The 72,089-nt window shown below is 40.1% G+C and overlaps 2 protein-coding genes across 5 annotated transcripts; both read right to left on the bottom strand.

Annotated features, from left to right (window-relative positions):
• Positions 1–14,582: 14,582 nt before the first annotated feature.
• On the bottom strand, positions 14,583–43,719 carry LOC133804814 (uncharacterized). 4 transcript variants are annotated; one of them, XM_062242934.1, is made up of 11 exons: positions 43,539–43,717; positions 43,347–43,402; positions 36,337–36,456; positions 23,593–23,715; positions 22,452–22,526; positions 22,232–22,320; positions 22,054–22,162; positions 21,899–21,967; positions 21,548–21,649; positions 15,695–15,943; positions 14,583–15,618 (listed from the first exon to the last, which is right to left on the bottom strand). In XM_062242934.1, the coding sequence occupies exons 1-11, from the start codon at positions 43,543–43,545 to the stop codon at positions 14,917–14,919; spliced, it is 1,701 nt and encodes a 566-aa protein (XP_062098918.1). In that variant the 5' UTR covers positions 43,546–43,717; the 3' UTR covers positions 14,583–14,916. The 4 variants fall into 4 exon arrangements, with proteins under 4 accessions (XP_062098918.1, XP_062098919.1, XP_062098917.1 ...); XM_062242935.1 differs by having other exon boundaries at positions 15,806–15,943; positions 22,054–22,320; positions 43,539–43,719; XM_062242933.1 differs by having other exon boundaries at positions 22,054–22,320; positions 43,539–43,718.
• A 594-nt stretch (positions 43,720–44,313) lies between these two features.
• On the bottom strand, positions 44,314–51,758 carry LOC133804815 (uncharacterized). Its single transcript, XM_062242937.1, has 12 exons — positions 51,594–51,758; positions 51,195–51,262; positions 50,834–50,907; positions 50,483–50,602; positions 48,992–49,114; positions 48,079–48,159; positions 47,376–47,464; positions 47,195–47,303; positions 47,040–47,108; positions 46,712–46,813; positions 45,492–45,629; positions 44,314–45,358 (listed from the first exon to the last, which is right to left on the bottom strand). Exons 1-12 carry the CDS (start codon positions 51,692–51,694, stop codon positions 44,660–44,662), a joined length of 1,773 nt encoding a protein of 590 aa, XP_062098921.1. The 5' UTR covers positions 51,695–51,758; the 3' UTR covers positions 44,314–44,659.
• Positions 51,759–72,089: the final 20,331 nt, after the last annotated feature.

Raw genomic sequence — 72,089 nt, forward strand, 5'->3', positions numbered from 1 at the left:
AGTCGACCCCCGGGCTCTTTTACAATCGGCTGGCCAGGAAGGAGGAAAAAGCCCATACCAGCGTGGGTGAGTTTGGGGCCTGGAGCATGGGCCACATCAATGTGGGAGCCACTCTCCCGCTCCATGATTATTTCGCGCGATTCTTGATGTAATGCCCCAAAATCCCTATTGCGGTTTAATGGCTGGATTAGTAGGCCGGGAGGGCCATAACTGTTTAATTACACCATTAAATGATTATATGCATGTTTATGTGAATTATATTATAATATGATGTTAAATGCATGCATGTAGGTCTACATTTGATTATAGGGGTATTTTGGTAATTTGGCCCGTTGATGGCATATTTGTATATTTTGGTGCATGTGTGTGATTAATTGTTGAGGCTACATTATAATGTGGATTTGTTCGAGCTATTCAGCATGAGACGATCTCTGAATATAAACTATTGGTTTGGTCATAACAGGTTTAAGCTCGGGGCTCGGGGTGAGTCTCGGGGTATTTCGGTGATTAGAGCGTTACCGGGAATTAAAGGGTAACGAGATAAGAATGATTGGTATTTGAGAATATTGAGAATAGCGGGAATTGGAGAGCTTTAATTATGATTAACGAGATATGTTGAAAAGGGCGGTTTTACCCTTGGGAGTCTTTAGAAGCTTTTAAATGACCTAGGGGCAAAATAGTAATTTTACCCCTAGGATATATATGACCTTGGTAACCTGTAGAAAGAATAGATTAAATCAGAGCCAAAATTCCTCCCCCACGTTCATCGTCTCTCATCTATCTTCCTTGGAGCTCTTGATCCCAAGTTGAAGAATTAAGCTAGGAAATCAAAGCTTGGAGGTGATAGACTTAGCTCAACCATTGAAGATGACTTAGATTCAAGCTTAAGGTAAGGTTCTAGTCCTATTTTATAGTGTTTTGCCCTGTTTTTGAGCTGGTTTTGAAGTTTGGAGTTTTGATAATTGAATGGGGAATTTGAGGAAGTTTTGATTGGTGTAAAGCTTGGGTTTTGATGGTTATATGGTGGATAAGTTGTGGTAATAATTGGTGGCATTTCTTAGTGATATTGGAAGAGTTATTATAAGGTTTTGAAATATGTTTAAAGGAGAAAAACAAAGGTTTTTGGATGAATTTTGGGTGGGGTCGCGGCTCTGTTCTAGAGCGCCGCAGCCCAAGCTTGTTGAAGAAGAAGGTAGTGCTGAAGAGGCCTAAGGGCCACGGCGCTTGGGGAAGGGCCACGGCGCTTGGGGAAGGTGCTTAAGGCGAGTTGCCTCTGTTTTTTTGGGAAGGGCTGCGACTCTTGGGGAAGGGCTACGACGCTTGAGGGCCATCTTGGCCAAAAGTGTGTTTTTGACTTAGGGATTCAAACCTTAGGCCTCGGGATCGATCCTACTACCCGGTTTAGTGAGATTCGATGTCCCGGAGGCTAGGTCTTGGTCCAGGAATATTTTATTATTCATTTTATTGATGGAATCCCATAATTGGTTATGACCAGGTAACCGCTAAGGGACAAAAAGGTAGATCGTTCTTATATTAATTCTCACTCGAACCAGAGGTAAGAGAACTGCACCCCATATGTGACATGCATGGTTGTTCATGAGGCATGTTGATTGTGTAAATGTGGACATGGATTGATTATTGAATGCTTAGCAAGTCTTGCTCACTTGTGCATGGTACTAACTAATTAGTTAGAATTGGCAAAGGTGTCGGTATCAACTGTGAAGCTGTGACTGTTGGTTTTTATTGATCAAATCAGAGATTATACGCAGCGGAACAACAATCAAATTGTTAGATTAATCCCATAAGATTTCTAGATATACTTCTTCACATGCATATATATATTGAATCAAGGACATGAACAGAAAAATTACCTCAGGTCCTTCCTTGCTGCTATCTTTTCGTATGGCTAAATCCTCGAGATCTCATACCAAGATCTTCCAAAATGTTCTCAGGCACACAAAGAACGAGTGTGGGCTCGCTATACAAATTATAGGCAATAACTATTTATCAGATGTTCTCAACACATGAGATCTGATAAAGTTTGGACCTAGGTTTTTGTGAAGAACAATGACTTTATTTTTGTCACTGTTCTCTTTCTCTGAGAGAGATTCCTAGATATTTTTCTATTCCTGAAAAGTTACGTTCTGTGAAAAACTGATATCCAATATTTAATAATATCCAATATATTAAATTATTTGTTATTTTAAACAAATTCAAAATAACTGATCAGTTATCAGATTTTTGTTTAAATAATAATATTTTAATCATATTAAAATATCTCATTATTTATTTAATATTTAAATAACTAAAATTGTGGAATCAAGAGACTGAGTAAACTCTCTTATGCGTGTAGCACAGTGCCTGTGCACTGTGCCACATGTGTACCACATGCCTGTGATGGCATGTGATTTTTCCCAATTTTTATTATTATTTAAATACCAAAAATCCCAAAAATAAATTAATTCAAAATTAATTATATTTTTGTTAAATCAAATAATTAATTAATTACACATAATTAAACAAAAATTAAGTTTGATACATAGAAAAATATTTTTACTTATCACATAAGTCATTTTTGCCCATTTTTTGTATTTGCATTTGACAGTGATTGTTTGAGCCATTTCGGGGACCATGGACCTATAACATTAAGCTCCAATAAATTGAAACTAAATAATTAAACTCTTTAATTATAATAGTTAATTTATGGGATATTTGCGGCATAAGTACCCAATGTTTGGGTTTTGTACGCAGCATAGACCCAATGTTTATTTTTAGTGGCAAAAGTACCCAAAGTCAGTAAAACTGTAATTCCGTCAGCCTCCTCCGTTAGGTTCCGTTTTGTGATGACTGGACCAACACGTGTCACTTCGTGATTGGTCAAACTCAATAATATTTTAAAAATAATTATGATTTGGACCAATAAAAACGTGACACGTGTCTTCCTAACGGAGGAGACTGACAAAATTACAGTTTTATTGACTTTGGGTACTTTTGCCACTAAAAATAAACATTGGGTCTATGCTGCGTACAAAACCCAAACATTGGGTACTTATGCCGCAATTATCCCATAATTTATTAATTTTGATTTTACTCCACTATAAATTCAGAATTGTACTCTTTATGTTATAGATATACTTTTACAGAAATCTTTTTCTTAAGTCGTCCATTGATATAACCATCTTACAATAGTTCAACCCTCTAATTAATTAGTTCATAAATTAGAATGGAAGAATTACCATTTAACCTTTCTAATTAACTTCTTATTCCTTAAGTACCATTAATTCACTAGTGAATAATTAATCTATAATCTAATTATAGATTTGAGCTCAAAATCATTCAGTTCCAGAATTAACCCTTAAGGGAACTAATATACGATCTGTTAGGAAAGATTAGATTTTGTATTGTTGATACATGTTCCCAGCCATCCATGATATTAAATCTCCAAAACAAAAGTCATTAGCCTCATTCTTTGAAGAGACCTTAACGAATGAATCAAAAGATTTAATAAACATGAATAGGAGTTCATGAACACTCAGGATTTAGGTTGATCTATAAATGATCATCAGTTATGATATGAATTACAAGTCTTTTGTAACGCCCTGGATAGCCAAGACTGTTACACTGTGTACTTATAAAGGTGCAAGACTCGCTAATCAAGTCAACATTTTATAAACGTGTTACTAAACATGTAAGAGCTAGGGTTAAAAAGGTTTTGGTTTCAAAAGACTCATTTCGTAGATCTAAACTGTAGTAAACATGGGATCCCATAAGAAAACAAAGTTAAGTTAAGTTTACAGACTCCCAAAAGTACATGAGTATTCACTAGCCATGCTAAGGCAAAACAAGCAGACTTCAGGTTTCACGTCCTTGTCTAGACCTCAACCGTGGCGGCTGAGCACCTGGCTATGTACATTCCGCTCGCTGAGCTCTCCAGTCAAGGCTGGTCTAATTTGCCCTTGCCTTTACCTGCACCACGTAGCACCCGTGAGCCAAGGCCCAGCAAGAAAACATCATAAACAACTCAAACAACAATAATCAGTTCAATATGCATGTATTCCCATCAGATAATTCTCAACAGATACTCAGCATATAAAATCCAATTCAAGATACATTCTATCACATATAATATTCATGTCACATAATATTCAAGGCCGACGACTTAGGCCGCACCCTTTGTTTAACCCACTGACTCTGGCTCGCTTAAACCAAGCTCAGTGCATAATAAGTTGTCCTCGGCTACCAGTGGCCGAGTCGCGCTCTGTGCGCTAGTGAAACCCTTGGCACCCTTAGGTCGTTGGTTCACTAAATGGCTTGCATGGAATAATACCAACTTTTCAAGCATATATAGTAGGGAGCCCTTAGTCCTGTCACATATATTCAACCGGGTGCAGTTTTCTTACCTTTGGTCTGCGCGGTTATTGAATTACGAGCAACGCCTTTCAAGCACAATCCGTTCCCGAGCCTAAGCCTTTATCACCTAGTCACAACCAAAGTATAAGGTTCCATTAATACTCCAATATAGGTTTCCAGTTACAAAACTAACTCCCGGGAATCCGAATTCCACCAAGCACGGTGGTGAAACCAATCCCGAGCACACTAGACCATTCTCCCGTGCCTAAAACCCTCAAAAACTCATGTGTGCAACCAAGGGCTGTGGCCCCTGAAGCCTAGCCGCGGCCCTTCCCCAAAACAAAACCAACACCCACGCTGAACCACACACGCGCCGCGGCCTTGCCTTGGGCGCCGCGGCGCCCTCCCATGGCCGAGCCTTCTTGGCTCTTTTGCATCCTCGAGCCGCAACGCTCTAGAACAGAGCCGCGGCCCTCCCCTTCGTGCCCAGAAAACCCACCATTTCTAAGCCTAAAACCTCACCTTAAGTCATCCCAAAGCTCCCCAAATCCTAACCAATTAATCCCAACTCCTTTAGCATGATCTAAACAACATAATTCCACATAAAACACAGCCTAGCACACACTAATCTTCTCTTTTCAATTTCTAAAACCCAAGGGCTATAAACACCCAAACCAGGCATTCAAACCCAATTTAAAACCTCTAAACCTTGAATTGAAACTTACCTTTCCTGTTGAATCACTTCACCAAACCAAAGCCAAGCTAAATCACCAAGTTTCCTCTTTAATCCTGCTTAAAGACATCAAAATCTTGTTTGCTTCAACACTTAACCAAAACCCAGCTAGAACTCAGAATTCAACCACAGAAAAGAAGATTAGATGCTTACCTTAATCCCTGTTTTAGTTCTTGATTTACTCATGAGCTAAACCTCCAAATCCTCACCACAAATCTCAGAAATTCCAGCTTGTTCCCCTTAATTTTCTGTGTTTCCTTCCTTCCCTTTGTTTTCCTTGAGCGTGAGAGAGAGTTGAGGTAAAAGTGTTTAGTCGGTTTGTATTTTTTCCCTAAAGGCTTCCTTATGTCTATCTCACACATTAAGTTAATCCCGAGGCTCGGGGTGCCGGAACCGTCCCCGAGGCCAAAATGGTAAAATCCCCCAATATTCCTGCATAGACATCCTAACCTCAAATATATCTCCATATATTTATTTTCATGACCCGATATTCCAAACCACTACCCGCTATCTAAATATACCCCCGACTTATCCAAAGTCATATCTTATGTTGGGTTTTATGCCCTTACAAAACCATGTCGGACATGTAGCACAATTTCATATTATCAATAAAAGTGGTAGAAATTATTTAGTTTGACAACTGTGTTGCTGGCTTGTTTTATTACATGATTATTGAAATAATACAAACATTTATAAAATCCTGAACATATGGATAGTTACAATTATAGTGACTAGGTCACAGTGGATTATAGTTGTAATTATATGTTCAAAAGAACGAGTCCTAAGATTAGATCAGTGCATTGGATTTTCACTGATTAGGCAATCTACGATATGAACTACTTACACATTCAGGGTGTGATGTCTTGTCCAAGGCATCGACCAAGTAGATAAGATCGGATGTATTTAGTTACATCGGACTAGGACCGATATTGATTATTGATTGATAAATAAGTATCGTTGTTATCAAATCTAATCAATGTCACAACGTTGACCATATATTAAGTCGATCTTAATTCTGAGTGATAATATTCTACTAATTATATTATTTAAATCTTTTGACTTGTTCGTTACCAGCTTACCCTACGGTCTAGCCCATACTTACATCTTGGAGATTTATTAGTGTAATTGAGTGGGAGTATTATTCATAGATACGAAATCTATAACTTCTGTATGAGAAGTGAAAAGATGATTTCCTTAATTGCTTTGTTCAAAAGGTTAAATGATTGAGATCTCATTTCTGTGATTAAGTTCACGGAAATATCATTTATAAGGAACTTAGTGGGAGTTAAGGATAAAATACTGATGAGGGGTAAAACGGTAATTTGCACCCAACTCGTTAGTAAGTCATCGATAGAGGATTGACTGATTGTAATGGTTATAACAATGGATAACGTATTTATGGTTTTGAAAATACGTTCTATGAATTCAAGAGTTCAATTCCGAGTTTATAGTGGAGTCACAAGGAATTAATAAGGTAGTGAAATTATTCGTAAATAAATTCACGGTAACTTGTTGGAGCTTGATTTCATGGATCCATGGTCCCCGCATCACCTTTGAGTAAATCATCTAGAATGTCTCAATTAATTGATTTAATTATCAATTAGGATTTTTAAAGTTGACTAGGTCAATTTTGAAAAATTTACAGAGATATGAGATTTAGAGAATAAAAGAGAATCTTTGGGTAAATTTATTAATATTGATAAATTGGTATCAATATAAATAAATAATATTAAATCAAGTTTCAAATTATAATTAGTTAATTTGAATAAGGATTTAATTAATTAATTAAAAATAAATAAATAAAAGGTTTTGAATTTAGGCCCAGTTAGGATTTAAATTCAAAACAAAGAGATTGGGCCCAAGTCCATTTATGGCAGGCCAATGCTTTTATTTTTGTTTATTATTTTTAATTAATTTAAATTTAAATAAATCCCATTAAGTTGCCTATATAAGGAATATGATATCTAGGGTTTTCAGTAGCAAGTTAGTCTCAGTTGATTTGGGTAAGTGAAAACCTAGACACTCTAAACCTTTCTTGGCCGCTCTCTCTTCTTCTTCTCTTCAAGATCTCTATCTCATGTGTTGAGAACCAGCCCACGCTAGTTCTAGGTTGATCAAAGGCTTGGTGAGGAAGATTGTGTTGCTGATCTTGTTCAATCTCTTGATAATACTCTGCTACAGAAAGGAATCAAGGGTTAGAGAGATTGAAGGATGGAGTTGTTCCAGTTCCGCTGCGTAATGTAAGTTTTTACTTTACTCTGTATTTGTATCAATTTCATAGGAGCATGTTCTAGGAATTTGCATGTTTGTTTGATAATATGTAAATTGCATGAAAATAAATAAAGATCCTGCAATAAGTATTTCCTACATCTTAAGCCTCGTTGTGACTTTTCCCGCTATCGGACCCTAGAATCGTCTCGAGTCGTGCTCTGCGAACCTGTCCACATAATAATGTGGTTCTCACATATATCTCATATTTATTTCATATCACATTACCACATAATATCATCAATTATCATATAAACATTACTAAACATATAATTACTCATTTAAATCACAATTATTCCATTAATGCTCTCCTGGCACACTAACCAAGGCCCTTAGCGATTTTGGGTCGTTACATCTTTATTGTTAAATGGTTTTTGGATAAAGACTTTAATTCATATCGGTCCATGTCATATATAATCATATTATATAAAGCACATTTACCGAGATGTCTTTCCACATCAATAATCTGAATCTAGATTATTTGTATCATTATGATACTCAGTAAACCGTACTTACAACTCCAATTAAAGAATTCCATAACTTTAATTTGTTGTTGTTGACTATTTTTATTCATTCATGTGATCTTAATTCTCTCGTACTAATACAAGATCACATCCTCAATAATGAATATGGAATTTTTCTGATATTTTCAAAATTATTCAAACAATAATTTAACAATCTAAATATAACAATAATAATAAACTATTGTATTTATTTATTTACAGAAAAAACAAATGTCTTTACATGCTTTTAGGACACACTCCTAACAGTGACTTATTAGTCAAGTTCGGCAGTGGTACCGGGCAATGGCCACACAGTGTTGACTCATAAATCAGGACGGTCTTAGCGGGTTCAACGCAAGCCAATAAAGATTAGATCTAATCGACATCTGCATTAAATGACTCAGAAGAGCGTTAATGCCGGACTGACCTCAAGTTCGATGAAAACTAAAAAGCGCTTGTGTGACTTACCCATCAGTCACTCATATGTTAAGTTAGAGACTTACCCATCAGTCTCTCATTTGTTAAGCTGGTGACTTACTCATCAGTCACTCATCTGTTAAGTTAGAGACTTACCCATCAGTCTCTCATCTGTTTAAGCTAGTGACTTACCCAGCAGTCACTCATCTGTTAAGGCTAGTGACTTACTCAGCAGTCACTCATCTGCTTAAATTAGTGATTTGCTTGTCAGTCACTCAGTATGGTTTATCAGAACCTTAAGTGATACTCACTCATTTGTTCAGAGCTATAAGCTCTGTGTGATTATAATAATAATCAGTTGTTAATATCTATATGCATATCTGTGTTTTCTTGGTAGGCTTTGGCTCATGGGTGCTATGTGGTGCAGGTAAAGGGAAAGAAAAGCTCACCCAGCCTTGAGTGGAGAGCTTAGGTGGTGATGTGTACATATGCGGCCGCTTGACCACCACGGCCAAGGCGTTCTCAGCGGAATTAGGGGGTTTACCCTATTTTTGCCGCTTAGGTCGACGGGTTTGTAAATTTGAAACAGTAATGACCATTTTGAGTTGTAAATAACTTGTAAAAGATTTTATGGACCCATGAACAGTTTTATGTACTTAATAAAATATATCCTTTCCTTTTTATTGGTTTTCCACCTTAGCCTGATAATAACACTTAGAAGCACGTTTTTAACCAAAGGACTCGGGTAGCGAGTCAAATTTCCGGTTCACCGTAATTGTTCTGGGGTAACCAGGGCGTTACACCTGAAGTTTGTGGGGATCGCGCCTTTCCAGCTTCTGCCCCAAGCTTACAAACTTCTTGCGGGATGGTGCATTTTTTGCGCGAAGAAGGGCATCTCGGAGCCCACCCCAGCAGAGGTGCTGTAGTTCTACAATATGGAGTCGCAGCTCAACGCCAAGGATAAGATCCGAGATGGCTTCTACAAACTGAAACCTCGTGACAATTATCCTGCCATGACCAGCTCCTGGAAGCACCCCAAGATGTCAGACACTACTGGTTTATGACATCCGGGTTCCTTTTGGATTGGAACCCCACGCTGGTGCTGGACTTCCAATGCGTGGGTAAGTAGTCTTCCCTTTTAATCTTTTTCATTCTTTCCTTTTTTTTTTTCTTTTGACTTATGTTCCCGAATAACAAGACTGTATGCCCAAACTCCCCTATCCAAGTTGATCCTGAAGAAGAAGAAATACTACACCACATTGAGCGTAGAGGATCTGGACGTGGGGGACTACGTCAACACCGCGAACCTACGAGTGGCCGGGATGCTGGCGGCCAATCATAAGATTGTGGCCCATAGTGTAATGATCCAAATTTCCTAATAAGGCTTAGGACCTTGATTAGGAGGCCGGGAGGGCCATAATTGATTTATTATGCCATTAAATGATTATATGCATGATTATGTGAGTTATATTATTATATGATGATAAATGCATGCATATGGGTCCACTTTTCATTATAAGGGTATTTTGATAATTTGGCCCTTTGAGGGCATATTTGTATATTTTCATGCATGTTGGTGAATTATGAATTATGCCACATTATAATATGGATTTGTTCGAGCTATTCGGCATGAGACAATCTTTGAATGAAAGTTAACGGTTTGGTCATAACCGGGTTATTTACCGGGCTCGAGGTGAGTTTCGGGGTAATTTGATGATTAGTACATTACCGGGAATTATAGGGTAGTGGGATATGATTTATTAATATTGAGAATAACGGGAATTGGCGGACGTTAATTATAATTAGCGGGATAAGTGGGAAATGACTATCTTGCCCTTGGGTAATAGGCTGAAGCAAAAACAGAGTGGTCTTCTTCCTCTTCCCTGATCCTTTTGTTTCTCTCTTTTCCTTTGGATTTTGAAGCTTAGATTGAGGGTTCAAGCTTGGGAATTAAGGCTAGAGGTTCTAGGCTTTTGTTCAGCCATTGAAGGGGATGCAAACCTGGGTTTTTGGTAAGAATTCAGTCATTAATTTGCTGGTTTTTGCTCTGTTTTAAATTAGTTTTTCAGCTAGAAGTTTTGATTATAGAAGTGGTTGTTTGAGGTGATTTTAATTGGTTTAAAGCTTGGGTTTTGTGGTTAAACTAGTGGATATGATGTGTTGATGGTTAGTTTTTATTTTGGGTTGGTTTAATGGAGGTTTGATTGAGGTTCTTGGCTAGTTTTAATGGTTTGATTATGCCCCCACTGCATAATCACTCGCATCACACATAAGTTCAAAAGGGAGATCCCATTCCAGTGATACCACAATCAGTGCAGTGATCAATTCTCCTTCAAGGTGTTGAACTCTCTCAAGCATTCATCATCAAAATTGAAGGTCACCCCATTCATAAGTAATGTAGACAAAGGCTTCGAGATCTTAGAAAAGTCCTTGATAAATCTTCTATAAAACCCAGCATGACCCAAAAAACTTCGAACACCTTTTATAGAAACCGGTGGTGGTAGGTTCTCTATAGTGGAGATCTTTGCACGATCTACCTCAATGTCCTTGTTGGATATTTAATGGCCTAAAACAATTCCCTCTGTCACCATGAAGTAACATTTCTCCCAGTTCAAGACCAAATTCGACTCTTCACATCTCCTCAACACCATCTCCAAATTTTCTAGACAACCATCAAATGAAGAGCCAAAAACTGAAAAATCATCCATAAAGATCTTTATACATTTTTCGACCGTGTCAGAGAATATGGACATCATACAGCGTTGAAATGTGGCTGGAGTGTTACATAATCCAAACAGCATTCTCCAGAAGGCAAACATACCGTATAGACAAGTAAATATGGTTTTCTCTTGGTCTTTGGGAGCTATCGGAATTTGGTGATAACCAAAGTTCCCATCTAAAAAGCAATAGTAAAAGGATGGCCCGCTAATCTATCCAACATCTGGTCCACAAAAGGCAAAGGAAAATGATCTTTCCTTGTTGCCTTATTAAGAAAGTGATATATGGCAGTCCAAAATCTGCACATATATTCAATAAAAAAAATGACATTCAGTGGTATATCAATTCTAATATCAAAATGAAGAAACCGAAAAAGAAAAAAGAAATGAAATCCTGTGGCACTTTGCCTCCAATGGATTTTACTTTGTGTGGTCTAGTTATAAGGCTACGATGAGCTCCTTGAATAAACTGCAACAAATTAAGGAGAGAGCGTATAGACAAATTAAAGATTTAAAATATTTTTAATGTTTTTAATATAATTATTTTATTTTTTCTAATTTTTTTTAAGGTTTAACAAGTTGGATTTTAAAAAAAAAAATGATTTACACCGTGACCAATCTTTTGATGACATGTAACCTCTAAGGGCTGGCAATTCGTGTAAACGTGTTAGATTCGTGTCGACATGATTATGACATGACACGATTAAGGTAAACACGACACGATTATTAAATGTGTCGAAAATACGAGCACGATACGATTATTAAACGGGTCAACACGACACGACACGATAACACGATTATGACACGATTAATGTGTCATGACACAACATGAAATTGACACAATTAATCAAAACTGTATGAAAAAAATCATAAAACCTATGATAATTATTTGTGTTATCGTGTTGACACGATTATGATACGACACGATTATTAAATGAGTCAACACGAACACGACACGATTATTAACTCAAACACGAACACGATTATTAAACGTGTCACTCAAAGCCATTTATTTTCGTGTCGTGTTGTGTCATCATGTCATGACCCAAATTGCCACCCCTACCTCTAATCAATCAATAGTCAAATTTAACCGATGGTAGTAACAGAATGCAACTAAAACATGGTTTTCGGTACTTTCACTGCCAAAAATAAAGTTTTAGTATTTAAGTGTAAGAACAGTGAATGTTTTGGTACTTTAGCCGCAAATTTCCTTAATTTGTATGTGGCGTGTCTACTTTGCTATTCTCTACCAACGATGCATGCATTCGAGTTGAGAGGTATTCAAACGAATCCCAAATGTTTTAGGTACGACGTCGATACCGAAACTGTTTGTCATGCCTTGTTTGACTGCCCATTTGTGTTGGCTTGCCGGGGTTGTCTCCATGGAGTGATCAGATGCAGAGAGATGGGCGCAAAGGCCAAGGGAAGAAGTGGAGGTCTGCATGTATATGATGTGGCTACTCTGGTTTGAACATAATAAAGCTAAAAGATAAGGTAATTTGTGAGCCCAAAATGGTGTGTAAAGGTGCCGAGTTCATGATTTTTGAGTTTTGGAACATTGCTACGTGCATGGCAATAAATGACCATTTTCAAGTGGCTGGCTCAAAGCATAACATGGGGCTTATCCTTTCTCAACAAGCCAAATTTCCCAAGTTATATTATTTTAAATAATATAATGTTAGATTAAATAATGTGACAAAATGTGATTTGTCACACCATGCAACATATTATTGAGAGTTACAAAATTGGACATATGTGTTTGCCCAAATGTGACATATTTTGGAGTTGCAAAGTCAGTTACAAATTTATAACTTCCAAATATTACCCAATAATGTGTAGATTGTATGCTACACATTTGAGTTTGGATTTCACAATGCCATCATGTAATATGACTGTTGGAAACATGTTTTTAACTCCTATTAGGTGTATGAAGGTTACAAAATCATGTGGGAAGAGATTGTGACGTTTTTTGGAAAACTAAAAATTGGAGGCTGAAATTTGCACTGTGGCCGCAACCACTAATTATCCCTGGCCGCGGCCTGGGGGACAGAGGCCAGTGGCTGCGGCCACGGGTGCTGACAACGAATGTCTTTTTTCAGTTTTTTCCAATTTGAACGGCTCTAACATCCCAAATAACTCTCAAATCTCCATTTTAATTTCATAAACACTCAATTAAACATTGGTAACAGCCATGAGGTTGGTGGAATTTGAAATTCAAAGGTATCTCAAACTCTATAAATAGGAGTCTAATGCTCACTTGTAAGACAACATTATTTCTAGAAATACAACAAAATGCTTGATTATTCCAGAGAGTTATTTTCAATATTACGAGAATCCCTTAGTGCTTGAGATAAGAAGAAATAAGCTTTTAGACAAAGGTTGTAAACCTTGTTCAAGTTGGTGATCATCAATACTCTTCACTTTGGTTGTGTGAGTGATAGAGTGATTTCCTTTTCATTCTTTTTCTTACATTGTTTCTTCTACTTCTTTTGTTTCTTCTCTTTACATATTTGTTTGTATCTTTTGTTTTAGAGTTGTAATATCTTCTATATATTTTTTCTACTACTTCTAGTTTATTTGTATCTATTGTCTAAAATTGTATTTTCTATTATTATCTTCATCTACATATTTCTACCTTTACTTGTATTCTTTGTTATTGAATTGTAATTTTATTTAATCAATCACATTGTCATTTGTATTACTTTGGTTAGAGTTGTAAGACTCTTGCTATTTTTCATTGAGGTATATATATACATCTAACATCCAGGGCCGGCCCTGGGCATAGGCGGGCTAGGCCCATGCCTAGGGCCCACCCCTACTCAGGGCCCAAAAATATCATGTAAACTCTTATAAGTTTGGAATGTATTTATATTACTAAATATTAGTTTAATTTTATTTAAAATTACATATACAAAATGACCCATTTTTTTTAAAACCGTCTTAGGCCCACTTTTTTTCAGGGCCGGCGCCGCTAACATCCCAGTCGTACGTCAAATGTGAAGAGTCAAGTAGGTGGCGATACTTTGGAAGCTAACTCGGTTGAGATGGAGCTGGGTGATGGGAGTCATCGTATATGGCAACTGCCTGCTTTGAATCATCTTAAGATGAACATTGGCGCCGCTTTGTGCATTAATAGGGGGCTGTAATTCGAGATGACAAGGGTCATATGGTTCGTTTCTACACTATTAGCATTCAGGCCATTCGTTCCTCCTTTAAAGCAAAATTTCTGAAATGGTGCTTTCAGTGAGGGTATCCATTTTATGGAGAGTTGTATGAATGTGATTCGGGCCATACATAGCAAAAAGAGTATTTCTCTGGGAACAACTTTATTGTTGGTGATATCCAACATTTTTTTTTCTTTGTCAAGTTAGTTTTTGTGAATTTATCTCTCGCAAATAGAGTGAGTCATATTTTGGCAAAAATTAGTCTCTACAATGATGATGATTATGTGCATCTTGTTATGAGGATTACTAGTTATGTTAATGTGATTCCTTTTAAAAAAAAATGATTATTTGCTCTTAAGATAATCTATAATTAAATAACTAAAATTAGGATACACAAAAGAGAAAAAGCTATTTTGATCTATAAGAAAAATTATTGATATGATTGGAAAAATGATTTCTTTTATGTATATGTAATTATAGAGTAGGATAAATACATATAAATCATTCCCACATTTTAGGAATATTCAAGTGATGTTTATGCTAGATTGGATACAATCTCGAATGGTGGAAGACATTGATAGTGTTGATCCTTTCCTATTATGATCGTTGACCAAATTTCACTAGAAAAGTTCTGACAAAATACATTCGACCAGGAAGACAATCAAGCTATATAATGAAGATACACAACAATTTTCATTCTAGTTGTTTTTCATTATTTTTGTTCATGTATGGTTAGTGGTTCCCAAGACATGTCATGTGATAACTTACTGACGAAGAGGAAAGCAATGATCCTTCAATGACTCCCAGGACTTTTCAATGTCATCAACGGTCTTCTCCGCTTCCTCTTTTTTGAGCCATAACGGCATCATGTCCAGTTCAGCATTGATCAAAGCTTGTCTTGATGCGGTTGCTTTCCCAGCCAAATCTTCAAGATTGCTCTGAAGCTGTGCCTTCTCCGCCTTCCTTTCACCCAGCTGTCTCTCCATATCTGCTATTTCTCGATCGACTTCCTCAACTCGATTCCTGGTAGGTATGAACTTAGAAGACAACTGCTTCAGAGAGGTTTTCAACTCAATTATTGAGCTCACCTTCTGTTCAGCCTCTCTTATGTCCTGCTCTGCACCCTCGTATCGTTCACAAGTTTGGTTGAAGTCATCCACAAACTTTGTTATCTCATCTACTTTGCTGTCGGGAAATGAATTGACAGCAAGCATAATAGAAACTGAATTTTTAAATTCACGAGTTCTTCCTGACTGGATGAAGTTGCCAAGCGTCGTATCAAGGCATTGTTTAACGATTTTATGTGCATTTGTAATCTCGTCAATGCTAAGCATAGAACGCTGGAGGCGGCTCGAACTACCAGCCTCAACAGCCCTTACTTCCAAAAGGCTTTGAATGTCAGCAAACAAGGCATCAAATGAAGCAAGAGAAGAAGAACATGTTTCTGTTTCAACCACATTTGAATCCTGAAACAAAATTTGAAAAAGAAATGAGAGTTCTGCCAGCCAGAATAAAACTATCACCAAACTAAGTTAAGTCAACCTCCTGATGAGGATGGCCATGTGGATGAACTAGAAGAGGGGCAGATGGAATGGGTGTCATTTTAATTTCTACTGCATCGTGTTTAGTCAATAAAGTAACATGAGCAACTGCCTGAGTACAAATGTCCGAGTGAATTGCTACTTGAGTTGATTGCTCTTGAGTGATGTTCCTTTGTGATGGAGAGAGCTCAGTTACATGAGCATCTGTATTGATAGTTTGCGAACTAGGCTGAGCTTCAACAAAGTCTCCCTGCACAAATTAGGACATTATTTGATAAACTATACCAATGCAACATAAAAGTCTAGTTAAGAAAACAATTCAAATATGTTTCTTTAGAAGCATTCACAATAATCATATCTTGTTGAAAGTGTCTTTAGATTAATTTAAACCCTTGAATTCGATCAATTATCTCAAGAAAAAAATAGACTTCAATAGAATTTTTCTTCCCTTTGTCCTCACATAATCTTCAAAGCATAATGTTTGCAAGTAAATCTTGGCCTTGGTAGGCCATGTTATTATTTGAGGGTATTTTAGTCTTTTCTTAATTATTGTTATTTTATATCTTTTGCCTTATATAAAAGGCTTGGCTTATAAGTTTTGTAACCTAGAATACATTCTCTCTATTTTTGCAATACACTCTACCCTCCCTTTTCTCTCTTCATCTTTTTGCTATCTCTCATTTGAGTTTTATGGATTGTGTCTTTGCATAATTATTATGGTATCAGAGAAGGGTTTATGGAATTGAATTTCTTAAGCATAACCATAGCTTTTGCGGTAACTCAGTATGTGATTTTCGTGTTCATTCTGAAATTTTAGGGTTTCGTCATATTGCAGAATTTGGGAACTTTTGTCTGAGATAGCATTTGGAAATTTGTTTCTGAAATGGCAGGTAATAGAGATGATTCCCTTCAATCCATTAGTGTGAGGTTAGATGGAAAGAATTATTCTTATTGGAACTATGTGATGAAAAAAATTTTGAAAGGGAAAAAGATGTGGGGTTATGTTTCTGGAACTTTGGTTAAACCAACAAATGACAAAGCGGATTATGCAACTTTGCTAGAAAATTGGGAAGTGGATAATTCAAAAATTATTACTTGGATAAACAACTCTGTAGAACACTCCATAGGTACCCAACTAGCCAAGTATGAAACAACGAAGGAAGTTTGGGACCATCTTGCAAGGCTGTATACTCAGTCTAACTTTGCAAAGCAATATCAATTAGAATAAGATATTAGAGCTCTTGAATAGAAAGATATGAGTATTCAAGAGTTCTATTCAGTTATAACAGATCTATGGGATCAATTAGCCCTTACTGAATCTGCAGAATTACGAGCTTTTGCACCATATATTGCTCGTAGGGAGGAACAACGATTGGTTCAGTTTTTGATGGCACTTCGTGATGACTTTGAGGGACTCCGTGGCTCTATTTTGCATCGTTCTCCACTTCCTTCGGTTGATTCAGTAGTTAGTGAACTATTGGCAGATGAAATTCGTCTTAAGTCTCAAGCAGGAAAAGGCATCCTCCCAGCACCCAGTCCCTCTGTTTTGGTAGTTCCTCCTCGACACTTTACTCACCATGAGAATAAACCTCACACAAAGGTTGGAGTTGATGAATGCAGCTTTTGCAAACAAAAAAGTCACTGGAAGGCTCAATGTCCTAAATTAGTAAATCGTGCACCTCAGCAACAAAGACATCAACTCAGACCTCCTCAATTCGGTAATCAACCGCCTCATTATGGTAGCCAACCACAGTTTGGCAACCACTCACAACCTCGACCATACCGTCCTCCGCAATTTAATGCCGCTGCTACTGTACCTCCATCTGACTCGTATGATTTTGGGGCCTCATCTTCCAATCCTGCTCTTGCTGCCCTCTCAGAACAGTTTCAGAAGTATCTTACCATGCAGCCACATGCCATGTCCGCCTCTTCTTCGGTAGGTCAGCCCCCTACTAGCTCTTCAGGTATGACATCCTCTACATGGATTTTAGATTCTGGAGCCTCGCACCATATGTCTCCACATTCGAAATCTTTTGTTTCCTTGTGTCCTGCATCATCTGTGCCTGTCATGACTGCTGATGGTACTCCTATGCCATTAGCAGGTGTTGGTTCTGTTGTCAGTCATCATTTATCGCTTCCTAATGTTTTTACCATATTCCTAAGCTTTCACTAAACCTTGTATCTGTTGGTCAATTGTGTGATTCTGGTTACTCAGTGTCTTTTTCTTCTACTTCTTGTCATGTGCAGGATCCGCAGTCTCAGAAGCTGATTGGGACCGGCCGTAGGCGGGGGGGGGGGGGGTTTATATGTTTTGGATGAGCTGAAATTACCAGTATTTGCAGCTCCTAGTGTTGATCTGTCTTCCTTTCGATTGTCTCCATCATCGTCTAGTTTTTATTTATGGCACTCTCGCCTTGGTCATGTTTCAGCTTCCCGTTTAAGATTCTTAGCTTCTACAGGAACCTTAGGAGATTTGCAAGTTCATGATATTTCTGATTGTAGTGGTTGTAAACTTGCAAAATTTTCTGCTTTACCTTTCAGTAAAAGTACTTCATGTTCTGTTGCACCTTTTGACTTAGTTCATTCTGATGTGTGGAGACCCTCTCCTATTGCTACAAAAGGAGGGTCTAGATATTATGTCTCTTTTGTTGATGATCACACTCGATTTTGTTGGGTTTTTCTAATGAAATGTCGTTCTGATTTCTATGATATTTATGATCGTTTTCGAGCTTATGTAAAAACTCAACATGCTTCTGTTATTAAATGTTTTAGATGTGATCAAGGTGGTGAATATACTTCAAATAAATTCTGTAATTTGCTTGCTTTAGATGGAACTGTGTATCAAACTTCTTGTACAGATACCCCTGAACAAAATGGTGTTGCTGAAAGAAAGCATAGACACATTATTGAAACTGCTCGTTCTCTTTTGTTGTCCTCATCTGTGCCTAGTCAGTTTTGGGGAGAAGCAGTTCTCACTGCAGTCAATCTTATTAATAAGATTCCATCTTCAATCACTTCAGGTTTGTCCCCTTTTGAAAAACTATATGGACATATTCCTGATTATTCTTCTTTGAGAGTCTTTGGTTCTACTTGCTTTGTTCTTCGTCCTAGTGCAGAGCGTACAAAACTGTCATCATGCTCTGCACTTTGTGTGTTCCTTGGTTATGGTGATGGCCAAAAAGGATATCGTTGTTTTGATCCAACTTCTCAAAAATTATATGTATCTCGCCATGTTGTTTTTCTTGAGCATATACCCTTCTTTTCTATTCCTGGCACTACTCACAACTTGACCAAATCAGATCTTATTCATATTGATCCTTTTTGCGAGCATACAAGTACCTCTTCTCCTCAAGTTCCTCAAATTGTAGAGTCTGAATCTTCTCCTGCTCCTATAGTCCCTTTTCCACGTCATTACTCTCGCAGGTCTCGAGCTATTGATACTGGTATTTCGCAGGCTGACATTTCTGAAACACCTCCGCCTACAGCTGTTCTAGATCCTTCTGATACTGTAGATCCTCCTCGCTATCCTCAGCGCACTCGTAAGTCTACTAAACTACCACATTTTGTTTATTCGTCTTATTCTATCCCTTTCACTTCGTTTTTAGCGTCTATTCATTGTCTCTCTGAGCCTTTATCCTATAAAGAAGCAGTTACTGACCCTCTTTGGCAGCATGCTATGAATGAGGAACTATCAGCTTTGCACAAGACAGATACTTGGGATTTGGTATCTTTACCTCCTGGTAAACATACAATTGGTTCTCGTTGGGTTTATAAAATCAAGACCAAGTCTGATGGGTCTGTTGAACGCTACAAAGCTAGATTGGTAGCTAAGGGATTTTCTTAACAGTATGGTATGGATTTTGAGGAAACTTTTGCTCCTGTTGCAAAAATGACTACTGTCCGTGCTCTTGTAGCAGTTGCATCTGCTCGTCAGTGGAATATATCTCAGTTGGATGTTAAGAATGCTTTCTTGAATGGCGATTTACATGAAGAGGTCTACATGGTTCCTCCTCCTGGGGTCCCTCACAATCATGGAGAAGTTTGTAAGCTTAAGAAAGCTCTGTATGGTCTCAAACAGGCTCCTCGAGCATGGTTTGAGAAGTTCTCCAATGTTGTTACTTCTCTTGGGTTTCTCTCAAGTAATCATGACTCAGCACTATTTGTTAAGTGTACCAATGCAGGTCGTATTCTCCTTTCCTTATATGTTGATGATATGATCATTACTGGTGATGATTTAGATGGAATTGCAGTGTTAAAGTCTCAATTAGCTTCTCAGTTTGAGATGAAGGATTTGGGGCCTCTTCGGTATTTTCTGGGTATTGAAGTTGCCTTCTCCCCAAAAGGCTATCTTCTTTCTCAGTCAAAATACACTTCTGACATTATTGACCGTGCTCGTCTTACAGATACAAAAGTAGTTGCCACTCCTTTTGAGCTCAATGTTCAGTATTCTCCTTCTGATGGCACTCCCTTGCATGATCCTACTTTGTATCGCACTATTGTTGGCAGTTTGGTTTATCTCACTATCACTCGCCCCGACATTGCATATGCTGTTCACATTGTTAGTCAATTTGTTGCCTCTCCTACTACTGTTCACTGGGCAGCTGTTCTTCGCATTTTGAGGTATCTTCGGGGTACTATCTTTCAAAGCCTTTTGTTTCCCTCCACTTCTTCCTTGGAGCTACGTGCATACTCTGATGCTGATTATGGTCGTGATCCTACGGATCAGAAGTCTGTTACTGGTTTCTGTATCTTTTTGGGTGATTCTCTTATTTCTTGGAAAAGTAAGAAACAAACTGTTGTCTCCCAATCTTCCACTGAAGCAGAGTACCGCGCTATGTCATCTACTACCAAAGAAATTGTTTGGTTAAGATGGCTGCTTGTAGATATGGGTGTATGTCATTCTCAACCCACTCCTATGTATTGTGACAATCAGAGTGCCATCCAGATTGCTCACAACTCAGTTTTTCATGAACGCACCAAGCACATTGAGATTGATTGTCACTTCACTCGTCACCACCTGAAGCTTGGCACTATCACTTTGCCTTTTGTTCCTTCTTCTTTACAGATTGCTGACTTTTTTACTAAGTCTCATTCTATTTCTCGTTTTCAATTTCTAGTTGGCAAACTCTCGATGCTTATTGTTGCTGCATCGTGAGTTTGAGGGGGGTGTTAGAGTTATTATTTGAGGGTATTTTAGTCTTTTCTTAATTATTGTTATTTTATATCTTTTGCCTTATATAAAAGGCTTGGCTTATAAGTTTTGTAACCTAGAATACATTCTCTCTATTTTTGCAATACACTCTAGCCTCCCTTTTCTCTCTTCATCTTTTTGCTATCTCTCATTTGGGTTTTATGGATTGTATCTTTGCATAATTATCAGGCCAAATCATAATTTGGAAAACAAAGATGCAAGAAAAGTATCTCCAATGGAACACAGAATCTCGGGCCAATTACATCAAAACCTCTCATTCTCGTAGTAGATGAGAAAAAGATAGATGTCAAATTGCCAAACTGCTGCTACACAAAACCTGATTCTATCCCACAGCAAAGCGACTTGACTTCAAAAAATCCTATCATTTATGTCCAACCAAACTACCCACATTTACATGGCCAGCCAACACTCCACAATTCCTCAGTATCTAACATCCTCTAATAAACACTTGAAGAATATAATCATAGATTCATAACAACTTTTTGGAACAATCCACTCCAAACTAAATTCTGCTAAATTGGCCAAATCATAAAAAGGGACTCAGAGAGCTTACATGGAATTGACAAGCTGTTTTGACCGATCAATAACAGAACAAGGCAATTATCAATATTTTTTAGTGCAAAAGTATTTATGAGCAAATACCTTGTGTTTGAAGAGATACTCAAAGAATGATGGAACATCTGGACAGTGGCATTGCTCAATTCCTTGCGATTTCTGAAAGCAGATGATGTCCCCATCTTGAAGCTGTAGAACAGGTAAAAAAGTGCACAGGAGCAAGATCAAGAGAAGAAAAATTATATACTCTATAAATAGTTTGCAGTAGGAATTAACCTCTAATAATATATATATATATATATATATGTGTGTGTATACAATCTGTAAATGAAAAATGTTATATATGTAAACTTGAACCCCTCACCACACCACAAATGAAAAACTGTACTAGCAAAAAGTAGTTTACAGTAGGAAATTTGCCTCTAATAATATATATACCTCACTACAACGAAATGTGAGCTCACTGTCAATGGGTTCACACCAGATGTCAGGTTCAAACCTTATCTCCTGCACATTTAAAGAGGCTATACATAAGGTTGCCAGTGATAAAATTTAGAAAAAAAATCATTCAAAGTAGTCAAATCCCAAGTTACCTCGAAAAGTTTAATTTCCTCATTAGGATTGAAGCCAGCCATTTTGTTTAATTTTTTCAATATTCCATTAGGATTCCCATCTAGTTTTGCAAAAAGCCTTCCAACATAACTGACATAAAAGAAAACATAAGGGCAGCAGAGTGATCGAGTGAAAGAGAGTGAGAGAAAGAAAGAGTACCGCAGCTCTTTTTTCCAAGGGTCATAAAGTTTAAAGAATAAAAGTATATCCTCTTTAGTCTTTTGTGGAGGAGCAACAGGTTGCAAATCCTGAATGATTGTGAAATGAGAAACAAACAAATGACAGATTCATGAGTTCAGTATAAAGCAAAAACATATATGATTGATCTAACTCAAAAAAGTGGAGGTAAATTTTTATATAATGATTGAAAAAGCATTACCAAATCAAGTTCTACTTCCAGAAAAAGCTGTAGAACTTCTTGTCTCTCACTCTTCTTGTTAGAAGATTTTCCCAACTGTCCAACCTAGAATAGTCAGTCTTGTAACAAACAAAACAGTGCATACTTCACCAGTTTAGACAATTGTAAAGTAGCTCTTGCATTCGAATCACAGTTGTAAGAATGTATGATGAGTTCAAGTAATAAATTCTCTGTCAAAGTTAAAAATGCTCAAGGAAAAGCCTACTAGGTAAATTAAATTATCTTATTGGTTCAAGTTGTAAATTCTCTTGAGTTATTGATGCTTGAGAAAACATTTACTAGACAGATTAAATGAATTTAGTGCCAACCCCCAAAATTTAATGTCACTTGAAAAAGTAATTTCACAAAGAAGATTAGCAAGCATTAGAGATGGCATTTTAGGAATTGAATGTTTTTCTCTGCATGATAGGTGGCACAAACTCTACACCTTTCTACCTCTTTTATTATGCTTTTCTTTAAAAATACAAGTAGTGGTGCTTTGAATTTAAAAAGAAAAAAAAGAAAAGAAAAGGAAAATAAAAAAGAAAACAATCGGCCACAAATGCAAATTTGTTGGCTTCTACTCTGTCAATACACTTTCAAAGAACAATCTACATTTATGTCCATCCTTCCAAATGAAAGGAATCGTTGTAAAATGAACTTTCTATATGCATAATAAGATCTCCTGTAGTCTATAGACTAGAAACATTTCATCTTGTGGCTGCTGCAAACAAATAAAATACCATTTTCTATTTTATTACCATGCAAGCAGAGCAGTAAAGGATTTTTTTTTTCTTCTGGTAATGCTATAATCATGCTTGAAAACAATATTTACATATTTATTACCACCGGTGATTGTTGTTCACTTTCCTTTGTCATTAACTACTTCAACATATTTTTTTCACCCTCATTGCTAAGAAGAAGAGAGTTAAACCACATCCCATTAAGGCAGCTGGCTCTTGAAAGGGGAGTTTGGGTCCAAAATTTAAAATTTCTAGCAGCTTAAACATACATTTTCAAGGTGAGGTTAAGTAGAAAATCAGTTATTGCCACAAATGCCGCAATGAAACTTAATCTATAACAATTATCAACAATAAAATGCACAACATTTAAATGATCTTACAAGTAATTCTTCTTCCAACGATGTCAAAGGCCATACAGGTCTGTATGTATTATTTTTGCGCTTTCCCCACATCCAGTATCGTTGAAATTTCACTGGTACACCAAACTCTTTGGCTACCTTTTCCTGAGTAAAGGCTCAGTTATTATAATAATGATAGTAGCAGTAAAACCCTAAAGTTGTATCTAATCTAAAAGAAGAAAAAAATATTTAAAGTTTCATCAAAAGTATAAATTTGAGGTAAAATACGCTAGGAAAATCTACATCCATGTATGTAAAGCTCACATAAAACGTGTGGTTCGTTTTGGCATATAAATTTTTACATATATAAATGTGTAAGTATGTTATGTATGGTAGAAATCAGTACCCATACAATTGGATTATTAGATCAAATCAGAGCTTTTATCGGCAGATGTACTAGTCAACTGAAATAAACAAGTCTCAAAAAGATTCACATTACTCAAGTCTACTTCTCCAATAAGGTGGTGTTTCATCAAAGATTACTTTTGGTATGAAATTCTACCTGCTTTCTTTTAATCAGTGCTCACACATTACTGTTAACTCTAGTTTATGTATAAAAGAGCTTTTGCTTTTGTATCAACAGATGGGATCAAGTTTGGAATTAGAGAGAGAGAGAGAATTGTGTTCAAGCTGTTAGAGAGAGCAAGAGTGTTTTGTAACAAGGGTGTGAGTGAGTGAACAGGTTTTATGAAGCTAGAAATCTAAGAGGAAACTTTAGAAAAGAGTCACAAGATCTAGCTGAAAAACCATAGTTGTAAACTGAGGTGTTAATTGTATTTATAGAAAAAATATTACAACTTACAAAGAAGAGATTAGTTATAATAACTAACTCTGTAAACAACTAAAAACAAAATTAACAATGTAACAGAAATATGCTAAATACAGAAAACTAACAACTAACAACTAACAACCAATTACAGTTATGTGCTTTTATCCCCCCTCAAACTAAAAGGGGTATTCACTACATTGAGTTTGGACTTAAGGTAAGCAAATCGATCAATAGGCAGAGCTTTGGTGAGAATATTTGCCACTTGATCCGTAGAAGGCACATAACGAACTCAGAGATCCTTGGCAAGCAACTGGTCTTGAACAATATTAGATATATATGTATTTCAGTTGTATAGTTTCTGTCTTCTTTTATTTTTCGTTAGTTGCGTGAGTTTGTTGCAACTGTTTCAGTAACTGTTTCAGCTATATATACATAGCTCAGCCTCTGTAATCAGATTATTCGATCAATACAAAATCTCTTTTTCTTTTCCGCATTATGGTATCAGAGCCGGAAGGATAAGCCTTCCTTTCGATCCCTCTTCTTCTCCGACGATCCTTCTCCTTCTCCGCCGATCTTCTCTGCCGTTTTCTCTGTTGTTCGTACACTCTTCTCCGGCAACACGTCTTCGAATATGTCTAACACCGGTCAATCCACATCTCCACCAGATGACCGTGATACATCCGCCATTGATGACTCTCCGCTTCCTCCAATCTCCTCTAACACAAGAACCCACCTTGAAGATCCATCAGATCCGTACTACCTTCATCACTCCGACAACCCTGGAAACATCCTTGTTTCACAGGTTCTTACAGGTCAGGATAATTACTCTTCTTGGAGTAGGGCAATGAAATTATCCATTTCTGTCAAGAACAAAATAGGTTTTCTTGATGGTTCGATTTCAAAGCCTTCCCCAACCGAGACTTCTTTGTACAATTCTTGGTGTCGCAACAACAACATCGTAATCTCTTGGATCCTCAACTCAGTTTCAAAAGACATTTCAGCCAGTATTTTGTACGATGATTCTGCCGCAGAGATTTGGAAGGATCTCCAGGTTCGATTTCAGAGACGCAATGGACCGCACATCTTCAACCTTCGAAAAGAATTGATGAACCTTAAACAAGACACCCAATCCGTGAGCATCTACTATACGAAGCTTCGTGCGATTTGGGAAGAGCTCTCCAATTACAGACCCAATTGTACCTGCAACAACTGTACCTGTGGAGGAATTAAGAAGTTCCAGGAGCATCATCATATGGAATACATAATGTCCTTTTTAATGGGACTCAAAGATTCTTATTCCCAAGTCAGGGGGAACATCTTGCTCATGGATCCCTTACCTGATCTAAGCAGAGTTTTTCATTTGATTACTCAGGAGGAAAATCAAAGAAGTGATATCACTGCTGACCCAACTTCTTCAATGGCCTTTTCCCTTCAAAGCAATAGATCATTCACTCAAAGATCTGACTCAACAGCATCCAAACCATATCCTCCGAGAAGAAATAGGCCCTTTTGTACCCATTGTAATAATCTTGGTCACACCATTGACAAATGTTACAAGCTGCATGGATATCCTCCTGGTTATAAGCAGAAATCTTCCAAAGAATCATCGGCAAATCAATTCAATGACTCTAAGGATGACATCGATGCTACAAGACCCGAGCAAACACAGTCCAATTCCAAAGATGTAGCCGCAAATCAATTCAGCACTGCGACCCTCCTGCCTCAACTCACAGCCACCCAATATCAACAATTACTCAACCTTCTTGCTACTCAAGCTCCTGGTATGACTTCTACAGAACCAAAATATTCCTCAGGTAATCAAGAACTTGTGTTATCTACCAATTCTTTCAGACCTGTGCTTGATTCTTGGATTGTTGACACAGGGGCTACAAGACATATATGTTCTAATGTCCATAGTTTTCAATTTCTAAATCCTATAATTCCTACTAAACTCATACTGCCTAATAGTGATTCTTTATTTGTTCATCACAGTGGTTCAATTGCCATTAATCAAGATTTAGTTCTCACTGACGTGCTTTATGTTCCTTCTTTTAAATATAATATTATATCCGTTAGTTGCTTGACCAATCAAGGTTTTCTTTCCCTTAGCTTCAATTCTAATTGTTTCTATATACAGGAGATGCCAACCAGGAGGATGATTGGCACGGGTAAAGCCAGCAATGGACTATACATTCTGGACGAATATTTTTCTAAATCCAATTCATGTTCTCCTTGTCATGTTCTTTCCATTTCTGCAGAAACTTGGCATTCTAGGCTAGGCCATCTTTCTAATAAACGATTGCATTTACTTAGATCTGTTTTGCACTGTAATGTTTCTGACTTACATAAAAATGTTCCCTGTTATGTCTGTCCAAAGGCAAAACTTAAGAAATTGCCATTTTCTAATAATAATCATTTTTCTACTCATCCTTTTGATCTTGTGCACTGTGATATATGGGGACCTCACCACATACCCTCTCATTCTAGTTATAAATATTTCTTAACTCTTGTGGATGACTGCTCTAGATTTTCTTGGCTCTATTTTTTAAAACGTAAATCTGATGCTTTACAGATTGTACCACAATTTCTTTCATTCATTGAAACTCAATTTAAGTGTGTTCTTAAGAAATTTCGATCTGATAATGCACCTGAGCTAGCCTTCACAGATATTTTTGCTAAAAAGGGCATTTTGCATCAATTCACTTGTGTCGAAACACCTGAGCAAAATGCAGTAGCTGAACGTAAGCATCAACATTTATTGAATGTTGCTCGGTCACTCTATTTTCAAGCTAATGTTCCCATCAAATTTTGGTCTGAATGTGTTTCTACAGCAGCTTATATAATTAATCGCATTCCAACACCTAATCTTCAAAATAAAACCCCTTATGAGATCCTCTATAACACACCTCCTGATTATACTACTTTTAGATCTTTTGGTTGTTTGGCTTTTGCATCTACACTGACTGCTCATCGCACAAAATTCGATTCACGGGCTAGAACTTGTGTTTTTATGGGATACACCCATGGCATAAAAGGATATAGGCTTTATGATTTAAATACCAAAACTTTCTTTATTTCTAGAAATGTGATTTTTCATGAACATATTTTCCCATTTCACAAACTCAATACTTCACATTCCTTTACCGATCCTTTTTCTAACATAGTTTTGCCTTCTCTTGAAGTTACTAATACTCCTATTATTGATTCTTATCATGATAAAACTACTCCTATTACTACTGACATTTTTTCGCAGGATATGCCTTCACCACAGTCTTCCACAGCTACCACCTCTAACAATTTTACTCCTCCTGTAAATGATTCTGTTCTTGATGCTGCTACTGCCTCATCACCTTCATCTCAGCCTTTCCCTAGACGTTCCAGCAGGCCCTCTCGACCACCTGCCTACCTCCGTGACTTTGAGTGTCACTCCTCTATACATACTAAATCTTCTACTCTCTATCCCATCCATAATTATATGTCTTTTTCTAAGTTTTCTCCAACTCATAAATCTTTTATTTGTGCAGTTTCATCTCAAATTGAACCTCAGACATATAAACAGGCCATTCAACATGACTCTTGGATTCAGGCAATGAATGATGAATTGCAGGCTCTTCAACGCAATAACACATGGACCATTATGCCTCTTCCGCCCAATAAACAAGCAATTGGCTGTAGATGGGTGTACAAGCTTAAATTTCATAATAACGGCTCCATTGAACGTTATAAAGCTAGACTAGTCGCTCAAGGATACTCTCAACAAGAAGGCCTCGACTATTTTGACACTTTCTCGCCTGTTGCCAAGATGGTTACGCTAAAGTTGCTCCTTGCCATCTCTACGATTAAACAGTGGCATACTCTACAAATTGATATTAACAACGCCTTCCTTAACGGCGATTTAAATGAAGAGGTATATATGTCTCTTCCCAAAGGCCTTACTGTTTCTCTTTCTTCTTGTGCAGATCCTCCCCTAGTTTGCAAATTACACAAGTCAATCTATGGCCTCAAACAATCATCTCGGCAGTGGTACACGACACTCTCAGATGCTCTTCTCTCCGCTGGTTTTAAACAGTCACAGGCAGATTATACTCTCTTTACAAAGGGACAAGACGACCAGTTCATTGCTCTCCTTGTCTATGTTGACGACATCATCATCGCCGGCCCAAATCTCAAGCTGCTCCATCAACTTCAGCACTCACTTCATGCTCGTTTCAAACTAAAAGCTCTTGGTACACTCAAGTACTTCCTTGGTTTTGAAATTGCCCGCTCTGAACGTGGTCTCTTCATTTCCCAAAGACAGTACACAATCAATCTTCTTGAAGATACAGGATACCTGGGCAGCAAACCTGCCAAAACGCCTATGGATCCAAAGCTGAAACTTGACAACATCCAAGGTGAACCTTTGGCAGACCCCTCTCAATATAGACGCCTTATTGGACGTTTGCTTTATTTGACACTGTCAAGACCTGATATCACCTACTCGGTTCACACCTTAAGCCAGTTCATGTCTGCTCCCCGCACTACTCATCTACAAGCAGTCCACCACTTGTTACGGTTTCTGAAAGGCAGTCCTGGCCAAGGCTTACTCTATTCTTCTACTTCTTCTCTCCACCTCCGCGCTTTCTCCGACTCAGACTGGGCTGCTTGCCCTCTCACTAGGCGCTCTACTACAGGTTTTTGTGTGTTTATAGGCGATTGTTTGATATCTTGGCGAACTAAGAAGCAACCAACAATTTCCAAAAGTTCTGCTGAAGCAGAATATCGTGCCCTTGCCGCCACTGCCAGTGAACTCACCTGGCTGCAATACATCCTAGCTGACCTCCACATTCATTCCTCCACACCCGCTTTTATTTACTGTGATAACCTCTCTGCTGTCCACATCGCTAACAACCCCACATTCCATGAGCGAACCAAGCATATTGAGCTTGACTGCCACTTCATTCGAGACAAAATAAAGGCTGGTTCCATACGCCTCATTCCTGTTCGTAGTTCCCTCCAACTGGCAGATGCTTTTACTAAAGCTCTCTCTTCAACCTCTCTCAATTCTCATATCAGCAAGATGACCATTCATGATATCCACCGTCCATCTTGAAGGGGGGGTATTAGATATATATGTATTTCAGTTGTATAGTTTCTGTCTTCTTTTATTTTTCGTTAGTTGCGTGAGTTTGTTGCAACTGTTTCAGTAACTGTTTCAGCTATATATACATAGCTCAGCCTCTGTAATCAGATTATTCGATCAATACAAAATCTCTTTTTCTTTTCCGCATTAAACAAAATGAAGATCAATCTCGATGTGTTTACATCGAGCATGGAAAACAGGGTTAGCAACTAGAGCTGCAGCCCCTTGATTCTCAACCCAAAGTACTGGTGGTTCAGGTTAGGTGACATGAAGCTCAGTAAAGAGAGAAACGAGTCATTTCACTTCAGCAGCTGCATTAGCCAAGGCACGGAATTCACTTTCCGTACTTGAACGAGCAACAACTTGTTGCTTTTTAGCAGACCAATTACAGGTATGTGCTTTTAGTGTGGAAGGTCAATTTCTCAGGATTATCTTGTTGTTGGGGTTCTCAGGCTATATAGCTTGTAGGTAGGTTATGTTGATGAAACTCTTGACCAAGCTCAAAGCTCTGTAACTCAATCATTCTCATAGTACATAATCGAATTCCCAAGAGTTTGCGGTCTATCTTTGTGTTCTGTTTTTAATTGCTGTCTTTGTTCTTGGAATTGGTTTGAGGTTGAGTGCTAGTAATTTCTAAAATACAAATATATATATATATATAGTTAAAATTAAGTAATGTATTTTGTTTAGTTTCAAAGTTATAAACATGCTTATTCAAACATGTATTTATTTTTATTATTTTTAATTATTATATAAATTTTAAATAAATAAACAATATCATAAAATAATAAAATATGTTTTATATAATGTATGACATAAATGTATTAAAAAATTAGGGTAAAATATTGTCTATAATTTTAATAAAAACTCATTAATTTTTTTTTTCAATATATAATAGAATGAACTACAATTTTATAATATATATATAAATATTTATATCAATAATCTTTACATATATAATATCTAAACACAACATTGACATATATATATTTACATGATTAAATGACATTTATAAATTATAATAGTATTTAAAAAAAAATTAATAATAGAATAAAATAAGAATAGAAAAAATTATAGTCTAGAATAGTATACATGCATAAACTATTTTTAGTTTCTAATATATATTGCAATGTTCTTTAGTAAATTTGATAAAAAAAAGAGCTTCAATTGCTTGATAAAAAATAAATTATTACACAAATTTATAATATAAAAAAATTATATTTATGACTTTATTATTTTTAAATAAATATGATTTGATCAGTTAAATTATCATAAAATATTTTAAAATATCATATTTTAATTAATTAATTAATTTATTTATTTATTTATTAATTTTTGTTTAAGTTTATATTTGTTTTAGTTTTTGAATTTGGCCATAACAACAAGAGATTATATATTATATGTTTAATATAATATTAATATTATATATGGATTTTAAATTTAAGAAAAATATTCTATTTTAATTAATTAATTATTTTTAAGTGTATGTTTGTTCTAGTTTTTTAATTTGACTGTTACAACAAGAGATTATATATTATATGTTTAATATAGTATTAATATTATACATCAATTTTAAATTTAAGTTTATTGCTAGTTTTTTTTTAAAGTTTGTTACTAGTTGATAGTAGGTCATATCATGTTATATGTTTAATGTGTTTTTTTTTAAAATTTATTTCTAATTGATAATAGATTATATTATGTTATATGTTTAATATGATATTATTTTAATATGTGAAATTTAAGTTTAATTAAATTTTATTTAAGTTATATTCTATATGGTTTTATTATTTTTAAATAATTGTTACTGTAAAATATCTCAAAAATATCTTATTTTAATTTGTTTAATTATTTATTTATTTAATTTGATTTAAATTTAAATCATGTTTACAATCTACTGTTAAATATAAAAATATTCTGTTATATATAAGAATATTCCGTTAAAGTTAATGAAAAAAAATAAAAAAATCATTAAAACCAAGAATTTCTGTTATTTACACACTTATTATATAGAAGATATATATATATATATACATACTAGGTAGAAGTAACGTACAATATACGTTTGTTTAGTTTTAAAGTTGTAAACATTATCAATAATTTTAATAAAAATTGGTTCATTATATTTTTAAATATATATATCTAATAAAATAAATTATAGTTCTATAATATATATAAATATTTATATCAATAATCTACGTATATGACATTTAAACACAACGTTAATATATATATATATTTACATGGCTACATGAAATATATAAAATATAATAATATTTAAAAAGAAATTAATAATAAAAATAAAATAATAATAGAAAAAGTTATAGTGTAGACAATAGTATGTGTATAAACTATTTTTAGTTTTTAATATATCTCACAATGTCATTTGGTGAATTTGATGAACTCACTTGATAAAAAAAAAACTATCACACAAATTTATAAGATAAAAAAATGATATATACGCATTTATTATTTTTAAATAAATATGATTTAATTATTTAAATTATCATAAAATATCTTAAAAATATCCTATATATTTTAATTAATTATTAATGTATTTATTTTTGTTTAAGTTTATATTTGTTCTAATTTTTAGATTTGGTAGTAACAACAAAATATTATATATTATATGTTTGTTGACGCCGTTTTTCGTCAGCAGATAAAAGAAGAGAGCACGTAAACAATTTAAGACAATGGCCAAAAATAAACAAACAAATCAAACACGGTTTTTTACGTGGTTCAGCAGTTAAATCTGCCTAGTCCACGAGTCTCTGTTATTAATCTCAAGATTAATCTCTGAACAATTCTTTAGCAAGAATTTTCCAGAGTTCTCTCTCAAGGATCAGAATTTCGGTCCTTTACAATGGTGCATGCCTTCTCTATTTATAGAGAAGGGTGCAGAATACTATCCCACATATTTTGGGTAGTTACTCTTTTGTGAATACAAATATTGGCTTTAAATGCCAATAATCAGATATTAAAGGAAACGTCCCCCAAAGACCAGGGGGCGTATAACTGTATTAAATAATATCCCACAATTCTTGGGGATTTACATCAATTAATGAGGGCTACCTCTCATAGTTATTATACTTGTAGATGTTCAAGGTGGTTATAGCGTATCTTCAAGGCTCCAGCATTTCTGGTCTCATGTCATTGTGCGAGCCACTGACATCTCCCGAGCTAACGTTTCTTTCGAGATGGGATATCGAGCTCAAGAACCATGCTCCGAAGTTCCTGAAGATGAAGGTGTTCTCGGAGCTACCTTTCGAGATCGAAGTCATTTCGAGATCACCACACTCGAGATCATACATCATACTTTGCAGGCTCGACTTACAATCCTAGATCACTCTAATCTTCACGAGACCATTTGTTGCGAACTCAGCTTTCGAGGTCATATTTACTATGGCTCGAAATCTGGGTATAACAATGTTTAATATAATATTAATTTTAAGTTTAATTAAATTTTTATGGTTTTATTATTTTTAAATAATTATTATTGTAAAATATCTCAAAAATATCTTATTTTAATTATTTATTTAAGTTTAAATTATGTTTACAATCTATGTTAAATATAATAATATTTCATTAAAGTTAGCGAAAAAATAAAATAAAAAAACTTTAAAACTAAAAATTTCTATTATCTCCACACTTATTATATAGAATATATATATACACACATGTTTGTGCCATAATATAATAAATATTATGTACTTGAGGAAATATAGGTGTATATACTATATGCAATGACAATGAGAGTACACGGATGGTAATACCAAAGGTCAATTACATCTTATTTGTTTAGTTCGGTCTTTTATAACTCATGTATTCCTGCTACATCATCTACAATCAAAACACAAGCAATTGTCCCAAATAAGCACTCCATTATGTATCACTAAGTATCTATAGCGAATTGGGTAAGGCTTTTCTTTAATGGGTGTTATATGTACTAATATAATCACAAACATAATTATGTATTCACAACTATTAATTGAAGTGTCTATTAATTGTTAATACACATAATGGTATGTTTAACACTACTAATTGCATTTGAGACATATTGTAGCACCTTAATGACTATAGATTAGCTCATTAAACCTTAGTCCACCATCACTAATGACTGAGGTCCAATAAGCCCAATTCTACCCCTTAGTTGAACATGTAATAAATATTGAATATGGGCGAAAAAGGCATAGTGTGGTATCATTCTTGTAAGGGTTCCTCACCATTGTTTTTCTCTCTTGCATCTTTGCTCTCTTTGGGTGTTTTGTTGTATTTGACAGATTTAGGGTTGGCAATATGGGGCGACAGGGCAGGGCTCCGCGATGCCCCGCCCTTAATGGGGCAGGTCAGACCCGACCCACCCTGTGACCCGTCACGGATACTTTTATAATTTTTAAAAAAAATCAAAGATTATAATGGAAACAAGGCTTTAATACTTGAATGTTTAAAAAGTCTTGGTGATTAATTTTTTTTAGTGACTTAATTTGTTATTATTCATGCGCCAAACTAACTTTTTTTTGGACAATTAGATTATAAAAAGAAGTGAAGATTGATATTATATTTTTTTTTATTGGTTTTGTATTTTGTGATGGTTGACATCGGGTCGAAAACGCGGGCTGCTGGTGGGGTTGTGCCCATTCTCCCTTTTCTTCCGCTTTACAACCGGAATAAGGAACCTTAGAATTCACCCGACCTGTCGATCAAAAAATGAGATTTGAGAGGTGCTGATCAGAAATATTTTTATGGAATGTCCTACTCCTGCCCGAGCTTTCCGATCAACCAATCCCCTATTTCAGGGACATCTCTTTGTTAGGCAAGGTCAGGGATCACTAATTAGTCGAATGAGATGATATTTTTTTTTTGGTTTTGTATTTTGTTTTGAGATCAATTGTTTTAGAGAATAATGGTTGTCTAACAACTTAAGAAATTTTATTTTGCAGCATAAGTACCCAATGTTTGAAAAAAATACTCGGTATGGACCCAACCTTTTTTTTAGCAGGTAAAGTACCCAAACATCCTAAAATTGTAATTCCGTCCAATTCCGTCAATAGGGTCTCCGTTAGTGGGCCATAGTAAACACGTATAGGCTCCAGATTATACCTAGGTTTAATTTTAAAAAACTAAAAAAAAATAAAAATTATTTTTAAAATTAATTTATTAAATTATTATTATTTGATTTTTAAACATAAAAATACTAGATTAAAACAAATAAAAAAGAAAAACATAAATTAAAAACTAAAATCTAACTAATTCTAAACTGATCGTGCTCTATATCATCAACAAAAACTTCAAATCCCACAAAACTTCCATTCTAACAACAAATCATCAACAAAAATCTAAAACCCAACATATACAAATCTTTAAAATTTCAATATCCAATTCAACTCAAAATCAAACATTAACATTAAAATCACCCAAATTTGTACTCATTCAAAATCTAAGACATAAAAAAAAAACTCAGATTTCACCCAATTTACCCATTCAGTGTTCTCTCTAGCTCGTCGACGACCAAGCAGAAGCCTCAAGCCCTCATCTTCTTTCTTCCCAACTTCAATCTCAAACCCATAAAATATTCTATACAACAAACACCTCAAGAACTAGGTTATTTCAAACCATTCAAGCCTATATCATATCAAACCATTAGATTCAAACCATAAAACAAAAACAGAGATCCAAATACCCATTACCCAAATCATCATCCTTGGCTAGTTGATGTATTTGACAAGTAGCCTGCCCCATGTCCAGCCTCTCTGATAGTTCCCCCTAAACAGTCCTCCATGGTCGGCGATAAGGTGGAGAAATTACAGATTTTGGAACGTAATCTCATCTTCCCCAACTCGACGACACCAACCTAATTTACCCCAACTAGAACCATACCCGCGCCACTGCCTCGCATCTTCCCTAACCCAAAACCAGACCCACGTCGCTGCCATGCTTCGAGCCTGTCGATGTTGTCCTTGCCTTCCCATCGCCGCCGGCATCAACAACAACAAGAAAAAACGATGGAGGCATATCTAATTAGGTTTTGGGTTTTAGGTTTTGGTGGAGAGAATTAGAAGAGATATAAGAATTAAATATTCTTATATTATTATTTTCTGTACTTTTAAATCAGATTTCATTATTATTATTTTAAATTAATTTTTAATTGATTTTTCTAATTTAAAATCAATTAAATAAATTTATTTTTTAATTATGAGAAGGCCCAATCAGGTGGTAACAAGTGTCGTCCCAGTCATCACCTAACCGAGTGTAACAGACAGAGACTGACAGAATTACTATTTTACTGACTTTGGGTACTTTACCCGCTAAAAAAAAGATTGAGTCTATGCCAGATATTTTCTCCAAACTTTAAGTACTTTTGCCACAAATATCCCTAAATAAAATAATGATCTTAGTTGATATGAGCATTGATTATGCTGATTGAATAATTTGGTTCAAGGCCGACCCGTAAGCATTGAGGGTCTAAAAAATTTTTTGATATTTTTACAATATTTATATATAAATTTTTTTTTTTTGTAAAATTATGGGCCTTTTTGTATAGAAAAAATTGAGGCATTTTTATTTGGGGCCTAGGCAGAGGCCTGACCCGCCTATGCCTAAGGGCGGCCCTGATTTGGTTATTGCTGATTGTATTAAAACTAACAGGTCATTCATCCATATTTATAAGTTTTATCTCTTTGCACAAACTTCCTATGAAACTTTAATGTATAGATAATTTTCTTGAAAACATATATATTTACAATATTATCTTTCGTATTGCGTTTCTCATACTATCTCCATGTGGAACTCTAATATACAGAAAATAGTAATATACATAAAGAATGGGCACAAAGATCAATACCTTAAATTGGTAGAAGGGTATGTGGTTTGGAATACGAAAATTACGAACTTTGTCATGATTTACAAGATCAAAATATATACCCCTTCCTATCTGTGCAATCAAATCACCGTCTCGAGCAACCTAGAAACCCACAAGATACACATATAAGTTACACGACATTTGATAAGTCACATTTATATCTACATTCAAACAGATCGGTTTTTTTTTTAAAAAAAAATCATCATTTGAATTTATTGATTTTGAGAAAGAAAAACATTACTTTAGTAGGTTTATGATTCCTTAACTCATCACCCAATGACCTAAAACAAGTCATTTGCACATATCTTGGTCATGCTTGGGAATACTATCTTGAGAAATTTGGTAATATCAATTCACTAGCTCCTTTACGCAATTATGAAGCAACCAATATAGCAGAAGAATACACACTTTAAGAAAAGAGCAATGCTTCCCCCACACATTAAACATGTTTACGGTTCCCACACATTATATAGTTATATTGTATATATTTCTCCTCAATCTTTTCACGTGAGTTTTCTAAGTTTTTGTGCTCATATACTTTTATCTTTTTATTTTGTAGTATTGGCTAAGTTTATGTGCTCATATACTTTTATCTATTTATTTTGTAGTATTGGCCGGAAAACTATGGTTTGGAGGATGATGTTGTTTAATGCTGGTTTTGGAAGGAAAACTATGTACTAGAGGATGATGTTGTTTAATGCTAGAAGATGTTTGAGGTGAAGCTTTTTCAAACTATAGTTTGTCTTCCAATAGCTTATTTTAATCAAAAGATGTTGGCAGATTTTACATTTAGAGTAGATGAAACTTTTCGTTGTAATTCCTTTAGCTTCTCATATTTGGTGTCTTGGAGATACGAGACTATATTTTTCTTAGTATTCTCTTTTACTTGTTACCTGTCTTTCCTAATATTATTTTTTAGATTAGCAATTAAGCATGTACTTTCGACAGATGATGAATTCACTTGTTTAAAAGAAATTCTACCAATGAATTGAGACTAATGCAGCAAAACTTTTCTATATGAAATTGGACTTTCGTAAAAAAAACATGTTTACGATCCACAAGTTATATTTTGTATCCCTTTTTTTATCCTTTTTCCTCTTAGTATCGTGGTCTACAAGGCACCCTGAGTAAACACCACATTATAGAGATGTAACGTCTCAAATTCGCTAATAAGGCTTAGTGTCTCGATTAGTATGTCGGGAGGGCCTAATTAGATTTATATGTGAATTTAATAGAATATATGTGTGATTATGTGAAATATATAAGTTATATTATGATATGACTGCTTATGCATGTTTATGTGTGTTAAATATGCTTGTGGGCCTGTTTTCGTTTAAAATGACATTTTCGTAATTTTGACCCGTTGAGGGTATGATTGTAATTGTGTTATGTGATTGACACCGCATTATCATGTGGATATATTTGCGATATCTAGTTTAAGTCGATCCTTATGAGCAATTTGGCGGAAAAGTCACAACGAGGATTTACACTCGGCTCGGGCGAGCCAAGGGGTATTTCGCTAATTTTGCATAGGTTGGAAATTATTGGAGGAAATATTAATATTTGGAGGATTAGTAAATTAATTGAGAATTTAGGGTGCTAATTGATGTTTAGTGGGGTTTTGGGCAAATTGACCAAAACACCCTTGAGAGTGGTTTAAAGATTTGCCAAGGGGAGGGGTAAAATGGTCTTTTATCATGAAAATAGACAAAATTGAACTAACCTGAAACTCATCTCACCTTCACATTAGCTTTCTCCTCACACTCATTTGGTTTCCTTTCTTGAGGGGTCTTGAAGCTAGGGGGAATTACAAGCTAAGGTTGGAGAGTTTGGGAGAAGATTGAGCTCAAGAGGAGATTGCCAACTGTTAAGAGTGTGGTTTTGGCACAAAATTCGGATCACAACTTAGAGGTAAAGCCCTTTGACCTTCTCATTCTTTTGCTTGGGTGTTCCTCGTAGTTTTGATGATGTTCTTTAGAAATTAAGGTGGTTCTGATAGCTTAACATTTCTAGGGATGTTTGATATTGGTATTGTTGGTGGAAAACAGGATTGGTGGCTGATCTTCACTTGGATTTGGGCTGTGATTCTTGGATTAAGGCAAGGGTTGGCTCAAAACTCAAAAGATGCAAATCTTGGCTTTAATGTGTTTTTGTTCTAGTACCGAGTGTCTTGACGTTGGGGTTGAGTTTTGTTGTTGTTTTATGGTTGATTGGGGGTGTAAATTTGCTTGTAAGCTCTTTTGGGGTCTAGTTTTAGGCTTGGTTTTGTAAGTAAATTCGCAGGGAAAACAATTGGGGAAGAACACTTGAGTTTCTACGTAATTTTAGGTTTCTAGCAACCTAGCACGGTCGCGCTAGGGTCCTAGAACCTTAGGAATTGGGTTTTGATTTGGGGTTTCGTGATCTTTGGCGCGACTGCGCCAGTACCCCATAAACCCCAAAGTTTATATGGGCGCGACCCCGCACGGTGCCCCTAGTAAGAGTATGTTTATGTTGTGACTAGATTTCAGCAAGGCTCGAGATCATACTTGAAGTCGTATCGTCATTCGCACAGAACTCGAGGTAAGAAAATTGCACCCTTATTGAAAGTAGGGCTTAAACCCCTGTGATTGAACTGGCTATAACTCTATTTTGAAATGTTTGTTTGAGTGTGAATAATTGTGCTTTACATAGTTGAGTTATATATGTATTGTGTCTGTTTATATTTGGAAGTGCGATGCGCACTGGTACAGCCCTATGGCTGCTTGAAAAGAAACTAGAGCGTGAGTGTGTCCAACTCTATATCGATCTGAACGAGGCAAGTGCGGTGCACTTGGGTGGCCCTATGGCCACATAAACAGATTGAATAAATTGTTAGAGCGTTGTTTATAATTGTAATTTGTTGATTGTCTGTATACTTAATTGAGTTTTCTTGGTGGGCCTTGGCGCTACATGGTACAGGTAAGGGCAAGGGGAACCTGGACCAGCAATGAGTTGGAAAGCTTCGGAGGCGGTCCACGGTCGAGACTTCTTTTGGAGATTTAAGGTTTAGTGGTTTTGTCGCTTAGGATGACTGTCATGTACTTTGTTTATTTTCCATTGTATCAATTATAAACCTTTTTTTTTTATCTCGTGTATATACTAAATCTTTTAAGTAAAAGCAGCAATCATTTGACGAAAAACCTTATACCAAATTTTTAATTAACCTGTTACACCCAGATTTCGAGACCAGAGGTTATGATCTCGAAAACTGGACTCGTCAAGTGTGAGCTCGAAATATATGAAAGCATTGTATGGTCCAGCTGTAAGATCTCTGAAGTAAAATAATGACCTGAAGATGTGTAACCTCGGGATGCTTTCTGAGTTCGAAATGACATGACGTTGGGATACATCCGTTATCGATTGCCTTCGGATTAAATAGTCCGAGCTTGGGAAGTGCAGGCTCGAGTATGATGGCTTCGACAGTGTCAATCTACTCCGAGCATGTCCTGAGGTGGGATGGCAAGCTCGTAGCAATACCATAAGTCTCAACAGCCACAAGGTCGATCGCTGATCTCGAAAACCCGATGAGTAATCTGGGATAGTCCGTTACATATGAACATATTTATTGTTGATAATCCCAACATTTAGGGGATATTATTTAGTCTACTATCCATTTCGATTCTTATGGGACGTTTCCATATATGTAGGAGGTATTGTATTTAATGTCATGATTTAAATTGATATACAGAATATCTTCCTGAAATATGTGGGAATGAACTCTGTAATCTCCCCTATAAATAGAGGAGGAATGACCACTTGTAAATGATCGATTTCTTTTGGCTGGAGAATAATTTCTGGGTAATTCATCTCTAAAGAATTTCCAGAATTCTTTAAGCCTTAATAACATAGACTCGTGGATTAGACAAAGTTAACTGCTGAACCACGTAAAACCCTCTTGTCTTTCTTCATTATTCATTCGCTTCATAGTATACGTTGTTTAATTATTTTACGATTTAAGTTGACGAAAAAACGACGTCAACAGTTTGGTGCTTTCATTGAGAGCATTAAGCAGTACGTACGTGAGTCTATTCAGTCGAAGAAGCCTCCCTAAATCAACTATGGCCGCGAATGATCCTAATATTCCTGAGGAGGAAATCTTCGAAGAAGCTGACTACCCCCGGCGCCCTGGGAAGCAGCCTATGATGAATTCGGACCCTGATGAGAGGAGTAGTTCCTCTGACTCTCGAGGACCACCAGCACCACCGGCCCCCAGGGACGACAAGGACATGTACTACAACCCTGAACGATGTCCCTATTGTGGAGCTTGAAAACCGTCAGCTGCGAAAACAGTTGGCAGAGGCCAAGAAACGTAACGAGGAGCTAGCCAAACTTGCTGCCGGGGCGCAGGCGGCTCAGCCCCCACCTCTGCTTGAGGCCCAAGCTCCACCTCCACGAGATGTTCATGTTCCACCACGCAGGCCTCGTGGGCGGCCTCGCAAAAACGTCACACGAAGAACGGAACCTTCGCCACCTGCAGAACAGCCTGCTCCCTCAAGGCCCCAGAGAAGTACCTGGGCTGCAGCTCCTGCCAACTCAACTGCTGAGATACCGGCCGAGTTTGGGAATAACTGAGTCCCCACGGAGGCTCGGACCCAAAATCCTGGTTACACATAGAACGTTCCTGAACCAACACAGGCAAACTCGGGACCTTCTAGGCCCCGTAATGGATGGCAGCCACCATCACCTATAAGGCACCCACCATCGCCGATAAGGTATCCCTCACCAACTCGGAGAAACACGCAACCGACTCAGGGTGATAGGGAAAGGCGAGCGGGGCAAAAACATGGGAATGGGAAGACCACCAGGGGGCATGGAGGTACCCAACCCACGAGAAGCCAAATGTCTCGATCTCACACTATTGAGGCAAGACAACCAGAAAGGAACCCGTCTCGAAACAACCGCACGACGAGCCATATCAGTGAAGGCTCGGGAGATACTAGATCGGTCAGTATGTATGACTAGGGACGCAAAAATACTGGGAATCGAAGGAATCATCCAGATTTACGGGAACACCTAAACCAGAATTGGGGTAATGGTAACCCCTCGAACCCAAACTTGAGGGATCACCTCAACGGACACAAGAATCTTGTGCGGAGGCGCAAAGCTGGAATTGTGATCAACGATAACCAGTTTCAAGTCAGACCTCCCGTAGATCCAGTCTAGGAAATGATCGAACAACTGGAAAGAGCGTTCAGGCTCTTAGAAAATGAACCAGGTCGGGATCGGGACGAAGAGTTTGACGAGGAACTCGAACCCTTCGCCCCCCATATTTCCAGCACCCCGTTTCCTCAAGGATTCTGAATTCCTCATGTCCCACTGTTTGATGGGATCCATACAGTCACTTAAGTACGTTCAATACCATTATGAGAGCGAGCAATGTGGGCTACGAGCTCAGATGCATGCTGTTTCCAGCCTAGCTCACAGGACTAGCAAAAAGCTGGTTCGAAAAATATAAGAGGCATTCAATTGCTTCTTGGGATCAATTATCTAGAGATTTCAAGAAGCAATTCAGAGCCATGATTGGAATAAGGCCCGAGGCATCTGCCTTGACCGATGTCCGGCAACAGCCGAATGAAACGTTGAAAAGTTACCTTACAAGGTTCAATTTGGAAGTCGCCCGAGCTCGTGATGTAGACGACAACGGCCATTTAATGGCTGTCCGAGCTGGGGTAATGCCTGGAAGCCCTCTTTGGGAAGACATGCAGAAGAAACCCGTGAAGTCCTTAACTGAGTTCAATCAACGAGCTCAGAGGTTTGTTAATGTAGAAGAGGCGAGGTCAGCGTTGAATATGGCATCTCAGCCCGTAACTACAACAAACGTAAACTCTGCCTCGACCTCGGCAAACCCTATGACTTTGAAACCCCCTGTGGATAACCCTTCTAAACGAAAGAAGAATGAAGAGAATAATCCTGAGGCGGAAGGGGGAAAGAAGAAGGAAGGGGAAAGATATTTCTCCATGTACAAAGTGTATACCGAGCTCAATGAGTCTCGGGAGAATATCTACTTGGCTAATGAAAACCAGATCCCTTTCAGGCGTCCGGACCCCATGAGGAACCAGAAAGCAAAGAGAGATTCTAGTAAATACTGCAGATTCCATAGAGATATCGGACATACAACCGAAGAATGCAGGCAACTAAAAGACGAGATTGAAGGCCTGATCTCGAGAGGATATTTCAGGCAATATTCATTCTCTTCATAATACACGTTGTTTAATTGCTCTGCGATTTAAGTTGACGAAAAACAGCGTCAACATAACCCTAACTATACGTTTTAATCCAAATGACTCGCTTGATGAGTCCAGTATAATTTTAAACACACAGTGTAACTGTCCTGGTTTACTGGTTTAGTAGGGAGTTACATATGTCCATAGTGCTAACCCAATCACCATGACTACTGTGCATTTGTTAATACATGAATGATTACAAGTGTTCAAGTGCATATTTTTAGCATAAATGCCGCTAAGTTTTTAGCTTTTAGGTAATTCAATCCCTTTTTTTAAAAAAATGACAATCAAATTCTTGAGTTCTATAAACATAGGCAATTAAGTCATTATTTATTTTTTTCACAAAATTATTAGTTTTTGAATGAATTTTTTTATATATAATATAATTTGTAAAAATATTTGAAGGTATAATATATTTTAAAAAAATGTCAAAATTATCTATAAAAAGTTTAGAATTTTGTTAAAAATTACCTTAAAGAATTTAACTATTATTTTTTAAAAACATTTACCTGTCAAAAAAATATTTCTAATGACTAAATTGCCAAATAACGAAAAAACTTGGGGACATTTATACTGAAAAGTCTATTTTTAAAGGTATTTATAATAGCTTCAATGAACACTAGATCACAACTTTACTACCTTCTTCAAAAAAAGAATTAATAAATCTAGCCTTTCACCATGTATATAAATATGAAAAAAATAGTTTGTTGAAAATCGAAACTATCAAAAAGAGTAATAGTGTGTTACCTTGATGTCAGTATAAGGAACTGCTTTAGTTTCTTCCTCATGTATGTCTTGATGTCCTTCACAAGATTAGAATAAAATAAATTAATAAACTTTTCCTTTCATTTTGAAACATTTCTCAGCAACCAAACACAGCAAAAAGAATGTTTTTGTTTGAATATAGCAACATATCAATCAATTTCAGTTGTTAGTTACCTTCCATAGACTGAAGTTGAAGAGCAGTAATGGCAGCGTGGTATTGCCGCTTGTTTAAACTAAATCAGCGTCAACTGGAAAATGTGGAATGGAAGCCTTTGAATGACTCTTTCCTTCTTGAGAATAATATTTTATGGGAAAAGCTTCAAAGCTTGTAGGAGAAGGAAACTTGGTGCGAGTTGTCTTGTCACGAGAGGAATCAAAATGATAAAAGTGAAAAGACTAGTCACTGAATTATATATAATTTACAATGGTTCTTACCATTTGGTCCCTCAAGTTTATATATTAGCAATTAACACCTTAACTTTTTCTTTTTCACTATTAGTGATTAACTCCTCAAATTTTTAACTTCTTAAAAAAAATTGTAATTTAACTAATCAACTATTTACTAATCTCTACAATGATTACGCATATCTTGTTATGAGGATTACTGATTATGTTAATGAGATTATCATTTTTTCAAAAAAAAAAATTGATTATTTGCTCTCAAAACAATCTTTAATTAAATAACTAAAATTAGGATACATAAAAGAGAATAAGCAATTTTGATCTATAAGAAAAATGATTAATATGACTGGAAAGATGATTTCATTTTTGTATATATAATTATAAATTTTAGGATTTTATTGGATAAAGGGAAGTTTAGAATTTCAGGTTTTGTTTGAAATATTCAATGATTTGGTTTTTAATAATCAAGTGAATTTGTTATATAGAGTAGGATAAATACATATAAACCATTCCCACAACTTTACGAATATTCAAGAAAAGTAAGGTTCGATCACAACAAGAATGCTAGATTGGATACATCCTCGAATGGTGGAAAACATTGATAGTGTTGATCCTTTCCTATTATGATTGTTGACCAAATTTCACTAGAAAAGTTTTGACAAAGTACATCCGACGAGGAAGACAATCAAGCGATATAAGAGCCTTTACAATTTGTAAATGTATACGATGTCAATATTAATAGCCAAAATTACTCATCAGCACTAACACAGCAGTTAACAACCAAATAGGAGCAAAAATAATGAAAAGCAAGTAGAGTGAAGATACACAACAATTTTCATTCTACTTGCTCATGTATGGTTGTTAGGGGCTCCCATGACATGTCATGTGATGGCTTACTGAAGAAGAGGAAAGCAATGATCCTTCAATGACTCCCAAGACTTTTCAATGTCGTCAACGGTCTTCTCCGCTTCCTCTTTTTTGAGCCATAACGGCATCATGTCCAGTTCAGCATTTATCAAAGCTTGTCTTGATGCAGTTGCTTTGCTAGCCAAATCTTCAAGAATGCTCTGAAGCTGTGCCCTCTCCACCTTCCTTTCACCCAGCTGTCTCTCCATATCTGCTATGTCTCGATCAACTTCCTCAACTCGATTCCTGGTAGGTATGAACTTAGAAGACAACTGCTTCAGAGAGGTTTTCAACTCAATTATTGAGCTCACTTTCTGTTCAGCCTCTCTTATGTCCTGCTCTGCACCCACATATCGTTCAAAAGTTTGGTTGAAGTTATCCAGAAGCTTTGTGATCTCATCTACTTTGCTATCGGGAAATGAATTGACAGCAAGCATAATAGAAACTGAATTTTTAAATTCACGTGTTCTCCCTGACTGGATGAAGCTGCCAAGCTTCGTATCAAGGCATTGTTTAACGATTTTATGTGCATTTGTAATCTCATCAATGCTAAGCATTGAACGTTGGAGGCTGCTTGAACTACCAGCCTCAACAGCCTTTACTTCCAAAAGGCTTTGGATGTCAGCAAACAAGGCATCAAATGAAGCAAGAGAAGAACATCTTGCTGCTTCAACCACATTTGGCTCCTGAAACAAAAAATTTGAAAAAGAAATGAGAGCTCTGTCAATCAGAATGAAACTAGCATCAAAATAAGTTCTACTGCATTGTGTTCATTCTGTTGTGAAGATTTAATTAATAAAGTAACATGAGTTCTACTGCCTGAGTGCAAATGTCCCAGTGAACTGCTACTTGGGTTGATTGCTCTTGAGTGATGTTCCTTTGTGATGGAGGGAGCTCAGTTACACAATCATTTGTATTGATAGTTTGCAAACTAGGCTGAGCTTGAACAGAGTCTCCCTCCACAAATTAGGACATTAGTTGATTAATTACAGCAAGACTAACAAAAACGTTAAGAAAACAGTTAAAATATGTTTCTTGAGAAGTCTTTAGTTTAATTTAAACCCTTGAATTTGATCCATTCTCAAGGAAAAAATAGACTTTAGCAGGATTTTGCTTCCCTTTCTCCTCACATAGTAATCAAAGCATAATGTTTGCAAGTATATCTTATGCGCCCAATAAAGGATAAAATAAGAATAAATTAAGTAGTGGGCAGTGTGAAAGATTTTCAAGAAGGTGAGTTAAATTTTGTAATAAAAGAGTGTAGGTATAGAGGAAGTTTATTTACTATTCTACTCTGTGAGCTTGTGTACTGGTAGTACTCTCTAGGTTGTGTCTGAATTATTTGAGTCCTAGCAGTATATATTGACCTCAATCAAAGATGCAAGAAAATCCACGACAGAACAAGAAAAAAAAATCAGGTCAATTACATCACTTAAAATATAAGAAAAGAAGAAAAGACTAAACTCTTTCACATTTTTTTTGCCAAACTGCTGCTACACAACCTTACTCTATCCCACAGCAGTGCGACTTGACTCTCTCTATCTTGAAAAATCCTATCATTTATCACCGATCAAACCACCCACATCCACATGACAGTCAACACTCCACAATTCCAGTGTCTTACTCCTCCAATAAAGACTTGAACAATATAATCATATGATTCATAGCAACTTCTTGGAACAATCCACTCCAAACTAAATTCTGCTAGAAAGGACAAATCATATTGACCAGCTGTTTTGACTGATCTTTCTTTCTTTTTTTTTTTTGTTAACCATGGGTGTCTGGGCCCGCTTGTGCACACCTCAACTAATCCCATTGGGCCTCTGACGCATCGAGCAAGAGTCTGTCCCGGTGGCCTCAAATATTGAGGCTAGGGGAAATCGAACCGAACCTAGGACCGTGCGCCTAAACCACACATCCCAAGTAAGACCCTTTACCACTAAGCAAACCCCTTGAGTTTTTTTTTCTTTTGACCATGAACCAAACAAGGCAAACTTATCAACATTACTAGAGCAAAAGTATTAGCTACGAGCAAATATCTTGCGTGTCAGAAGATACTCAAAAAATGATGGAACATCTGGAAAGTGGCATTGCTCGATTCCTTGTGATTTCTGAAAGCAAATGATGTCTCCATCTTCAAGCTGCAGAAAAGGAAAAAAGTGAATATGACCAAAACCAAGAGAAAAAAAAAGAATATATAATCTATAAATAGTTTATAGTAGGAAATTAGCCTCTAATAATATGTAATCAATCTGTAAATAAAAAAGATGCATGTGAAATGTTGTACCCCTAATCACTCCCCAAATTGAAAAACCGTACTAGCAAAAAGTAGTTTACAGTACAAAATTAGTCTCTAATTATATATACCTGACTCATACGAAATGTGACCATGTTGTCAATGAGTTCACATAAGATGCAAGGTTCAAATCTTATCTCCTGCACATTTACAGAATCTTATTTTTAAGGTTGGCAGTGATAAAATTTTGGAAAAAATCATTGAAAGGAGTGAAATCCTAAGTTACCTCAAAAAGTATAATTTCTTCATTAATATTGAAACCAGCCATTTTGTTTAAAATTTTCACTATTCCATTAGGCTTCCCACCTGATTTTACAAAAAGCCTTCCTACATACCTGATGTCGAAGAAACATAAGACCAGCTGAGAGAAAGAGAACAAAAGACCAACAGAGAGTGAGAGTGAGTACCGCAGCTCTTCTTTCCAAGGGTCATATAGTTTAATGAATAAAAGGATATCCTCTTCAGTCTTTTGTGGAGGAGCAACAGGCCGCGAATTCTGAATGATTGTGAAATAAGCAGATAAATGACGGATTTATAATTTCAGTGGGGAAAAAATCATGCATGATCTAACTGAAAAACTAGCAGGTAAAGTGTGGAGATATGTGGTTCAGCCACTTGATATGAATGAGCTTATACACGTGGACAGAAGACACTAAGGGTACTGCTTTGACCGTTAAGTTAGTTAGCAACTAACACCTTACCATCCTTTCAGATTTGGCCAAGTATATAAGGAAGACTTCAGATCAGTTCAAGGCAATCCGTTTTGGAATTGAAAAATAAGAGAGAGTGTACTTTGTACTTAGTTCTCTCTGTTTTCTTTGAGTTGTAGGAGCAAGACTCCATTTTTGGTTTAAGTGTTTCCACCATTGTAAAGCTCTAAAATTCATCATCTAACAAAGATCAAAGCCAAGAGGCTGTTCTTACCGTGGATGTAGGCTCTCTCACAAAGGGCCGAACCATGTAATCTCAGGTTTTATTTTTCTGAGGTTTTAATTACTTTGCTATTTGTTTATTTGTTATTCTTGTTCAGTCATTGTTTAATTTGTCTGTTCTTGTTAGGTGTGTTCATTCACAACATAAAGTTTGATTAAATGGTTGAAAAATCATTACCCAGTCAAGTTCTACTTCCAGAAAAAGCCTTAGCACTTGTCTCTTTCTCTTCGTGTGTGAAATTTCTCTCACTTGTCCAACCTACAATAGTCAGTCTTGTAACAAACAAAAGAGTGCATACATCACCACTAGCTAAGACAATAGAAAAGTAGCTCATGAATTTGCATCTTAGTTATAAAATGTATGAAGAGTTCAGGTAGTAAAATCTCTTTAAAAGTTTAAAATGCTCAAGGAAAGAACAAGATAAATTAAATAAATTTAGTGCTTCAAGTGGTAAATTCCTTCTAAAAGTTAAAAATGCTTGAGAGAACATCTACTAGATAGATTAAATGAATCTATAGCCAGCCAAAATTTAAAGTCACTTGAAAAAGAAATTCCACAAAGAACATCATCAGCATTAGAGATGGCATTGCAGGAATTGAATGTTTGCTAGCATTTACTCTTTTATAACACTTTCAAAAAAAAAATTCTACATTCATATTTATGTCCATCCTTCCAAATGAACATTATATAGAAATAATAAGATCTCCTTTCCGAAAACCTATAGACTGATATTCATTTCATATTGTGGCTTGCAAGCAACTTAATTACCATCCTCAATTTTATTATCATGACAACAGAACAAAAAAGTTTTTTATGTTGTTTGTATCTGATGATGCCAAAAGCATGCTTGGAAATAACATTTATAAGCCCACCAGTGATAGTTATTCTCTTTTTTTTTTTACTTTGTCATTCATTACTTCTACATTCTTGAAAGGGTTGATCAGATCCAAATTTATGAATTTCTGGCATCTTTAACACATTTTTTTAGGTGAGGATAAGCAGAAAATCAATATGTACCCCAAAAACCACAATGAAACTTAACCTATATAAATTATAAACAATAAAATGTGCAATATTTAAATGATCTTACAGGGTTTCCTTCTTCCAACGATGTCATAGGCCTAAAAGGTCTGTATGTATGATTTTGGCGCTCTGCCCACATCCAGGGTCGTTGAAATTGCACCGGTACACCGAACTCTTTGGCTACCATTTCCTGAGTAAAGGCTACGTAATTGTAATGGTGATAGTAGTGGTCAAATTTTATATTGTATCCAGAAGAAGAAAAAATTACTTGAAGTTTCATGACAATTATAAATTTGAGCTAAAGTAAGTTAGGGTATGTTAGAATAGGTTTAGTTAAAATGTCAGTTACTGTTAGTTATCAGTTAAGTATAGTTTCTTTAACTACCAAAGTATTGTGCCAACGGTTTCTTTAACTAACTAACCGATTTGCTGCACCCAAGCCTATACTGATAATAAAGTTCTGCTCTAAGCATTCTAATGCTTGAGTTTTTCAATTCACTTTCTTACTTTCCTACACGGTACCCTACATCCAAGTACGTAAAGCTCATATAAATAGAGGCATGTATAAATACCTATATTAATACATGTCTATGTGTGTAATTTGTATGTATATCCGTTATGTACACAAGGAAATATAAGTGTATATACTATATGCCATTAGAGTGCATATATAGAAATACCAGAGGTACATCACATCTTATTTTGTTTTGTTTGGTCTTCTAGACTTCATGTATACCTACTACATCATCTACCATATATATCCATGAAGAAATGACACAAGCAGAAAAATCCTCAACTCGTAATTCTATCTTGTCCACCCCTGTCTACAATGACTGATTGACTGATCCACAGAACACTTGGACAGTAAATTGATTTTGTAACTTCTTCATGCTCACTTAACCCTTTGTTTGGAACTCAGATTTTAAGGAGGAAAAAAATGAATTCCAAAGGATTTCATTTTCTTTTGTTTGGATTCAAACAAAAAAATGAGAAAATATAGTTTTAGAGAAAAAAAAGTGTTAAATTTAATGAAACTCTATAAAATTTAGAACAATTGTAAAATATATTCAAGAAGAGAAAGGATTCACAAAAGTCTATTATAAAATTTTAGGAAATTATTTTCCCCGCATAGACTAAAGATTAGAAAACAGAAATTGCGATAAAACCAATGATAGCACCAGTTCTTGATTAAAGATACAACTGCTAAGGACATCCAAGTAGAATTAGTCACAGAGAGAATGTATCATATCATGTGACTATGTCTAACACTACAAGTCTACAAACCCCGCATGCAGCAGTATCTAATACACATCGAAGAAATATATGATGTATATACAGTTCAAATTAGACAAGGATATTCAGAATATATTTAGAACAAAAGCTTAACTTTATAAAGACAGTTTAAAATAATAAAATTACTTCGGAGAGAAAAAATTAAAAACTGTTTATAGTGCAATGGACAGCTTATGACATTATGAGTATTGTTCAACAATGTTAGTGAATAGTCCACTTCAAATTGAATGAGCATGAAAAAGAATGGCATTTCGTGGATCAGTACCTTAAAATGGTAGAAAGGCATTTCGTTTGGAATGCGAAAATCATGAACTTTGTCATGATTTACAAGATCAAAATATATATCCCTTCCTATCTGCTCAATCAGATCCTCATTGCGAGCAACCTAGAAACCCAAAAGATACATCTGAGTTAACTGACATTTGATATAAGTCACGTTTGTATCACACATTTATAAAAAAAAAAAAAAATTGCAGATAAATAAATCATTAATTGAAACGATTGATTTTAAGAAAGAAAAACACATTGCTCAAAGTTAAGGGATTATATAATATTAATGCACTAGCTCCTTTAGGAGCTTATGAAGGAACCAATGAAATGGACCAGAAGAATATACACTATAAAGGAAAAGGAAGACTCCACAGGCATTACACATCTTTCTTTCCTTTGTGTCGTGGTCAACAAGGCATGCTGAAAAACACCACGATAGAGAGATGTTCAGAGCGCTAATCCAATCACCAAGACTAATGTGCATTTGGCAATAATATGAATCAGCCCATGTGTTTAAGTGCATATTTCTAGAGGCATTTGCAATAGTTTCATTGAACACCACCATCAGTGAAACACTAGATTACACCCCTTGAGAACACCAAACCCATAAATTTCTCATCTTTACTACCTTCTTCAATTTATTTATTTTTACTGAATCTAACCCTTCACCGTATCAAAAGTATCAAAAAAGAGTAATAGTCTCTTACCTTGATATTTGTATAAGGAACTGCTCCAGTTCCTTCCTTTCTTTGTAGCTACAGTATGTCTTGATGTCCTTCAAGTTATAAAGTTCAGCGTTAACTATCAAAAAAATGCTCAACGTACCCAAATCCCCATAATGATTAATCATTACATATAATCAGTTACCAATTATAACTTTGATATTAACCAAAAGGGTATCCAAATTATGTGACTCCTTACAATATCACAACAACAATAAATAAACTTTTCATTTCGTTTAAAACTCATTTCTCAGCAACCAAACTGCAGAAAGAATGTTTTATGAATTAAAGGAGCAACGTGTCAATCATTTTCAGCTGTGATCAACAACAACTGGTGATTTGAAAAAGAAAAAAAAAAAGAAAGAAAGCAAAGTTGTTCGTTACCTTCCATAGACTGAAATTGATTGTAGCTTTGCTAAAACAAAATCAGCATCAAATGGGGAACCTTGTTTTAGGAAAGCGTCAAAATACTCATTTATTGACATTAATATTTTATATATAAGCTTGTAGGGGAAGGAAATGAATGTGAGTCGTGAAATAATGTGAAGTGAGTCAAAAGGGTAAAGTGAAAAGACTAGTTAGTGAATTATAATTTATAACCGCTGTTACCATTTTTTTTTTAAGGACCGTTGTTAACATTCGGTCTCTCAAATTTACATATTTGCAATAAACTCTTAACTTTTAATATTATAGCGGAATATTCTTTAGGGATATATTGTTAGGGTGTTGCTGTGGTGCAGCTGTGAAAAATAACCGCACCGGTGGGAAAGTTTTTTAAACCGTAGATAATATGATGGAAGGTTTAGATTTAAATATTGTATAATAGATGTGTGGTATAATAGATGTGTTGGTGTTACTGTGGTCATTGTTGTATGTTATAAATGTCTTCTTTGTTTTTTTGTTATATTTATTTAATTTTTTTTAGAAAGTCTTGGGTCGATTAAGGAGGGAGGGTTTTGTATGTTGTCAGAGACTCCATTGCATTTCCGACGAACGGTACAAAGTCGAATCAAACTCTCCAAAAGAAATCCATTAAGTCTGCAATTTAATGCATTGTACAAATTCATTTTATAATAACTACAAGCAAATCAATCCCAAAAGAAACACAGATACCATGCATGCAGACTCAAACAATTGGAATTTGGAATGCTATCACTTTCCAACTAAAAATTATGGAGTTTGAGATCCAAAGCTAACCCAAGTCCATCACCAATGTCTTGAATAATCTCAGCTTGGTTTGAGAGGAGCGGAAGTTTCTAAACTTGGTTTGAGCAGCCACCACTGAACCATCAACATTTATGGCCACAACCCCTGAACTTGACGCCTCATATTCAGATATTGATTTTTATCATGCTAGTAGGGCAACTCTAATGGTGGCTACCTCATTGTCCAAATCATCCAAAAATATAATTTTTTATTTTCTCTCTCATCCACATCACTTTTGGCAACTTTTTTCATAAAAATATTCCAATACTAAGCCACCCCAAACGTTGTCAACTATGGCCCCACACATTATTATTTAATATATTATTTTGTAATTATAAATATTGTCACACTAAATTTTTTAAATCCATATATTAATATAAATAAATATTATATGAAATTTAAATTAGACGAAATTTAAAAGAGCTTATAAAATGACATAATCATAATTAATCAATCTAACATAATTAAAAAAAATGATAATTAAAATGATTTCCAAATTTTGACCATATGTGCTCTACCAAGTCCGCCTGAAGATTGCGATGAATGTTTCTATCACGAATTTCAGCATTTCTTTAAAGCATTGTCGGGAAGTCAGAAATAGGTTCATGCAATACTTCAACCATTAGGGAGTCGGCGGGGCCGTCATCATAATTAAAATCAAACAAACTCTCATATGCATCTCTTTCATCCTCAACAATAATGTTGTGCAATATGATGCATGCATACATAATATCTTTGTGAACATCTCTTTGCCAAAAACGTGCTGGTCCTCGTATAATAGTAAAACGAGATTGAAGTACTCTGAATGCTCGCTCAACATCTTTGCATACTGCTTCTTGGCATCAGGCAAATAATTTTCTTTTCTCTCCTTGAGGCAATGGGATAGTTTTAACAAATGTACCCCACTCTGGATAGATACCATCTGCTAGATAGTACCCCTTGTTGTATTGTGTGCCATTTATCGTAAACTCAACTCTCGAAGCTTGCCCTTGTAAGATATCAATGAATATTGGGGATTGATTTAACACATTGAGATCATTATTGGATCCTAGAACACCAAAAAATGCATGCCATATCCAAAGATCTTGTGACGCAACTGCTTCGAGCATGATTGTTGGTCTGCCGTGATCACCTCGCGTGAATTGACCTTTCCATGCAACTGGGCAATTTTTCCTCTAGACTCATATAGTCGTATGGATTCGGAGAATTTGGCGAATCCATTGTCGAACTTAGAGTATATGATATTTGGGAATGAAAGATGAATGAGAGAGTAAAATGAATGATTGAATGGAGAGTTGAGTAAAAGGAATATTGAAATTTGGTATTTATAGACATGGTGACATATATATGTAGCCGTTAAAATGTAGCTGTTAAAATATAGCCGTTAAAATGTAGTCGTTAAAATAAATGATAATTTATTTAAATAAAATAAAATACATAATGTTATCCCCATTTCCTGCATGGGCCCGGGGCCTTCGTCTTGGCCCGCTGTCAGAGGGCCAGCTCAGCACGTGGACCCGGCCCAAGGTCTCTTGGTATGGAGAATGCCCAAGGGGACGGGTACGGACCGGGGACTCAAGACTGGGCCCATTGGAGGGGTCTGGGATGTCCCTCCGGGTCCGTCCTCAGCAAGGATAGTCTGGCCGATGTCCAGAGCGCTCAGACCATCGCATCCTACGCGTCTTGGTCCCAGACCCTGATACGGTCCGGGCCTGTGGTAAATGAAGCGGGATAACGGTAAACGGACTTGGATCACCTCACCCCCAATTGAAGGGGCCAAGCGTCCAGGACCCTGAAGCCGCCTCATTCCACGTGGGCGTTGTCCCCACTTTTCACCTGCAGAAAAGGTCACCTCGGGATTGCACGCCGATGTGTCAGGACTGCGCAGCCAAGTACTCTGATTGGTCTTGTCTCCTGAATCTGCCTCGTGACTCGAAGTGATCAGACCCAAAGCGCCGTTTTGTCAGGCGAGACGTAGTTCTAAGGTCAACCTATTGGGCCTTAGCTGGTTTGGATTTCATGTATTTTGTATCTTTTTGTATTGGGCCTCCACTAGAAAGGCCGCTTGTATCCGTTTCCCCGACGGGCCTGGGTCGGATCCGGCCCAGACCCGGTATTCCCATTAGCTTATAAATATAAGCTATAGAGCACTGTAAACAGGGTCTCATATTCACAAAAAAGACAGAAACTCTGTCAAGATATAGAGAGAAAACTCCATTGTAAAAGCTTCTTCAAGCTCTAATAATATAGACTCGTGGACTAAGGCTAGTTAACGCCTCAACCACGTAAAAACCCCGTGTCAATCTTCTATTTTTCATTATTATTATCAGTAAATATTACCCATTAATAGAGTTGCCGAAAATCTCAGTTAACAGTTTGGTGCTTTCATTGAGAGCTGAGGGAAGCTAGTGCCAACGTCAGGCCTTTACTACGATGGTGAACACATGACACACCACCTTCGACCCTACCAATCCAGAGCAAGGCAACGGAGACCTGCTGCCTTCTCAGCATGTTCCTCAGGACCTGCCCGAGGACGTGCCTCCTCAGACATCTCACCAAGATGAGTCGCAAGACTACGAGGGTGAGACAGAGTACGAGGTGGAAAACGAAGAAGAGTATTATGAGGAGGAAAATGAGGGGGAGTACCACGACAAAGCAGCGGATCCCAGGACACCCCGCGCCGATCAGCAGGATTTGGAGGTGACTAGACTAAGGCAGCAAGTCCTGGACCAGGAAACCAGGATCGCTGAGCAGGCGGAGGCGCATCGCCGGATGCAAGAGTCTCTCCAAGCCCTGCAGACGCTCATGGCAGCGCAGGGTCTGACAGCCAACCCCAAAGTTGGCCCACTTCCAGAAACGCAGTAGCCCGCTCCCCAAGAGCAAGCCGGGGTCCCCAGGGGTGCCAGCCCGGTCCGCCCCCGGAGCCTTTTGCCGAACCGGCTCCAGGAGTCCCGGACAAGGAGCAACGGAAGACCCGGGAGAAGACTACCCCCGTCGAGAAAGCCAGGGCACGTTCACGGCTGTTACCTAGGAAAGAGAAGGTGCGCCTCGTCCCAGGACGAGGCCACCCGATCGATCCTCAGGGGACGCGGCCACGGAATGGACAGCCCCGGCACGCCCCAGGGCCAAACGGGCGGGAAAGGTCTTTGCACCCAAGTGCCTCGGTCAACAAGAACCGTCGAGAATAACCTCGCCGCAAGGAACGTCACGCCCTCAGTTCCGGGGACGACACTTCCCGGATAGATTTACGCGATGGGCTGAACGCTCGGAAAGAGCGGGCCCGCAAGGAAAAAATACTCCCTCGAGAAGGTGACCTCAGGAACAACATCAACGACAGGAGGAACGAGAGAATCCCCCTAGAGGATAGCACGGCAAGGCTGCTCATGGAGCAGATGGCCACATTAAAAAAGGTCACTGATCGCCTGGTCCGCAAGCAGGAAGGCGCAGACACCGACTCCGACAAAGAGGATAAAGAGCCGTGCGCGAGGCACATCCTGGACGTCGTACTTCCCAAGGGGTTCAAGATGGCGAGCCTCACTGCCTATACTGGAAATACCGATCCCAGGGACCACCTGTCCCGATACAATCGGCTCATGACAGTGGCCCATGTCAGCGACGACGGAAAATGCCTATGCTTCTCGATCACTTTGGGCCGTCCCGCCGAAGAGTGGTGGAAGAGGCTTAAACCGGGGTCCATCCAATCCTGGTCCGGGCTGCAGTCGGCGTTTCGAAAGCAGTTCGTGGCCGCAATGAGGATGGATATGCAAATCAGTGCTCTCGCCAATATTAAGCAACTACCCGCGGAGACATTGAGAGCCTACATCCAGCGCTTTACTGAGGAAGCCTCCAAGACGAAAGTCGATGACGGACAGTGCCTGGTGGCACTGCAGTCCGGGATCCGGGCCGAGTCCCCCCTTTGGGATGACATGCAGCGCAGCAAGGCCGCCACCTTGGAAGAATTCATCAAGAGGGCCCAAGGATTCATCAACTGGGAGGAAGCTCAGATTCAGGTCTTCGGGTGGCCCCCAGCTCCTCACCCCATCTTTCAAACGATTCCGGGATGTGCGGGACAGTTCCCGGCGCAGTCCTACACCACGCCCCCCATTGCCCCGGGATCGGCCGTCACGCCCAGAATCAGTTACACCCCTACGGTATACGGCCCTGCCACCTCGGGGTACGCCCCGGCCCAGTCAACCCACTTCTCCGGTTATGGCGTCGCGCCGGCAGGACACAGCATGGCCCCTGTTGTGGCCCAGTAGTCACAAACGGGAGTGACTGAGGCAAGCGTGAATCCCTCCCGGGGGAAGTGATCAGGCAAAGGCCAGAACCAGCCCGAGCTGACCAAGAAGGGGAAAAGGGGCTACGAGCCCCAATATTCGGAATACACCAACTTGGTGGACACCCGGGAAAACATCTATCTGGCGACAGAAAGGGCGGTCCACTACTGGAAGCCTAGCCCCATGTTTAAGGGGGGAAGGAATCCGAGAGACACCAGCAAAAGGTGCGCCTATCACAAAGATGTGGGCCACACCACCGACGAGTGTCGGCAGCTCAAAGATGAGATTGAAAATCTCATCAAGCTGGGGCACCTCCACCAGTGGGTAAGAATGCCCGTGGGAGTCCCGGGCATGTCAGCAAGCCCCGGACAATCCACGGCCCCGGTAGCGACTTTGACATACCCCCCCCCCCCCCCGCCAGGGAGGGTATGCACAGGGACCTCCAGCGCAGGCCCCTCAGGGGGCCCTTGCCGCGCAAGTTCCCGGCCCCGGAATGCCCTATCCCTCCGGGGCAGAACCCCCTCGAGTGGACGGGCATGTGGCGACCATCTCGGGCGGACCTCACCTAGGAGGATCCTTGAGGAATGACCAAAAACGCTATCTGAGCGAGCTGGACCACGACCAAGAAGTTTGCGCCCTTGTCCAAGCTCCGGCTCAGCGCCCTAAACTGATGAACCTCCCCATCACCTTCACGGAGGACGACGCCCGCAACGTCCATTTCCCGCCCCATGACCCGCTGGTCATAGATGCGCAAATCGCCAACAAATTGGTGTCCCACGTGCTGGTGGATGATGGAAGCTCCGTCAACCTGTTGTTCAAATCTGCCTTCCCCGCCATTGGCTTGACGGAAGCAGATCTGGCGTCCTGCCCGACCCAAATCTACGGCTTCAACGGAGACGCGCTTCTCCCCATGGGAAAGATCCAGCTGCCGGTAACGCTAGGGGGGTGAATTGCAGCACTCGTTCAAGTTCTGCACCTTTGTTGTGGTGGATTGCCCCACCGCTTACAACGTCATCTTTGGTCGGCCCGCACTGGTCGAGTTCGGGGCCATCACCTCCATCCGCCATCTTTGCATGAAGTTCCCGTGCGACAACGGAGGGGTAGGGATCGTCCGGGGAGACCAAAAGAGTGCCCGAAAGTGTTACCATATCTCCGCCCGGCCCATATACATGGTTCGGGAGGAGCCTGTCGAACCAGCCCCCTCCTTCCTGCTGAACAAGCGGTACAGGAATAGGATGATCTAGACCCGCGGATAGGAGACGATCGTGTCCTGGAACCAATGGACGAAATAGAAGAGGTATGCATCAGCGAAACCGACCCGGCCAGGATCATCCAAGTAGGAAAGAGCCTGCCGGCAGACATTCGGGCCGCCATCATCGCCCAAGTCCAGGAAAACCAGGACCTTCTGGCCTGGTCCCACTCCGACATGACCGGGATCGATCGCAATATCATCTGCCACGCATTAAGTATCGACCCAAACGCGACCCCGGTCCGCCAGAAGCGCAAGCTTCTGGGGACAGAGAGGGCCGAGGCCCTCAAGCTGGAGGTGGAGAAGTTGTCTTCCATCAACTTCATACTCGAGGCTGTATATCCCGTGTGGTTGGCCAATCCCGTCTTGGTGCCAAAACCTAACGGGACCTGGAGGACATGCATTGACTTCATGGACCTCAACAAAGCGTGTCCGAAGGATTGTTTCCCGCTCCTCCCCCGAATCGACCAAATGGTAGATGCTACGTCTGGATACGAAATCCTGAGTTTCATGGATGCCTACTCCGGCTACAACCAGATCTCCATGCACGTGGCGGACCAGGAGCATACCAGTTTTCAAACCGACAAGGGCATCTATTGCTACATAGTCATGCCTTTCGGACTCAAGAATGCCGGAGCAACGTACCAAAGGCTCGTCAATCGAATGTTTCGGGCCCAGCTAGGGCGAAACATGGAGGTGTACATCGATGATATGCTGGTCAAGTCCAAGATGTCCCGGAACCATTCGAACGACTTGGCGGAGGCTTTCGCAGTTGTCCGGAAGTACGGGATGAAGCTGAACCCTAAGAAGTGCACTTTCGGCGTGGCTTCCGGGAAGTTCCTGGGCTTCATAGTGAGCTTCCGGGGAATAGAAGCCCACCCGGACAAAATCAAGGCACTCATCGACATGGCCTCTCCCCGGAAGCATAAGGACGTGCAAAGCCTGACGAGGCGAGTGGCCGCCCTGAGCCGTTTCGTTTCTAAAGCCACGGATAAGTGCGTCCATTTCTTCAACGTCCTTCGAGGAAACCAGCGTTTCGAGTGTTCGCCCGAGTGCGAGGAGGCCTTCCGGCAGCTGAAAGAGCACCTGGCCAAAGCCCCTATCCTGGCGAAACCAGTAGAAGGAGAGCCACTGTTTCTATACTTGGCCGTGACCGAGCATGCGATCAGCGCCGCGCTGGTGCGAGAAGAAGAAAGGACGCAACTCCCGGTATACTATGTGAGCAAGCGGCTACTAGACGCCGAGTCTCGATACCCATTGATCGAAAAGCTGACCTTCTGCCTGTTGATGGCGTCCCGGAAGCTTCGACCTTACTTCCAGGCTCATGCCATAAAGGTCTTAACCAACCATCCCCTGCGGCAGGTATTCCAGAAACCCGAGTCATCGGGAAAACTCCTGAAGTTGGCAATGGAGCTGAGCCAGTTCGATATATCTTATGTCCCCCGGGTGTCCATCAAGGGACAGGCCCTGGTCGATTTCATCGTCGAATGTTCCGGGATTTCTTCTGAAGACAGTATTCCCGCAGCCCCCACGGCACCCTTGTGGAAAATCTTCGTAGACGGAGCCTCGAACGAGAATGGTGCTGGGGCCGGGATCATCTTGGTATCACCACAGGGGCACCAGCTACAAAATGCCCCCCGTTTCCAGTTCAAAGCATCGAACAACAAGGCAGAGCATGAAGCTGTCCTAGCCGGTTTGTGCCTGGCCCGGGAGGTAGGGGCAGCGAACTTGGAAATTTACAGCGATTCTCAGCTAGTCGTCAGACAAATCTTAGGGGAGTATCAGACCAAGGGAGAGAGAATGGCGGCATACGTGACTCAAGCGAGGGAAATGCTCCAAACGTTCGCAGCCCATTCCATCCGCCAGATCCCCCGGGAGCAAAATGTCTTCCCAGACACACTAGCGAAGCTGGCGACCGACGCAGAGGCTGAACTAGCTGGACTGGTTCCCGTCAACCACCTCCCCGCCCCGAGCATCAGGGCCCCCACCGTCCACACCGTCGACAACTCCATTTCCTGGATGGGACCGCTGATCCGATACTTATTCACAGGGGAAGTTCCCATCGACCGGACCGCAGCCAGGAAACTCCTGTACCAGGCACACCGCTACGTCATGATGGACGGAAAACTCTACCGCCGGGGGCTATCCATGCCTTACCTCAGGTGCGTGTCCGGGACTGAGCTAAGTGCCATCATGCATGAGGTGCATAAGGGTTTTTGCGGAGATCACACGGCGGGGCCCAGTCTGTCCAAAAAGATCCTGCGCCAAGGATACTTCTGGCCCACCATGAAGAAAGACTGTATAGACTACGTCCGCAAGTGCGAACAGTGCCAGAGGTACGCGAAGGTCCCACGGGCCCCCCCGACAGAGATAACCTTTGTAATGCCCCAAATTTCCTAATAAGGTTTAGGTCCTTGATTAGGAGGCCGGGAGGGCCATAATTGATTTATTATAATATTTAATGATTATATGCATATTTACGTGAATTATATTATTATATGATGGTGAATGCATGCATATGGGAGAATTTATTATTGTGAGGGTATTTTGGTAATTTGGCCACTGTGGGCGTAATTGTATATTTTGGGTGCATGATTGTGATTAATTAATATAGCCACATTATAAGGTGGATTGGTTCGAGCTATTCGACATGAGACGATCATGAGATGTAAGTGTTCGGTCTAGTCATAACGGGTTTAAGCTCGGGGCTCGGGGTGAGTCTCGAGGTGATATTTATGGTTATGGCGTTACCGGGGATTTTAGGGTAACGGGATATGAATTATTGGTGTTTGAGGATATTGAGATTAGCGGGAATTGGAGAGCGTTAATTATGATTAACGGTATAGGTTGGAAAGGACAATTTTACCCTTGAAGTGATTTTAGAGGCTTTTGGTGGCTTAAGGGCATTTTGGTCATTTAAGGTTTTGGATATATATAACATAGGAGGGTTGTAGAAGGACAGAACAAAAACAGAGGCTATCCACTTCCTTTCCCGTACACTACCTTCCCTTCATCCTTCTTTGGTGTTCTTGAGGCCATCTTGAGGTTTTGAGCTAGGAATTCAAAAGGCTAAAGTTGTGGACCTGGTTAAGCTATTAAGGAAGGTTCAAACTGGTTGCAAGGTGAGTTTTAGTCACTTGTTTCAGGTTATGCTCTGTTTTGATCTTTAAATTCTCAGCCTTTGATCCTTGATGGAAGTATGGATTTAAAGGGGTTTTGATTGATGGTATGATTGGGTTTTGATGATGAGAGGTTATGGGTGATGTATGGGGGTTTAATTATATGTTAGGAAGGGGTTTTATGATGATTAGAATGACTGGTTTGAGAGGAAATAGCACAGGGGAAATTCTGGTTCGTGTATGGTCGGTTGCTGGTCTGGGCTGAGCGCCGCGGCGCAACAGGGGTGCGCCGCGGCCCTTGGCGTCTGGCAGAGGGAGAGCCCTCTCTGTTTGAGGGCGCGCCGCGGCGTAGCAGGGGAGGGCCGCGGCCCTTAAGGTCAATTTTGCTAAAAATGGGGTTTTTAGCTTGGGGATTCAAGCCATAGGCCTCGGGGTTGATCCTAGTACCCGGTTAAGTAGGGGTTGATGTCCCGGAGGCTAGATATTGATTTGGGAACTTATGTTGATCATTTTTATTGATGAAACCTTATATTTGGTTATGACTAGGTGACCGCTAAAGGACTAAAGGTTGATCGTTCTCAAGGGTCGTTCTTTTAATAGTTCTAGCTCGACTTTGAGGTAAGAAAACTGCACCCTGTGTATATGAGACATGCGTGGTTATTATGATGCGTGTTGGTTGATTAATGAGTATGACATGCATGGCTATTCTTGGTGCATGTTGGTTGACTATTGAACGTGACATGCATGGCTATCTTTGATGCATGTTGGTTGGCTATTAAACGTGACATGCATGGCTGTTATTGGTGCATGTTGGATCGTTGAATATATTGCATATGATGCATAAGAAACATGTGATTAGGACATGCTTTGTATACTGGGTATGATATTGTTCAGAGCTTGAGCCTCTGTGGTTGTAAATGGTCCTAATTGTATTGGCATCTGTTTAGAAAGCATGCTAAATACCTTGTCTATGGATATTGGACATGTGATATATGTTTGGTGGCATGGCTTACCTGTGTATGGCGCTGACTTATTAGTCAGAATCGACAATGGTGTCAGATCCGTCTGTGAAGCTGTGACTTATTAGTTGAGTTCACCACGGGCTGAGCACTGGTCGTGTTTTACCGACCCAAGGGTCGAAAGTGGTAGAGCGTAGCGAACGCCGGGCCGATTAAAGATTAGATCTAATCGAGGTCAGCATTGAATGACTCATATGGGGTATTAATGCTGGACCGACCGGAAGGTCAATGAGAACTATAAGCGCTTGCCTGGTCTATGACCAGATGTTTATGGCCAAGGTATATGACCCCGGTGACTGTTTGTCACATGGCCAAGGGACGCTGTCCATTGCACGACTCTAGGGTCGGGAGGAAGGTTATGTTGGTGACCATTCACCATGCACCTGTCCTAATCAAACTTATGAAAGGATCACTTGTCGGTTAAGCCCTGGTGACCCTATCGTCACATGGCTAGAAGGAGCGATGCTCATTATTGTGACTTTTGGCTATTGTCACCTATCTGGATAGACCGTTGGTTCCAAATGGTTACCATGGTTATAGTTGATATCATATCATGTTATATTGTGTTTTCTTGCTGGGCTTCGGCTCACGGGTGCTACGTGGTGCAGGTAAAGGCAAGAGGAAGCTGGACCATCCTTGAGTTAGAGAGCTTAGGTGATGACGTGTACATATGCAGCTGCTCGTCCGCCACGGCCGAGGTTTAAAATGGAACTAGGGTTGAACCCTGTTTTGCCGCTTAGTACGGCCTGTTGTAAATATTTTCTGTAATAAACTCTGAAATTATATTTTCGGGATCCCAATGTATATGCTAAACGTTCTAGTGAAACGTTACATCCTAACCAAAGTTTTAATCCCTAAACCGCTAATCATGCTTAGTTCACGATTTTGGCCAAATGACTCGATTAGTGAGTTTTGCACTGTTTACAAGGCACACCGTAACGGTCCCAGGAGTTGGGGCGTTACAACCTTGATGAATAGTCCCTGGCCCTTCGCAGTGTGGGGGATCGATCTTGTGGGATCCCTCCCGACCGGGAAGGGAGGGGTTAAGTACGACATTGTGGTTGTGGACTATTACACAAAATGGGTTGAGGCAGAGCCCATGAACACGATCACTTCCAAAAAGGCCTTAGATTTCGTCATCAACAACATAGTGTGTCGGTATGGCCTCCCCTAGAAAATCGTGTCCAACAACGGGAAGCAGTTCAACAGCGCCCACTTCACGGATTTTTGCGAGAGACACTGTATAGTGAAGAGTTTCTCCGCGGTTGCCAGGCCTCAGGCAAACAGGCAGGCAGAAGCCGTGAATAAAATCCTAAAAGGGACGCTGAAGAAAAAGCTTCAGGCCTGTAAGAGAAAATGGCCCGAGGAACTCCCCCGCGTGCTATGGGCCTACCGGACGACCGAGAGGACGTCAACAGGACACACCCCCTACTCTATGGTCTATGGATGTGAAGTCGTCATCCCAATCGAAACGACCATCTCGTCCCACCAACGCGACACGTATGATCCCACCCAGAACCATGCCTTACTTAAGGAATCGTTGGATTTCATCGAAGAGGTCCGAGAGGAGTCGCAGGTGCAGCTGAAGATGTACCAGGGTAAGATCGCGCGGCATTTCAACTCCAGAGTCAAGAGCCGTAAGTTTGGAACCGGCGATCTAGTCCTGTGAAGAGTCTTCCCTGCTACTCAAGATCCGGGAGTGGGGGTTCTGGGCCCTAATTGGGAGGGGCCATATGAGATCCAACACGAGGTATGTCCCGGAACGTACCGCCTGAAGCGGCTCGACGGTTCAGAAGTCCCGCAAGCCTGGAACCCGGAGCATCTCCGCAAATACTATCAATAGTCCTAGAACTTTTCCCTGTTTAATATTTTCGTTGTAAACAATGTACGCCTCAAGGCGAATTTCTTTCGAACAATGAAAATGACGTGTGCAAGACGTCATAAAGGGCTATTGTCACAACTATGCCAAATCTTTCTCAAGTGACCCCAGACCTGTCTCCGCTCACTTGCGGAGGGTATCATCCCAGGTATAAGCAAACACCTGGCGGGGTGCAAGCTCAGGCTAGTCCCGGCTCGGAATACAGTCCGGGAAATTCGAGGACCGAGCCCCAGGCCGGTCCCACCCCGGACGAGCGACGTCCGGGGATATAAAAAAGGGGCCACGCTTAAGGCTGGTCCCGCCCCGGACGAACGATGTCCGGGGGTATAAAATAAAGAGGACCGAGCCCGAGGCCGGTCCCATCCCAGACGAGCGACGTTCGGGGGTATAAAAAAGGGGCCACGCCTAAGGCTGGTCCCGCCTCGGACGAACGATGTCCGGGGGTATAAAATAAAGAGGACCGAGCCCGAGGTCGGTCCCACCCCAGACGAGCGACGTCTGGGGGTATAAAAAAGGGGCCACGCCTAAGGCTGGTCCCGCCCCGGACGAACTATGTCCGGGGGTATAAAATAAAGAGGACCGAGCCCAAGGCCGGTCCCACCCCGGACGAGCGACGTCCGGGGGTATAAAAAAGGGGCCACGCCTAAGGCTGGTCCCGCCCCGGACGAACGATGTCCGGGCGTATAAAATAAAGAGGACCGAGCCCAAGGTCGGTCCCGCCCCGGACGAACGATGTCCGGGGGTATAAAGTAAAGAGAACCGAGCCGAAGGCCGGTCCCACCCCGGACGAGCGACGTCCGGGGGTATAAAAAAGGGGCCACGCCTAAGGCTGGTCCCGCCCCGGACGAACGATGTCCGGGCGTATAAAATAAAGAGGATCGAGCCCAAGGTCGGTCCCACCCCGGACGAGCGACGTCCGGGGGTATAAAAAAGGGGCCACGCCTAAGGCTGATCCCGCCCCGGACGAACGATGTCCGGGCGTATAAAATAAAGAGGACCGAGCCCAAGGCCGGTCCCACCCCGGACGAGCGACGTCCGGGGGTATAAAAAAGGGGCCACGCCTAGGGCTGGTCCCGCCCCGGATGAACGATGTCCGGGGGTATAAAATAAAGAGGACCGAGCCCAAGGCCGGTCCCACCTCGGACGAGTGACGTCCGGGGGTATAAAAAAGGGGCCACGACCTAAGGCTGGTCCCGCCCCGGACGAACGATGTCCGGGGATATAAAATAAAGAGGACCGAGCCCAAGGCTGGTCCCACCCCGGACGAGCGATGCCTGGGGGTATAAAAAAGGGGTTGCGCCTAAGGCATGTCCCGCCCCGGACGAACGATGTCCGGGGGTATAAAAGCATCCGGTTTGCCCCAGGGTAAAGCCAGGGCCTAAAACTGATAAAAGGACAAAACACCAAGTTAAGCCAAGCTACGAGGGCCCTGGACTAGGTGCCAGGATTAGTGACTTGGAAATTTAAGCCGTTTGGTCTAGTCCAAGCCGTTGGAACCGGAACTAAACCCCTGCAATTAGTTAGTCGCGACAATAAAGTGAAATTTCTACTGAACATTGGAAGGAAGCCTTCGTAAAAACCAAAGAAAGTAACAGTGTTTTAAATTTAATTACAAGCCAAAAACACTAATGAAAAAAAAATCAAGGCTGGGGGTAGGGCCTACAGCACATCCTCCCTCTCCTTGGCCTCGTACTCGACCCGCTTTGACTCAGGATCGGGGAAGACAAGGAGATTCATACTCTTATCCTTGCACCAGGCCATGTAGATGGCCTCATCAAAGGTGACATCCAGTAGGCCCTCAGCCTCCTCCTTTCCCTGATGGGTCGTTTCATGCGCCGCCCTCTCCTGAAGCAGAGAGTCGCCCAGTTCACAGACTCGGGCCTTCAAGGCCAGGATCTCCTCCTTGTCCAGGGCAGATTGTGCCGCGGCCGTCTCCAAGAGTGTCGCCTGTTCGTCGGCATCCTTTGTCTTTCGGGACAACTCCTCTTCCAATCCGACCTTGGCACGGCCGAGCTCCTCGCGCTCTGCCTTCACACGGGCCACTTCTTCTTGCAGGCGGGCCATCTCCCGGCCAAGGGTCTCCTTGACAGCCTCCCTCTGATTCACGGCTGCCTCCAGCTCCAGCTTGGCCGTCTCCATCTTTATGGCAAGCTCGGCCACCAAATCGGCACTCCGCTGGGACAACAGATCGACCTGGAGCAAAGAAAAGTTAGAAAACAAAACCATCATCAACAAGTGAGGTAAGGAGTTTGAGAGAAGTAAAAGTTACCGCGGTGGCCTGGTGGTGGAGAGCCTGGGAGATGAACAGCACGTCCGGGTTGGCTATCGTGGCGTACCTCTTCAGCTGAAGGTTGGACATAGTGCTCCCAACCTGGTCTAGAAGATCAGCCGCCAGGGGGCTGTGTCCTGGCCGAGCTTGGGGCGGAAGCCCGCTTCGGCGACTAGCTGGTCCACGATTGGCTGGGAGGCGCTGAACTCGGCAGGGCGGTCCGAGAACTCGACCTGGCGACGAATCATCAGGGCCTTATAAGTGTCGTCCCTCCAGCACCGGCCGTTTTCCCAGGTCCGGTTGATCAGCCGGGACTGCTCATCCCGCAGGGATAACTCCCCCTCCTTGAGAAGAGTTGGGGGAAGGGGAAGGACTGGCGGGGCGGGGATTTCCTTCGCGGTCAGCCGACTCTCCCCGTGTGATTCTTTAGTCGAGCATGCCCGCGTCGTCCGGAGACTCTTCCCGATGTTGCCTTCTCCAGCGTCAGCCTCCAGGCCCCTCTTCCCGGAGTTCCGGCTGGTAGTCGCGCCAGCCTCCAAATCAATCACGGGGGGCTGGTCAGAAGCGAAGTCTGCAGTAGGCTCCATGGCCTGGAAGGGAACCACGGCCAGAGCCTCTCCACTCGGACGGAGCTCGGTCCCGGGCGATTCCCTGGTAAGGTGGGGCTCCGGGCCCGTCACCTCATTTCCTTTCCTGGCTGCCTTCTTGGCCGCCCTGTCCTTGATGAGTCTCCTCATTTCGCTGGCCGGGTTCGACATGTCAGAGCCCTTTGCAAAAGTACAGAAAAAGGAGTCAGAACAGTAAACCAAACAGATGAAAACACACAGCAGTTAAAGACGACCCGGGACGAACCCTCATCTAGGCCCCGGGCGAGACTCAATTCCTTTAAAGCGAATGAATGGACCCGATCCCCTACGTCGTCCGGGTTCAGAAAACCCCCGTACTGAAGGAACCCGGATAAGAACATTAGGACCTCTGAGCCTACGGGGATGGGAGCTGAAGGCCTCATCTCCCCATCGGCCCCAAACGCGGGGCCCGGGGGTACTAGCCTATCCCTAGCTAAGTCCCCAACTTGGGGAGCATACGTTAAGATTAAAGGGGAGTTACCTCGCCCCGATACGCTAGCCCCGGGAGTCCCGACGTTTGGTAGGGCATCTTTGAAGAGCTCCTCCAGCTCCTCTGAGGTAGCCGCTTCCACCGGGGGCTGGTTCTTCTTACACTGGGCCGCGTCGGCCCGCGCCGCTCTCACCACCGTGGCAATGTGGTCGAGGGCCAACTGCTCCCGGACGTCGATGTTCTTCTCGCAGGGGATGCCCCGATGGTTCGGGATAACAATGGTCTGGGTGGCCGTGAGCATCCCAACCAGCCGGAGGTTGTCGTCCCTGACGTAGCCCCCTACGTCCAGCTCCTCCGCGGTCAACTTGGCATAAAACCTCCTCCTTTCCAGGATGAACTCGGTAAGGGGGGTTTGAGCGAAGGGCCCTGCGACCCGGAAGACATGATAAGAGACGAGTAGAAAAGATGAATAAAAGAGAAAGGTCCGGAGGAATACTTACCCACTCGCTGGAAGTCCAGCAACAGTGTGGGGTTCTTGTCAACAAGGAACCCGGACGTCATGAACCAATAATGCCTTACATACGGGGGGTGCCTCCAGGAGCTGGTAGGAGCAGGATAGCTGCTCCGCGGCTGCAGCCTGTAAAAGCCGTCCGGGGTCTTGTTTTTGACGTTGACCTGCGGCACCAGCTTGTAGAAGTACAAGACTTCCGCAGGGGTAGGCTCCGCGATCTCCTTTGCAACACAAAACGCCCTCCACCCAGCAAGCAGGCGGTACGCTTGCGGCAACAGCTGGAACGGTGCGATCCCCACGTACGTCAGGAACCGCACGAAATAGTCATGAAGCGGGAGCGTAGCTCCCGCGCTGATATGACCGGCGCTCTAGGCTCTGAATCCTTCCACGGACGTATGCGCCCGCTCCTCGAGCCTGGCCAGGCGGTTGTGAAAGAGGCCCGGGGTTGATTCGATGCCCAGTTGCTTCTCCAGGAGCAGCATCATCCGGTAGTTTCGGAACGAGTTGGCCGTTACATCCATTTCCCACCTGTTGCCCTTGGGCGTCCGGGATCCGGGAACGACGACAGGGGCCCTATTGACCTCTTCTTCAGAGCGGAGCGTAACGCCCGTTGCCATAGTTGACGATCTGGGAACAAAGAAAGAAAGACCAAGCAGTCAGTACCTAAACCCAAGAAATTCGGTCAAGGTACGGGGAATCTCCTAAGGACTGCTTGGAGTCCCTTCGGATCAGGTCCGGGCCCCCGGAAAGCCCCGGAACCCTGATCGGGAGAGGAGACTACTAAGGCCCGCCCCTTGTCCGGGAGGCATCCGAATACGGAGCAACCCGAACCAGGAAGCCTTCCTAGCAATTTCTAAAGCACAGAGCCTAAAAGCACGCATCAAGAGAACATAAGTTCACAAAGTTGGCAAGAGAGTTAAAAAAGACTTACTGTATGGAGTCGACCGTTGAAGATGATGGTTGTCTGACTGTAAGGATGGCAGAACCTCGTTCTTGAAGTGGCACAGCCGGTGTAGTAGTCCGTCGATGGGACAAACCCGAGAAGCGTCGTCAGGTAGAAGAGCAGAAGGTGGGGTTCTGGGAAACAGGCGGCGGCGCAAAACTAGCAGGTGGCAGTGTATGTCGTCGGCAATGTCGGACATGCAAAGCTCGAATAGTGTTTGCGTTTTCTTAAGCTGGTTCGAAGAGGTAAAAGTGCCAAGTGTGGTTTTCTTGGGGTATTTATACTAGCCCCAAATTCTGGCCCACGATCCAACGGACATGTGTCTCTTCATCAGACGGTCAGGAGTCGCGCATGGGCATTTATGAGTCCTTTCAGGTTGGATCCTCGCCGCCTCAGATTCGACGGCCCAGGAGTGGCGGATGCCAAAGGTCGCCCCATCCTACGGTCCACCTCGTTCCAGGGACATTAATGATGGCCCCCCCGTGCGGATGGGACGCCTCGAGACGTGCACTGACACCCTAGTCTAGGCCTAGCGACCCTTGAGAGGTCTAGGCGACCCCTCAAGACCCGTACAGCAATCACCCAGCGACACGTGTATCCTTGCCATAAAGCGGGCTGAAGGTAAACGGCCCCGGATCGTGGTAAACGATCCAGGCTAAGCATCCAACCAATGCCACAGCCTTCTGCCCGGACCCACGAACTCGGGCAAGAACTAGGGAGGCAAACTGGCGAGCGCTGCGGGGACGATGCAACCCTCCTCCCAGCGAGCCGGGGCGAAGGCTTGGGGGGTAAATGTTATCCCCATTTCCTGCATGGGCCTGGGGCCTTCGTCTTGGCTCGCTGTCAGAGGGCCAGCTTAGCACGTGGACCCGGCCCAAGGTCTCTTGGTATGGAGAATGCCCAAGGGGACGGGTACGGACCAGGGACTCAAGACTGGGCCCATTGGAGGGGTCCGGGATGTCCCTCCGGGTCCGTCCTCAGCAAGGATAGTCCGGCCGATGTCCAGAGCGCTTGGACCATCGCATCCTACGCGTCCTGGTCCCAGACCCTGATACGGTCCGGGCCTGTGGTAAATGAAGCGGGATAACGGTAAACGGAATTGGATCACCTCACCCCCAATTGAAGGGGCCAAGCGTCCAGGACCCTGAAGCCGCCTCATTCCACGTGGGCGTTGTCCCCACTTTTCACCTGCAGAAAAGGTCACCTCGGGATTGCACGCCGATGTGTCAGGACTGCGCAGCCAAGTACTCTGACTGGTCTTGTCTCCTGAATCTGCCTCATGACTCGAAGTGATCAGACCCAAAGCGTCGTTTTGTCGGGCGAGACGTAGTTCTAAGGTCAACCTATTGGGCCTTAGCTGGTTTGGATTTCATGTATTTTGTATCTTTTTGTATTGGGCCTCCACTAGAAAGGCCGCTTGTATCCGTTTCCCCGACGGACCTGGGTCGGATCCGGCCCAGACCCGGTATTCCCATCAGCTTATAAATATAAGCTACAGAGCACTGTAAACAGGGTCTCCTATTCACAAAAAAGACAGAAACTCTGTCAAGATATAGAGAGAAAACTCCATTGTAAAAGCTTCTTCAAGCTCTAATAATATAGACTCGTGGACTAAGGCTAGTTAACGCCCCAACCACGTAAAAACCCAGTGTCAATCTTCTGTTTTTCATTATTATTATCAGTAAATATTACCCATTAATAGAGTTGCCGAAAATCTCGGTTAACACATAATAATGTGCTTGATAAAAATACATAGCAATTACAACTTCAGGATATTATTCTTAATATAAGTACACAAGTTTTCATGATCTTTCTTTTGTTCAAGAGTCATATGCGACGTGTCCATGATGAGATAATCCATGTATTTTGTCATCCTATTATCTTGTGCCTCTTTCTCCTTTATCGCCACCAATTTCTCCAATGCAGATGCTTTCCGATCACTAATCTCTATAAATCTAGTATGTGTGTCTTTTTTTTTCCTTCCCTTTTCTCTTTGCTGCCTTTTGGCCAGTAGGGCGCACTTCACGTACTTCATCATCATTGATGTCTGCGTTGGAAGAAGAAGTAAATGCCCCTGATTCTGACACCTTTGTTCTCTTACCACCTTTGGTTGGTACATTGTATTTCATTTCGGCTCATCCTTTAGCAATCTCCAACAGTCCACAAGCAGAAAATTTGAGTTGTTATTTTCAGATTTGTACAATTGATGTGCATTCTCAAGAATTTGCATCAAACCAACCATTGTGATGTGCTTGTTGTACTCATTTATAACATCCATTGAAACGCGCCACCTTTTGATTAATCTTATTCCAACGATCTTTGCATTGCCTTCCAGTTCTTGCTTGCTCGCCTTTTTGGTTGGTGTTGTAGTATTCTGCGATCCGAGCCCAGAAATGTGTAGAAGTTTGGTCATTCCCCATAATGGCATCCTTAGATGTATTAAGCCATCAACTTATCAGAAGTATGGTGGCTTCCTTGCTCCATTTGACTTTACATTTATGCCTTGATTCATCTTCATTGTGTAGAACTACATTTTCCAACCCTTCAACACCATGTTCAGGTTGGGTTTCAGAGACAGATGTCGATGATGTTTCACGATTCAAATCAATACTAGACTTTTCCATACTTGGCCTGTAATTTCTTGAAACCATTTCGGGTTGGTGTAGGGAAGGCATATGAAAGGCATATGGTAGTGAATTTGTTGGTGTGAAGAATGGAGCTTGTTGGGGTGTCTCAAAAGAGCCAAAATTTTGGTAAGGGTAAGAGGACATGGGATAATTTTGAGAATTTGGAAAACTTTGGTTAAATTGAGAATATTGAAAATTTGGATTTTGAGGATTAGTAGATGGAGTATTTTGAAAATTTTGATTGAAATGAGAATATTGAAAATTTGGATTTTGGGGATTGGTATGTGGAGAAAATGATGAGTTTTGAAAAACTTGAGAATATTGAAAATTTAGATTTTGGGAGTTGGTATTTGGAGAATTTGAAGAATTTTAGGGTATGATTGGTATGTGATTAGGATTCAATTTTATGTTTCCAAAAACTAAAAATAAGTGGACCCACAATAATCTATGAATGGTTAGTTATTTCCTAAAACAAAATCAGAATATGATTTTAAACTTTTGCCTATATAATTGAAAACAACAAAATATTGTTTTCTCTATTTTCTGATTTTTTTCACTTTGACTTACTTCTAGTGTGTGTTAGTATATATAATATATATTTATATATATATGAGTGTATTTTTAATGGTTACTATATATAGATGATTACTTCAATATTATTGGATTAAAATCAATGATCCATATTTATAATTGTTAATTAATATTTCTAAACATAAATTTTGATT

The sequence above is a fragment of the Humulus lupulus genome, chromosome X, assembly GCF_963169125.1.
Source record: "Humulus lupulus chromosome X, drHumLupu1.1, whole genome shotgun sequence".
Lineage (NCBI taxonomy): Eukaryota > Viridiplantae > Streptophyta > Magnoliopsida > Rosales > Cannabaceae > Humulus > Humulus lupulus.

Bases quoted from the DNA above. Each gene is read 5' to 3' on its own strand.
- LOC133804814 (XM_062242933.1), bottom strand. The intron at 23,716-36,336 runs GTATTGATCTTT...GCCTTTACTCAG, and splicing joins TACCCTTCTACCAATTTAAG to GAAAAGGTAGCCAAAGAGTT. The intron at 21,968-22,053 runs GTAACTTGGGAT...TTAAATGTGCAG, and splicing joins AGGAAATTAAACTTTTCGAG to GAGATAAGGTTTGAACCTGA.
- LOC133804815 (XM_062242937.1), bottom strand. From the start codon at position 51,694: ATGTCAATAAATGAGTATTTTGACGCTTTCCTAAAACAAGGTTCCCCA. The intron at 47,465-48,078 runs GTAATGATTTTT...ACAATCATTCAG, and splicing joins TGGAAGTAGAACTTGACTGG to AATTCGCGGCCTGTTGCTCC. The intron at 46,814-47,039 runs GTATATATAATT...CCTTTTCTGCAG, and splicing joins TCACATTTCGTATGAGTCAG to CTTGAAGATGGAGACATCAT.